This window comes from Homarus americanus, unplaced genomic scaffold (genome assembly GCF_018991925.1).
Source record: "Homarus americanus isolate GMGI-L3 unplaced genomic scaffold, GMGI_Hamer_2.0 scaffold18703, whole genome shotgun sequence".
Lineage (NCBI taxonomy): Eukaryota > Metazoa > Arthropoda > Malacostraca > Decapoda > Nephropidae > Homarus > Homarus americanus.
The window spans coordinates 2,877,669-2,949,757 of NW_024749779.1; the positions used below are offsets into that span (position 1 = coordinate 2,877,669).

A 72,089-nucleotide genomic window follows, 5' to 3' on the forward strand; every position below is an offset into this window, starting at 1 on the left:
GATGTGTCTGTATCCTAGCCTAATTCTGGCCACGACTACATCACATTGTCTGGTTCTGTCCTTATGCTGACCATACCGGTACCTCTTGTTACAAAATTTGTCATATTTACTAATGCTACAACTGTCAGGTCTCTCTGCATTTCTCACTTCTTCTAGATCAGAGTTCATGATTCTGACTTGAATGGTTTTAATTACAGCATTGGACAGACCAAGGTCACGGTCAACATTTTCTTTCTTACATGCCTCATTGGCCAGTCTATCAGCACGGTCATGATACCTGATTCCAACATGGGACGGAATCCACACAAATTCGATACGAAAGTTGTTCTCATTGGGAGTTATCACATTCCTTTTAATATCACATACAACTTTAGACATAGAGCCTGATGGGCTGTTCATTGATTTCAAAGCACTTTGAGAGTCACAGAATATCACCCCACCTCCATTTTCTTTGAGGTAGTCTGTGGCTAAGTAGATACAGCAAAACCTGTCAGCGTTTTCAATCTGCTGATACGATAACCTTTACTGACTTCCTCCTGATGATTTTCCTCCTTTTATCTTCCTCTCCTCCTCTTCCACTTCCTTCTTTCTGATAGTCATATTCTCTGCCCCTTTCCTCCTCTATTGACCTTCCCTTCCTTATTCTTTCTCGTACTTCCCTCTCTTCTTCCTCTTTGTTTCCTGTTGTGTTGTTTACCCCTTCACTATCACCGCGTAGGTCTTGTTGTCGTTTCTCACGTGTAATTGTGTCTTGCTGATCATCGTTGATATGGTTGTTTGCTCGGTCTCTCTCCTCGTTTTTTTTTATTGTTTCCGTTTTGTATTATTTTTTTTTTTAAAGGCCAGCAATTTGGGGAAAAAATCCACCACACACAAGTCCCTCATATTAATAATAATGGTTGCCCCTCGTGTAACAAGGATGGCTGGCCCAAGGGCCACCTAAGCGTGAATTTGTTTAAGGTGTAGAAGCTGTGGCCAACACAACATCCACACCCTAAGTTAATGAGTTGCATGACCCAGTGTCAAGGAATAGCCCGAGAAGACTGGACAACTCGCCAACTGCACTGGCTAACCATTACCTCGGAACATGACCCGCAAATCGATTAACATCCCGGTTCCCAATTACTGCTGGGTGGACAGAGGCAAATGGCGTGTAGGAGTTCGTGGTATAATGTTGTCTAGCACTCAGGATGGATGGAAACTCTAAGGTGGTTTTCTTGTATAATATAAGTTATATGATAGACAGTCTGGTGCTGGAGGTGCCGTGTGGTGAGGAGCTGCTCAGTAGAGACGTTCGGTGAGTAGCGTGTTGAAGGAGGTAGATGTGCAGGAGCTTCGTTAGAGAAGATGTTGCATGTTGCTGGCCTCCTGGTTGAATGAATGCTGACAGCGTGGAGCTTGCTGGAGGAGGTGTTGCTTGTTCAAGAAGAGAGACCAGAATGAGAGCTGGTTGGTGAGGAAGCTCGGAGAAGGACAGCTGGTGGGTCGCCATGCCCGCTGGCGGGAGCGAGGACCGCCAGGCAGGCGAGGAGAAGCGAGGGCCGCCAGGCAGCGGCGGAGGAGGAGGTGTTGCGTGTTGTAGAAGTGAGGCGAGAATGAATCTCAATGGAGAGACAGAGCTTATATACCCAGCAGCCGTGAGTCCTCTATGAGTCATGTTGGGAAAACCCGAGAAAGTCGCCGGTCTTTGGTTCGTTGCTAGGGAAGGTGGTAACATCTGCTGTCGCCGCTCGCTTGGTTGCTAGGATACGGCGGCGCATCGGAATGCGGATACGCAGTTGTAGGGGAGACGTCCACTACAGGCGTAAAGAAGCGTGCTCATAGTTTCACCCTACCCGAGGCGAGTATGCTGACCATTACATGACAGGTCGCCCCATATTACACCAAATAACACAATACAAATAACACCAAATAACACAATATATCGCACAACGGGTGGCCAAAAAGTATAAAAAACCCAACAAGAACCAGATCCACTGCAAATATACACATTAAAGAAAAAGATGGGAAACAAGGACCTAGAGGTTCCCAAACCAAACCAAACACAAGACCCTAGATCAGTGTTATTCACTAATTTTTGCAAGGGATCCACTTTGTCAAAACACATTCACTTGAGAGAGCAGCATCTACCATAAATTAGCGCAATACATTATTAAGAGACACTGCTTGTTGTAACCTTTACATATACAATAATTTTTTTTTTCGAGTCGCAAATAAGTCGTCGTGAGCCACGCAATGAGTACCACTGCCTGAGTGAGTGAAGTTTAGCTTAGCTTGTCAACCTTGCCTCCTTGGACTTTAATTTCGTCCCCACCAGGTGGATAGCTCATCTGCTTTTGACCTTCTGTTGTACTTCCCTCTTCTGACTTTACCTTCCTCTCCCATCTCCTTTTATTTTCAGAGCCTATAGGCCTGTTTTGTAAATGCCTGGATGAACAAAAGGTCCCAATAATTGGGAAGTGGCTTATGTGAGTCCTATCTTCAAGCGATCGTCACTCCATGAACAACCATAGACCGGTGAGTCTGACCAGCATAATATGTAAAGTAATTGAGAATATTATCAGAGATGCCGCGATGGAACGTCTACTACGAAACAACCTTGTAAAAGGATTGCCAATACGGTTTTATGCCGAGGCGCTTCTGCTTAACACCACTGCCCAAGGTATTGGATATTTGGACCCATATTCTGGAACGGGGTGGTAATATCGACAATATATTCCTAGATTTTGCCAAGGCTTTCGACAGTATACCCCATGAAAGGCTGAAAATCAAACTGGAAGGGTATGGAATTCGGGGAAATGTCCTAGCGTGGATAGAAGACTTTCTACATGACCGCAAGCACTGTGTGATCATTAATGGCACCAAATCATCATCTGTACCTGTCACAAGCTGGGTACCACAGGGCAGTGTATTGGGCCCGCCGTTGTTTGTTTGTTTCATAAATGACATGCCTGACGTTGTACAGGTACACTCCTCCATACAAATGTTTGCCTATGACGCCAAGTTATTTCGGGAAATCAAGAACCATGCGGACAGTGAAGAGCTGCTGAAGGATCTCTGTAAGCTCCAAGAATGGTCGAAGATATGGCTGCTGAGATTCAATGTCACGAAGTGTAAGAGGATGCACCTGGGGCGTACCAACGGTAAGGAGGTGTATCATATGTCCCAACGGGATGAAGAATCTGCACTATTTGAGACTGAATGTGAGAAGGACCTCGGGGTGTATGTTGACAATGAGCTGAAGTTCTCAGGCCATTGCGAGAAAAAGGTAAATTAGGCAAATAAATTGTTGGGTCTTATAAGAAGGTCGTTCAGATATCTAGACGGTCCATCCCTCGTAACGATCTTCAAGAGTGAAGTGCTTCCCCATCTGGAGTACTGTCACCCCGTCTGGTCCCCGAGATATGCTAGGGACTGTCAGTTGGTTGAAAATGTTCAAAGGAGGGCCACCAGACTGGTGCCTGCACTTCTGCACCTCAACTACCCTGAGAGATTGGAGCGCTTGAACTTGCCTAGCTTATACTACAGACGGGCAAGGGGCGACCTAATTGAGGTGTATAAGCATCTCAAGGGACACTACTCAGTCAAGTGTCCTTATTTGGAGCTGGCGAACGCTTGCCCCACAAGAGGTCACAGCTCAAGATTGAAGAAGCCCCAGGTCCAGAAAACTGTCAGGGCAAACTTTTTCGGAGTGAGAGTTGTGAACTCTTGGAACAATCTACTAGAAAGTGTTGTGACAGCACCGAGTGAGAGCTCTTTCAAGACCAGACTTGACCAACACTGGAGCAGGTTTAGGTACATTCAGGAGCCGGTGCATGCCCAGTACTTGCCAACAGTGTGTAACAGACGTGACCTATCGCCCAAGCGGCTAACGAGCCGATCAATTGTGAAGAGGATATAAGTAAAGTGAAAGTAAGGCTCCCTTCTCTCCGTCTCCTGCAGCAGACAGCTCATTTTTGACGCCCTATTTCCTGCATAATTGGTATGTTACTCTGTATCTGAAACTGTCATATTGCGTGAATCTGACTTCGTAGAATTTTGGTTGAAAATGTCGGTGTTCCTTCTTTAACATAACCTAAGGTTTTGGGTGTTAAGTGTTCATGCATATTCGTTTCCTTGCACCAAGATGTATTTTGTAACTGTTTCCTTTTATAACTTTGAGCACCTTATTCTCTGTATAACAGGCACTGTATGTGTTGCTGGGGCTGCCGAGGGCAGGTGGCCAGTGCAGGCACGATGTATAGAGTAAACAGAAATTGGGTTTGGTTTGAGTGGGTGCATCAGGGACCAAGCCAAGTAGGCCGACATGTGAAGCCATGTATGGGTGTACCAACCGAAGCCTAGACTCGGCACTTAGCGAGCTTGGCCGCGGATTCACTGAGAGACTGAGGGTAAACGCACGCCAATGTTTAGATTCCAGCTGGCATAAGCCCAGTGGTAATTCATACTGTATGTATCTGTCTGAAGTATATTATTCTCACTGAAAATATGAATACTGATGTGCCCTGTGTTGTAAAGAGTGTTAACAGGTATAATATTAATAAGTGACGAGAGGTAAGGTTGTATCATGGAGTTGTGATTAGTGTGCGTGTGCCAGAGTAACCTCTAACCCCAGTACATGTATAGAGTAATAATAATTACTGTACACAAATATCAGCCTTGTGACGATTTTTTGGAGTGCTATAAGGTATCTTTAGAAGTGATAATGAAATGAAGTGTTGAAGATTCCTTATTTTCGTGTCACTCTGGTAGACTGTTGTAGTAATCTGTACTGTTCATTGCTCCTGTTAAATTTAAGGCAGTGGATAGCTTTGCTGTGACCGGCAAAGTTTCAACTGACGCTATTTTCCCGTGAGTACGCTCTGCTCTGATTGGTTGGTTGTCTATTATCGGCGAACGTGAGATTGATAAATGACATTACTCTAGCGGCATTTGACATTTATTTCTTAGTCAGAAATCCATGCATTAAAAATGGTTCAGAGGTCACATTTTGCTTTTTCAGGCAACTCCCAAAATTTTTACCCAGCTCATAAATTGAGTGATATGAGAATGATAGGTACTCTTGAGCATGCCAATTCCTTATCTATGTTCAACTTAAAATTTGGTGGGATTAACTACAGTAATTAAGTACATCCAGAAGAACATAAAAACACCAACCAATCACCTCGGAAAATATAGTTGGAGAGTACTGTATAGTAATTAGTGCAGGTATTGTGGGATCGCATACTATGGATACACGTACTCTGAGACCCTACTGTATTTACTATTGCAGTACATCATAAAATAATCACTATGTAGTAAAAATGTTTTTTTATTCATAAAAGTGCTTGAATTACCGGCACTTTTTTTTTTTTTAATTCCTATGGAATGCGTCTCCACTTGTGCTGTATATGATGGAAGTCAATGGGAAAATGATGGTTCACGTTACGGCAACTTTCAATGCCGCATCCCTTCTGCATATGAATCTCTGAATTATTAGATTAATTTATGCAGAAAAGATGGTCGTGGAGAGTGATAACCTGGGACAACACAAGCATTAATATATTAGTGTACTGTGGAAGAACATTTGTGTAAAGAAAACAACTAATTCTGCTACCTCATTTATTTCTATTTGAAACATAGCCATTGTATCAAGGAAGACAAAAATATAATATAATGCCCTTCCAAGAGACTGTCAAACAAGTAATATCAATAATTAAAGCTTACACAATCTTCAGATCCTTTTCTTTTTATTAATGATTGAGAATGAGATTCATTACAACCTCACCATTTATTTTTAGCATAAGAAGTCCATTGTGAATGGTACAGTTTAATGCTATTTTTCAAAACTTATGGTATCAGTGTTGAGTTTTACTAAAATTTGCTTTAGTTTTTCATAGTTACAAGTAATATTCGGTGATTACATGGAAGACACAGCAGACATTTCTGCATCTTTTGAAGAAACTATCATAGATTAATAAAATACTACAAATAAAAAGTCAAATAAAAGATTTAAAATAGCACTATATCAGAAATGAAACGGTAAATACAGAAAGGCTTGGGCCTTAGAAGCAGATCATATGGTAAAAATATCAATCTGACATGAATTAATCATGCATAATACACCATCACTACAAAGTTATAAAGACATGATAATAACTCTTTGTGACTATTAATGTACTGTCTTGAGTCAATGGTGGGAATATATCCAACACATTGAGATCAATAGTTTTGATAATTAGTTTTTTGTTTCAAATCATGAACTGTAAATGTTATGCTTGACTAACCAAATCTATACATGGTCCTCTTTAATACAAAAAAGTCCATCAAAAATAAATCCAACAACTATTATTATGTTTGAAAAGTTAATCTTATCAAATACAGTTTAACCCTTACAATGTAAATCAGTCAAATTTCTACACAAAAGCATACTAACTTGCCACTTAGTATCAACATGGTGCTCCTGCTGAGTCAGGTATCTAGCCTTTACAACATTACCTGTTGATATATATATATATATATATATATATATATATATATATATATATATATATATATATATATATATATATATATATATATATATATATATATATATATATATATATATATATATATATATATAATCAGGTCAGTGTGTTTAATGACAAGAGTGACCAGGTTTAAACAGACCACTGTATGATCCCATTAACTGACATTACCATGTCCTCTTTCTTGAATAATGTAGGTAAATACTGTTGGCAATGCACATCATAGATTTTAGAATGTCTTTTTCTGGTTTAAGATTTATCTTTGGAATCATTTGTAAAATTTTCAGGACTCATGCATGTAAAAATACGCCAAACAGAAATTTGGCATCGGTAATAAATTTGGAACCATTAAATTTACATCTTGCTTTCTTACTCTCTTGTTTTTCTCTCCATCCAGGTGGATATAATTTTAATTTGTGCACTGTGTAAAAAATTTTAAACCAATAATTTTTTGTTAGTACAGTATTTGAATTATTTTGCAAATTTGTGTATATGTTTGTGTATATTCATGTTCTAACAGAAAACAAACACTGTTTGAGAATAAAGTAGGTCTTCATCCCTTTAAAAAAGTCAAATTGAAAATTAATGATTCATATCTTGGATATATTATTTGCTCTGAAAGTAGTGCAAGGCTGTTGATAGCAAAAATGCAGACAAAAAGAACTAAATACAGCTCGAATCATAAGCCATTAACTTCTTTGGTTGAAATAAAACAGGAACATAAACCAAAGCTCTAATACTAAGACATTAAATGAAAATCCTATACAAAAGATACACTACATTTACACATAATCATGAGCACATTATACTAGGACTTAACTATTCTTCTACACTTGATGCAATAACCATCCTTAGGTCACCAGCTCAAGATTTTGTGGATCATTCGCATTATATAAACTGCATATTTGGTTGGCCCTCCAGAAAAAAGTTTGAATTGTCATTCTCAACAAGGCTGCCTCTGTTCCATGTCAAAATAAAAAGTCTGCAAGAAAAATACAGAAAAATTGGATAATACAGTATTTAGAGGTCCTAACCATGTCTAATTTTTCATAGAGAGAGATAAAAAGCCCAATGTGTTTACCGGTACCTAGTTACAAATTCATTTAAAAAATAAATTGAAAACAAAAGGATTAACTGTACTTTTGAAAATTATTAAATAGGCAATTACGTACAGCAATTTTTAATGAGAAATGTGACAATGCTTATATAGAAATTTTAAAGTGGGCCTCATAGACATTTAGATTTATCAAATAAAAAAAAATGAGTGTGTTGGGGTCTCTAATGCAGTACTGTCCAATCTTTCTGATTTTGTCCATGCAGACTTGTATATTAATATGACAATTCAAATTTTTTTTTTATTTTAATTTTTTTGAGCCAACCTAATTTATATATGTCAGCGACAAGTATATTTTCTTTTCAGAGTAATATTTCATACGATACTAAAATCATGCTGTCCCAATTTTATGCAAAAGGCTGAAGTGTTTCACTTTTGTATGCTTTACTAAATACATTATTAAACATAAATTGTTTACAGCATAAAGTAACATCAAAGATATATTTTGAATTATAATTCATCCACATACACTACTGTATATTGAAATTTTCTGATCATGGATAAGACTCCCGAATAATTCAACTGGGGAAATATGAAAAGCATGTGAAGCAATATTAAACTTTGCTAGTCAAAGATAATGGTAGTCCATGATTTTCCCATGTTTCTTAGTTAACAAAAAATCATTTAAGAGATTTTTTCCTTAGCTAATCCATTGTGCAGCCATTGGGTATAGAAATGTGATACTGGGTTTGGAACCGAATTATTTCCATTTGTTAAAAAAAAAAAAAAATGATAAACTACACTAGTCTAATTTGGGAGACAATTGGCACAAATAAATTCCTGATAAATGACTGCAAAAACACAGTTGACCCACATATGTAGTGCTTAAGTTTATAAATTTACAGTTACTCTTTATTGAGTTTGAAAGATTGAGGGCATTTCCTACTTGTAACTTAGTCATTAACCCTCCTCCTGCGCATCATGACACAAATCACATCAAATCATAGACATTGGTGACAGTGAATCATATCAACAAACTTTAAAGTTTAATGACGTGATTTGCATTACTGATGAATATGATTTGACGCGATTTGCATCATGATGCGCTAGAGGGTTAAAGTTTAATGAAGCAATTCATGTAAAATTATTTGCCTCGGCGACATGAATCGCATCATTAAACTTTTAACGTTTTATGACACGATTCATGACACCAATGCAAATGATATGACGCAATTTGTGGCATGTGTGTGAGGGTTAAAATTAATACAAAATACATAATTCAGCGAGTGAGGTGGCAGTCACTTGGGCAAGGAAGGGTCAGGTGGTGCAGGAACTTAGATGACAGAGGCCAGCTCTGTGCATGCCACAGTGAGTGACACTGCCAACTCACCTCAGCATCAAGATGAAACCTGGCTTCTCAGGAATGTGGGAGTAGCAAATTATTATTTTCTAAACCCAATGTGATATGTCTCCCATTTATGCATAAATGGTTAAGAGAATTCTCAGAACACTAATGAAAGCACATTTACACTTACTACTTGATAACAAAATGTCAATACATTTCCCAATCTTATGAATGATTTAACCATATAATGCTCAAAGACATAACCAAGTAAATACCCAGTATCACAGAAGAATACCATTATCACACTGCATAGCTTTTAATGCAAGACTACAGTATAAGGAGACATTTAATCCACTTCAGCTTCCAAGTGAAAATTGATCATAATCTACTGTACAGTTAGGCTTATGGGTGATAATTACAGATATACAGTACAGTATTTCACAACTGGAAAACTAAATTTCAGAAGTAACAGAACATCCTCTTATTACACACTGCTGTATCAACCCTTTCTATTAGAAATAAAGCATAAAAAAGTACAATTTGAAGTTATTAAAAAATCTCATGTGCATCTTATTAAAAAAAATTACAAATAAATCCACCAATAATGCAGTCATAAATAACTGGATATACACATTATCTAACAAACTGTACACTGGATCCTTCAATGTACATTTGCAGTATATAAAAGTCTTGACTGTCCTGGAGATCATTTTTTTCTATTTATTAACAGTTCTCTGCTGAATTGCTTTTAACAAATGCTACTCGTGTGAACTGTCCATAAATCTGAGTAAAAAGAAATACCAAGATAATCGAGATACAGATCTATATAAACAAGAAACATTACCTTACATGTATGAATATACAGTACTAATTTCTATTGTTAATATTACTTGGACACGTGACTCAAAATAGCACCAATGTAAGATATTCTTCACTAGGCACAGACCATCACACAACAGTAATGGCACAAAATTTCCATTGACAATTGCAACCATGGCACCAACTGACAACCTGTATGACAGCAAGTTTGTTCATTACTGCTAACTTCAGACGTCTTATCACAAAAGAAAAAAAATCTCTTGAAAGACTTTGTCACATCAGACATACTGTAAATGGGAAAATTTAGCAATGACCAAAACAGCAAACCATTCTTCAGCAGCATCTTTACCAATTATCCAGTTTTCAAGATCACATAAAAAAAAAAATCAATACATCAATATAACCACTTAAAGCCAAGGTGACTATAATAGGAAAAGTCAATCTTCCCCAAGTATTCTAAATATATACAGTCCAACAAAAATAATTCCGTGTCAGTTTGGATATTCAATTAAATATCTATTTGATAAGAAAATAAAGTCTTCAGATTAGACTTGATTAGTTATCAAAATGTCAAGATGTGGGCTGTTCAAATTTACAATACAATTTACCCTGAAATTGTAATGTATTTAAAAGAAGGATTTACATATTTCAAATCTAAGAAACAGGTAGTTTTATCTTGGCCACAATGACAAATTGTACATAAAATCAATAAACTGTCACAGGATCACATGATCCAATACTAAAATACTGAGTCGGGATTGATTTGGACGGACCGATATCTTTCAACTGTAGCCTCAGAGCTCTAGGAAAGGGCACCTGTATCATCACATCAGTACAGAGAGTATCACCTCTCCAAATAACAAGGAATCACAAACAGGATTCCATGTATACTGTGAATCAGATCTTGAAGACATCCTCAATTTGAAGATCTTGTTGTGGATCAAGTTGATGATCCAGACAACTCTTCTAACTCCATTGTACATGGGGCATTCAGAGGAGCAACTTATCACAGGGTCAAAATCCAATCAACCAAGTGATTGTACACTTTCAGACAAATTTAAGAAATCATTGTATATCATATAATATCCTGCAAAGGTTTAGTGATATCTTTTGATGTTTTCAGTTGATCTGTATCTTCTAAAATTATTAACTCTATTTTACCCTCCTGGTTATTATTAAGTTGATTTATATCATTTTTCTTAGCTGTCTGATCCTGGCTTGAAACTTTATTGTTTACAGAAAATACTGTATTATTCTTGGCATCTGTTGTGATGGTGTTAGAGTTGGAAATGTCAGACAGATTTAATGGTGAACTAAATAAGTTCTGTACCCTACTAGAAAGGTTGGGTTTAGCAGATGATGTTGATTGGGAGAGGTTAGTACTCTGACTGGAAAGAGGGATGGTAGAAATAGGTAAATTGGATTTTGATCCAGTCACTTGCTCATGTCTTGTGTTAGTTAATACTGTTAATGTCTGCTGTTTTTGACTCTTTGTATCAGATGAAGAGTTTCTTAATATTGATGATTGTGTTTGTTGCTCTTGATTATTAATTGTTTTCTCTGAAGTATGTTGATTTTGATGCTGTTGGTTCTTTACAGCTTCATTTGATGTAAAGTTTTGTTGTAAGGACTGCTCTTTTTGTAACTGTTTCTCTTTAGAAGGTTCTTGTGATGAATCTGTTACAGTAGAATTTTGAGACTGTTTATCTCTAGCAGTGGCATTTGAAGTGAAAGGTTTTGATTGAGTCTCAGTATGAGATGACAAACTCTGTGGGACTGAGTTGTTTCCAAATGATGGGATATTTCCCATTTCCCATTCTCTTCTGAGACGAGCCAGGATACTTGGGGCATCGTCAGTGTCGAGGCCTGCCTGGCATGCTGCAAGAGGTGCGGAATTTCTGTAAGTGTGACCTGCACTTGAGTTAGCCCGACGAACTAGGATAGCAGCATTCTGCCTGTTGCTACTACGAACACTGTTACATTTCCTGCAAGCGACTGTTGGGTGATGTGGGTTACGACACATGGGAGGTCGAGGTACAGGCATATCAGTAGCAAGATTTGGGGCACTAGGAGACATTTTAGGACCCCTTCGACGGTTAAAATTCATGGGTGGGCTGCCTGGTATTAGTGGAGCAGGTAACTGCTCAGTAGTATTAACTGGTGGTGGTTGTAATCCTGTGCCTCCATACTGCTGAGAGAATACTTCATGACGACCATGGTAAGGAGGAGGATCACCACGTGGGTGGCCTGCAGGTCGTACATTCACATTCTGCAGTGTTGCTTCATGCCCCACTTGAGTCTGTGACTGTGGAGCTGCCATGGATGAAATGTCTCTTGAGGGTGGAGGAGGAACCTTACTTGTGACCTCCAAAGGATACGATGGTGGAGGATCATATGGTGGACAGGAGAGGGCAGGAGCATCACTGTGTGGATGGGCGTGGACCAAGGAGGAACAATCCAAACCCCTATTGAGGCCTAGATATGATAGATCACTGGTTGGGTGTTGAGGGGATGGGAGCAAGGAAGGATGAGGCTCTACACACGCCAGTAGTGGCTGGGGTACCGTGCCTTCTCCAGTTGTAGAGCTAGAATGAGCCAGTCCTGGAAAACACACCACACGCAGCTGCAATGAAATATCTGTGTGTCACCAACACAGAATTGATAGTCGTAGAAAAATGGCCAGACAAAAAACAAGTCAGTAGCTACCTAAAGCTGTTATTCTAATTGGCAATCATTATTTCCAAACAAGAAATTAGAAGGGAACCTCTTTCCTTTAACAAAATACACCCCATTACCAAAATATTTCATTATTACCTGACCAAATAAAAAAATAACCTCAATAAAATGAGAGAAAATTCTAGCCTTAACTTTTCTTATATAAAACTAAAGCCTTCAGAAGATCCACCATATACAGAACATATACCCACTCACATAACAGGTAACGATCTTCACCTACATTTTCTTTCAATCTTGCCAGCCTTTTCATATACCATGCTGGGTGGTCATAAAAAATCTTCCTTCATTCACTATCATTTGCTTTTCCTTGTTATTGCAACAGGTGTGCTCTACAATTGTGTTCATTTCCATGGCAAGACCTCATGATATCCATTTGGATTATCCCTCTTGCTTCATAAAATTCAGTACTGTATCACCTACCAACAGCACTTTCATCCCCCAAAACCATTCATTCACAAACATTACTGCTTCCTGAATATCCACCCATCTCCCATCCATTGCCTCCCACTTCCAATCTTTCTGCCTTCATTTCAACATTCCAATTTGTTTCAAAACTTTCTTATTGTTTATTATTATTACAGTACAGTATAATTATTATTATTTTTTTTTTTTGCAGGAGACTAATAAACATATTTTGCACTTTACTTCCTTTTGTGTTAAATGTGATTATAACTGAAGACAATCTAGATAAAGCCTTTTTTACACCCACTTGCCCATTTTAACTGCATCTCTTACAGTTCACTGATCTTTTTGCCAGCACCAACATCCTACCCACTAGCGACATAATGTGTCTGTGTTGATCTGAGTCTGACCACCTTGCAACCTGGTGGAAAATGCTTTTATGTATCATAAAAAAATCCAGATTTTTAACATTATGTGCTTATAATCAAGAGCATGATAACTCTCCAGTAAACATAATTCATTCATTCCAGTTGTTGTAACAGATGTGTTCTGCTATGGTCTTCTCCTTACATTACAATGTCCAAAGCTGCCCAGTTTATTCCTTCACTCTTAAACTCAAAATCCATTCATAAACCTTAAAAACTATCTGCTTCCTCTAAGTTCGTGGTACTCATTGCGTGGCTCGCAGCGACTTAATTTGCGGCTCTTAAAAAAAATACTTATATTGTATATGTAAAGGCTACAACAAGCAGTGTCTCTTAATAATGTATTAAGCTAATTTGTGGCTCTCTCAATGAATGTGTTTTGCCAAAGTGGCTCCCTTGCAAAAATTAGTGTATAACACTACTCTAAGTGATCACAAGAGAAAATTACCTCAATTTACACTACAGGCATTACTTCCAAGAAACAGCACAATGGCCAATAAAAATCTATCTTCTTTACCAGCTGCTAAGCATACTACAGTATTGTACTGTACTGTACTATATATATATTAAGAAACATGCATAGTTTGAAGTTCTAATTCATGTTAGCTACCCAGTCAATTTTAGTCTAGTGATCTGATCCCCTTCACATATTATGCCTACATTTATTACTGCCAATATTTCTTGGCTATAAACAATGTATATTATTCTTAAATATGCTGACTTGTTTCATGGCCAGAAAATAAAGAAAGAAAGAGATAAATAAGAGTGGCAACAAATTTAGTAGTTGGAAAACAGTAAGCATAAATGAAAAATATACTGTACTGTGATTAGTTACAGCAATGGCAAAAAATTACATAAAACTGGTTATTTCAAAATATAAAATCTGATAAATTCTAAATCTAATTAAAAAAAAAAAACTTCCCACACTCTCCATTGCCATACAATTGTAAAATCAAACATCACTATAAAACATTAGTTCTGGCTAATCTTATATAGTATGTACAGTATACTGTATATATCTTGATAAAAACTCACAGGAAAAGGGATACACTGGAGCACTTTATGACAACAAAATTTACCAGTGGCATTGGGCAATATTTACTACAGTGCCTTGCTATAATTTGGGTATTGGTGATTTTTTTTTTTTTTTTTCTAAACCATTTGCCACATGCTAGCAGTAAGAACTGATTAACTTAAAAAAGATGAGGGTTACTTAGCAAGAGTACTTGAAAAGGAAAAGGAGGAGGAGGGAGGCAGGACAGTATGGGGAACGATATACTTTTGTATGATAAAGATTATGGAGAAGAACAAACCACGTGGAAGGACGAAGTGAAAAAGCATATAGGTGAAAAAGGTAAGTACAGAGGGGTAACTGGAGTTCTCTAGGAGAGAACGGAAGAGATTACACAAAAGCCACCCAATCGGACAGTGCGAGATGGCATATATGTAGTACACAGATGAAATTTTAAAGGAAACAGTGAAAGACTGAGCAAGGAAATAACTCCTTGAAACTGGATACAGGTATACCTCTCAATGCATTACCTTGCTATTTGTCTCTTTGCTTATACATTGTTGATGAATTAGAGAAAAATTAAACAATAGTGGACTACTTTAGGTAGCCTTAGAATGCTGAACGACCGCTGAATTCCCTGCTGCATCCCCTTCCCAGCATCTGTTTAATCATTACCGCCACATTTGCTTGATCTCATGTTTACAGTGAGTAAAACTTAACCCAAACCCTGTAAGACGAGTGGAAAACACAGAGCAAGTGATATTTGTGCCTCTGGTAGGAAAAAACCAGGAAAAGTATTAATCTAGAGATTAAATTTCATGTTTTGGCCATTTTGATGCCTGTGAATGAGCTATTGACATCACCAGAGTGCTTAGCCTACCCGGCATTTTCAGCAAGTGTGATCCAAACAGAGAACACAACTCTAAAGTTAACAAGTTACTTTCTGCCACAAAAAGCTGTACAAAAAGAAGCTGTCCAGTTGTCTTTGAACCAACATTTGAAATGTTCATCCTTAAATGAAAAGACAGACAATCCTGCCACCAAGTCTCAATAATTCCACCACTCGCCACTCCAGACTGCCTCTATACCCAGTCTCCTCAATCATCTTGGATAATGTTATCTTACTGACTTATATTTTATATCCAAACATTTACTGTAACTTATAATAATCTAATCAAAGTGCCAATTTAATATATTGGTGAGAAAATTGGAACAAAAATATCCCCCAAGAACGTATTTAGATCATTAGGTTTATGGTAAACTTGAGTACACTGTTTTATTTAATGTTGCACTTTTGAAGAATGCATTTGTCTGAGGTACAGTATCGCGAGGTATACCTGTACTTAATTACTAGCGTATGGTGTGAAAAAAAATCATAACATGAGGCTCATAAATACTTCAAAGTATCATCTCAAAAAATTATTATGTACAGTGGTCCCTCGGTTAACGAATGCCTCAGTTAACAAGATTTTGGTTAACGAATTACCTTCCATACGAATCTTCATTTCGGTTAACTAACAAAAATTCAGTTAACGAAATTCTTACAAAAATGTATTTACGTAATACTGTAATGTATTTATCATCAAGTAATAAATAATATTGTGGTGTATTTATCATCAATTAATAAGTAATGTTGTAGTCTACAGTATTATGCATTTGCATATACCCTGTTTTATTCAGTAATCGGCTGTCTAAGTGTATAAATAGCCAAAGTGAGCCATCATATATAACTCAAAGGCAGTAAATAACAATGTTTGGAAGGTATCTTCATATTAAATACTATACAGTGTGTTTTAGTGATCCTGTTATAAGCTGATTTGCTGAAAGCTCTTACACAAATGCATCCTGAGTGAATACCTTCTTATACAGCTTATCCTTTTACTTTCAAGTCAAATTACAAATTACAGTTTTTTCTCTATTACTGAAGATTTTATATTAATCATGATGAACCATACACCATAAGAGTCTGATCATACGAGAATATACTGTAATAATGAATTGATGAATAAACCTGCCGAATACAGCACCGCCCGATTAACCTTCTTCTGCCCCAGCCTACAGTAAATCTGATTAGACCATTGTACAGCTTTCAGTAAGCAAGTGCTGTTCTTTTAATAAGACTTTTTTTTTTAAATTTTACCAGTTTCTTTAAATATATATATTACAGTAATTAAATAATTCTAACGCATTTCTTAAAACCCTCTAGAACCCCCGTTAAAAATACTACATATTCTACAAAAAAGTTCACATAAATGAGTGTAGGTATCAAGGTGTGACACACTGATACTATAGATATGAAGGCAGGACTCTGACTGAGACAGAGTCCGAGACAGTGCGACACATGCAGCAGAACACCACACACAGACATTCAACCCCATGTATGAATACACAAACCGTCCGACCTGATGCTGGATTTTCTCTTTTTTTTTTTTAATAATATTTCTGACACCACCCCCCCTCAGAAAAAAAAAATCCAATATATACTGAAGTTTGATTTACTGAGGTTTTACTGTTTCTATACCCATGTACACTTACCGTAGCAACCTTCATTATTGTATTTCTTTTTATCACATTAAGTAATAATTTCATATACTGTACTTCTTACTAACAGATGTTTATACATCATAAACAAAAGTACAGGTGGCTGACAACACAACTGTCAGGAGGAAGTCTGGTATGCATGAGAAAAGTACCTTTTTATATATGCATCAGAGTTCAGGAGATATTGTTTTAAAGTCTAGGAAAGTAAAGAGGATGAGGGAGGTAAAGGCAAGATATTATAAAAAGAAAGAATTCATTAAACAATTTATGGTAGGCATGTGTTCCTTACTTAAATTATGATGATAAAAGTAAACAATACAACACAACCATGTAGTCTATTACTGCAGTATAACAAATGAGATAACTTTACCCACCTTTCCGTGCATGCCATCATCAACATCACCCAGAAGGTCGTCTGAACTCAAAGTATCCAAGTCGGGGAGTGTTGCAGGTGAATGGCATGCTCCCCTACAGCTGTCCATCCTTTTCTGTTCATCAGCATGATCACGAGACCCGCTCAGTCGACCACTAGCCTGATTTTCTAGACCCATCGATACTGATGAGGTGGATGAAGCAGAAGTGGAAGCAATGCATGTCGATGTAAAGGAAGGCGATGCAAGGTCCAAGTAGGGATTGATGGCATTATGTTTTGTAGAAGAATTACTCATAGACATGTGGCTCAGGGATGGGAATGGAGGGATAGGCGGGGCACATCCTGTGGGAAAGTGAGCTAAAATAAGCACCGATTTGAAGTTGGTCACAGTTATTATCTCTCAGATGAGGACCAGCATTGTGAGAATAATAACTTCATTATCAATCGGTCATCAATACATAAACTGTATAATGTACAATGAAAGACAAAAGTCATGTTCGTGAAATTTGGTGAAAACATATGCCGAAGGGCTAAACTTTTGGTCCACATTCTTGTGGTTGGGGCCTCTCATAATGTTTCAAGAGTTATATTTAATCTTCGGACAAAACTGCGACGCGACTTTTGTCTTTGATTGTACATACACCTACAGATATATCCAAATAAACATGAATATGCAACCTTTATATTTATATCCACAAAAACACAGTTAAACCAACCAAATGTGGTATATTCTTCTCTTTTAAATCTAAACTATATAATCCTGGATGTGTTTTCAAACCGCATCTTTCACAACATATGCTTGCGACAAACCTGAGGCACATTTAATTAGCATGTGAAATTTTTTTTAAACCGAGATCAACTGTGCCTTAGACCTCCTAAAGTCTTAAAGGAAAGCTATTTGCTTTTCCTTTTACTAGATTTCATATTTCACATTTTCTATGCAAACCTAAGTGTAAATCTCCCTTAAATACTTATACGTATTTGTTAATTCAAAATGCAATCACTATCTCACTGGACACTAATTCACATACTCTTTACAACTTCAGTTTACATTAAACTCTTCAAGGTCAAAAACCAACTAAGAATTTATAGCACAGTCTGTCATTTGCAGGTGTTACTAGATTCAAGACAACGTGGCAAAATGTGTAGTTCATTTGCTGACAGCTGTTATATTTTAGTGTATTTTGTCTTGTGTATTTTAAAGAGTAAGATAATAATTGTAGCAGTGGTTACTTGAATTTATTATTGAGGGTAACGGGTAAACAACGCTTTGTTTGTTATTCCTCAACCCTTCCCTACTCCACCTTTGTCAAGCTGAAGTCGCCAGTCATCAATGTAAGTGTTATTTAAGGTGCATTTACAATTGTTTTTCTTTATTAACTGGTTTTTCTTTATGAATGAGTTAGGTAAAAGAATATTTATCATGAGTTACCCTGTACAGTATATGATGGTTCCCCTAACCTGTACCATTTACATGTATTCTTATGGGAAAAATAGGTTTAATTTACGCGTTTTTTTAATTAAGCGGTGATTTTCAAGAGCCTAACCCCCACGAAAAACAAGAGGTGGGTATACCAATCACTCTTGGTAAAAATCAGTACGTGGCACCTTTCTCAGCTAGCAAGGAACATGACCAGAGTCTGAGGCTACTTGTACGCATCAGTTACCCATGAAAGAAGCGAGAGTGAGGTTCGACCATGTGTTGCTCTCGCTCCATCCTTACTGGACAATATCTCAAAACGAGTTTTTCTAACCTTCAAATCCCTAAGGCTCGGCTGGCTGATTCTAATAAAACAAAAACTGAGTACAGTAGTAGAATAACATGCTGTGCATGACTGAACATATATATATTTTCTTTATATTTGGCTTGGTTTATTATTTTCTGATTTATCTTTATAAATATTTGGAGGAAAATATGGTGAGTTAGGAAAAAAATTCATGCACCCAAAACAAAAGTGCTAATCAGAAATACCTATAGGTCATGTTCAAGAGGAGTAAATTACCTATAGTCTACATGAATATCAACGTAATCTAGCGAGAAGTTATGGAGAAGTAGGATTTTGAAATTTTTAAGAATATAAGGGAAAATCAGGTATCAGGGAGAACCAATTCAGGAGTATAGCAACAATGTATGTGGTGTTCTTAATTGCTGACAGGAAATTAATATTAATTGATCAATTATTAACGAATTTCGTGCTTCAGCTACGACCCAGTGCCATCACCAATACCCAGCTTAATCTGCAAAAGTTTTGTGTTTGACTGAGCTTTTGCTGATATCGCAGGAGCCACAAATCCTCAGCAATTTGGCAATATGAAAACATCCTCCACAACTCACTGTCTTGTCAGCTTTCTTGACTATATATAGCACCATCTGGAAAAACGAAAGATGTCTGTGGCTGTCACCTTCATTGACTTCACCAAAGCATTTGACCTAGTCGACCACAATTTAATCATCAACAAAGCTATCGACCACGGGTTTCAAAGAAGTTTTATACCATTGCTTACAGACTTCCTTAGTGACCGACGCCAAGCTGTACGCTTCCGAGGGGCTGTCCCCACTTTTCAGTCACTCACCTGTGGTGTCCCCCAAGGCACTAAGATAGGATTGCTCTGCTTCCTTATGCTTATCAATGATGCCCTAAGAGAAATCTCTGCTCACTGGGAATATGTCGACGACTCCACCATTGGGATCAGTGTCAACAATTCGGCTCCTGACTACACCACCCTCCAAGACTTATTGAAGTCTCCAAAATTAGGCCACCAACAACCATGTCATCATCAACCATACCATCATCAACCATACCAAGACCATGGTTATGCACATCAACCTCTCCTCCGACCTTGTCCCACCTCCCTCCATTACTTTGGGCCTCAACACACTCCAGGTTGTGGACTCCAATAAGCTCCTCGGCAACACTATAGACAACAAACTAAATTCGAAAACACATGTCAGTACAGTTGTCAAATCCTCTAGTTTTCATCTCCACCTCCTCTGCCGAGTCAGGTGCCTCGGAGTTCCTGCACCCGAGCTCTTCAGTGTTTACTCAACATTTTCCGGGTAATGAAAAAATATTCTTGAAAGTTCCAGAAATTGCCCATTACATCATCTCTCTAACAGGAAAAATATCCCTCATCCCCGGAAATTTCCGGGAAACAGAAATTCCAGAATTTCCATAAAATGCACCCGATTTTCATCTCTCAAACCTAGACAAAAACTGCCCCATCCCCAGAATTTTCTGGGTATCGGGAATTTTTTTTAATTTAATGGAAAATGTGCCCCTTGGAAAATCATTCCCAAAGCCTGAATTTTCCGGAAAATTACGGCTTTGGAGAAAACATTTCCGAGACAATTTCAATTCCGGCTATCGGAAAGTTCCTGGTTTGAGGGATTCCGGCTAATGGAGATATGACCTCTACATAAAGATGTATAATGAGAAAAGAAAGCAGCTGTGCAGGGTTCTTTCAACAGCTTTATTATTCGAAGGCCTAAACCATCAACTTTAGCTAACCTAACTTTAGCTACGCCATCAAATTCAGCATCATAAGCAGCTTCAACATCAACTTCAGGTTCAGTAACAGTTTCAGCAACAGCTTTATGGAAAGCTACAGCTTCAGTCAGAGTTGAACCTGATGACTTCGTCATCTGAGTAAAGACTCGCACAATATTCATTGGCTGTCCTAACTTTACCACCATTGGTGAATAGAATTTTTGTTTTACATTCGTAAATATTATTTAAAACATATATGAACAGTAAATAAGTGTTGCTTTCATATTCATATGTAGAGAAATGATGATATGTTTTCACATGTACGCACTAACTGCTCATACGTTGGCGTTCCCAATCGTCTCGCTTTATTTCTTTACCATTAGTGGTTAGCTACTTCCAGTGTTCCATTTATTAACATTAAATAACATTACTTAAAACATACATACGGGTATTCAATTTTTGTTTACATTAAGTTCACTACAGCTACAACCAGGGTCTTAATTTCTTCAGTTTCTTACGTAGAACCATTGTCACTCACGAAAACAATGCTGTCTTGTCTCCTCGTGTGTGTTTTAATATTCTATGTATTATTAATGAATTGCAGTGTTCATTTCACATATATAAATATTAATTCAATCAAATACATATTCAGTAATAAACAATAATGAATCTTGTGTACATTTTCTTAAGATAAATGACTGTTTCCTTGAATGCGCACGTACTGTATACATTGGCATTCCATTGTCTCATCTTTTCTTTAACACCAGTGGTTACTTCTATTGTACATTAAATAACATTAATTAAAACATACATATTTTGTACATTAATTTCACTACAAAAACAACCAGGGTCTTATTTTCTTCAGTTTCAGGTGGATTACTGACATTTCGAGTGTAAACACTGACAATGCCGTCTCTTATCCTCTTGTGTGTTTTAATATTCTACGTATTATTAAAAATTGTATTGTTCATTTCGCATATACAAGGTATAAAGATTAATTCAATCAAATTCATATTCAGTAATAAACAATAATGAATATTTTGTACATTTCTTAAAAAAAATAAATGACGCGGTATCCTTAAATGCGCATGTATATGTTGGCGTTCCCAATCCATCTCTTTTTTTCTTTGTCATTAGTGGTTAGCTACTTCTATTGTTCCATTTATTAACATTAAATAACGTTACTTAAAACATATATATTCATTTTTTTTTTTACATTAATTTTACTACAGCTACAACCAGGGTCTTATTTTCTTCATTTTCTCGTGTAGAACTATCGTCCCAGACTCCCGGCTGTAAACACAAACGAAAACAATGGCGTCCCATCTCCTCTTGTGTGACCATATCATTATTCATTTATATTGTATAAGGTGCATTCAGAAACACAATTTAAAGAATATAGTTTGCAATTTTCATTAATTGTATTGTTTTTGGGGGAAAAGGGGGTAAAAAGCCACACAAAAGATATATATAAAGGTCCCACTTGGGAATGCATCTCATTATTATTGCTTTATTTTAATGGTAATTAATGATTCGCGATAAGACGATTCACCTTACACTGCAATATTGGATGACACATTAACGTCGTTATTCCAGGCTTTACTGTACCAGGAAATGAGAGGAATAAATAAAAATAATATCAATAAATAAGTAACAAAAAAAAAAATACTATTGCCAAACCAGTAAATAAAAGCCAAATGAAAGTTTAACACAGTCGCCATCTGCATATACTAACTGCTCCACCACAGTAACAAAGATCAGCTGGGACGCTGATTCCCTAGCAACGCTCCCCACCAGCTACACTCTGCGCTCTTCTCCCGTTACATGTTCGCCCTTAGGACAATATTTATTTTACCTTTTTTCACAATTTGTATTTAGGATGGTGGGTGCATGAAAATGAGTAAAAATAAATGAAGAACGTTACGTATATCTATCCGAAAATACGAGTTGAAAAACCATAACACCTCACAGCTTGGCCCAGTAACCCATTGGTTACAATGACAAGCTAACCTAGCTACAATGCCATGGTTAATCACTATTAAACATTAATAATAACAGTAAATCCAGTGAAATATGGCAGGGAGTGAGAAAATTTACAATTGCAGATGATGAACTAACTAGAAGTCTCTCACTCCCCCTACCAGCTCCCTATGCCAGGCATACGTATGGGAGAAATACATGACCTTTTCTCTCTTCACTTGTTTGGGCACCTTCTGGCAGCTGGATGAAGGTGGATGAGGGCATTTGGGAGCCATCACAAGCATGTGGAGCACAGTTGTTAAGAGAGCAGAGTAGCACACGCGCGAAACAGACTTGTGTTTAACCCAGACTGAGGTGGAGTGAGCGTGCATTGCCCAGCCACCTGGGACAAGAGAGACACCTTGCGGGATGGCATAAAACTTGCCGTCTCCTCGTCCCAGCCACAAAAAAAGACACCAACTTTAAAACTACCTGCAGACATTCTTAGGTACATCCAAAGTGTCATCCGCAAATAATCGAAGGCCGCAAATTAAAAATATGTGAATTGTAAGGGCATGCTTCAACTGTAAAAGGAAGAGTTCTGAACAATTCTCCAGATGCATTCTGGCATGCAAAATGTTATCCTTCAATGCAATGTGAAGGAAAGATGAAAATTTTATGCATATCAACATAGTATTTGAACCTTAGCATGGTATAAACAAATTTTTAGTAATAAAAAGTAAACCACACATATGCGAGTCTGGTTCTTGCAAAGCTAGCGTATATGAGCAATTGGTCATATGTATCTCATTGTGAACAAATCAATAACTTTTGCATTTATTTCATATTAAATTTGACCTTTGGTTTTTAGATCTAATAAGCCTTAGGAATCTTTCTTATCCACAAAAGAGCCATTGGTATGGCTTAGTGAGAAGCTTTATGGAACTACAGTTATTACAAATTTGTTTTGATGCGATCAATGTCACTAATCGTTTAAGCTCAGTTGAATTTGGTTTCATCGTCCCAATAGAAATCAATCAAGTCAAATTTACTAAAAGAAAAAAAAAAGATCTGATGTTAAATTTTTTTGTTCTATAAATAAATTACTTACTGTCTTTGCCTTGATATTTCTAACTAAAAGCCAAGATGGACTTACCTTCTTCTAATATAAAGCAATGAGTTAAGCTTTGTCAATTTATTACCCAAGGAACTTATATTGCGATGGAAATAATTTACCTAGTTTGGGTTACAAAAACCTTAACCATACCCCCCCTTAATCCCAAATTCAGTTATGGATAGCTGTCTCAGTTCATATATAATCTGGTCCTTAAAACTCCTTTTAAAGCAAGACAAAGTCTATTTACACACAGTCTTCATTAATACTACATACCCAAACCTTTCATTTGCGGTATAAACTAGAGAAGAATTACGGAGTACGGAAAAAATGAAAAGAATTAAAACAATTAGCAAATTTAGTGGAAAAGCATCAGTCTATGTGTCTTGAAAAATCAAGACAAGAGATCATATAGAGAACTTGGAGGATAACAGTACTGTATACAGTACATCAGTTACAAGAAACAAGAGCAGAACGGGTAATTCTAAAGAGTAAAAAGGTAATTTCATTATTCCTACCCTAGAATAACAAGATACTGTATAAAAAATATCTCACCTATGACAAAGAAAGGAGACACACGGGGTCAGGCAGACAGGCAAGTGGGCGGGCAGCAGGCAGGTAGGCAGCACATTTAATGCATTCTGCTCTTAAGTCACATAACATTAAGCAGATGCAGAACTGCTGTAACTTAGGAAACACAGTTACAAACAAGTGGCATCAGCAGACGTCAGACACATGCAGCAGTGACAAAAAGACTGAACATCAATTTTAAGTTCTCACAACACCTTACACCTCACTCAGTCCATATGAGGTAGGGTGTGACAGCCACATGTATGGCTGAATGGCAGTTAGTCTATAAGTTCACAGGAAGCTTAATTGTGCAAAAAGCACACATACATGACTACAAGTTATTGTAATCAATAAGAGCTACCACAAACAACTACTTCAAGACCAGAGCTCTGTCAGGTACCAAATATCTCTGGTCACTAATTATATTGGTTAGCATTCAAGAATATTAGCACCAGGATATTTCTGTACACTGGTCATTTGCTCATTGACAATGACATTCAGCAATAGGAGGTATACTGCAATATGCTGGCATCTCCTCATAACACTAGAGGAGGATCTCACCGAGCTCTTCATCTCGTCTTGGTGTACCTGGGGTACTGGAACCAGCCCCAGTTCCCCCTATCCCACTACTGCTGTGTGAGTGAATTGTTGATGCCTGGTTACTGTGGACCATACTTGTGTTACTGCTGTTGCTTCTACCATCCAAGCTGAAACAAGTAAAGACTGTAATGGTTAGAATAAATAATTAAAAAAATCATTACAAAAACAAAAGGTTAAAAAAAAATTCCATACAAAATACACAATGCCTGAAAAGATATATTCACCCCTCACCAACCACAGTTTTGAGTATTCACATTTTATATTTTGTACACAGTTTTACCAATCATGGTACAGTAAATCCTCTATATACAGTTATGCAGGAGTAGAACTCTGGGATTGTTGCAAAATATTGAATTACATTACTGCATATCTTTTTATGTACAATATAGGATTGGATACAGAACTACAGCACCACAGTGTACTCCAAAAAACTCCTTTAAGACACCACATTCTCTCACTCCAACCCTAATTCCATCATTTCAAAACACATCCTAACAAATTATATAGGGGAAAACCCCGGAGGGGGGGAAATTTTCCACTTAGTCCAGCCAGAAACCCGCCTTTCTTACCTTCTCTCCATTGTATAATATTACATTGTAATACTGTATTTGAGAATTTTGAGGAGAGGAGAGGTATACAGTACTACAGTGAATTGGTTCAGAAGAGAGGTACTACTGGAATCTAATGAGGGGTTCGGTATAGAGAAGTTCACTATAGAAAGGTAATACTGTACTGTACTGATTTAGCTGTAACATATCTGATGTGTTTTATGTTCTAATATAATGTTGGAATCCTTTCAGCCATCCTCTCCCATATTTAGCCATTATACAGTAGTCACTCACCAACAAAGTGATAACTTTCTAGAATTCTTCTGTGGTTAAAACCATGGTTGGCAAAGACTAGGTTCAATAGGAAATAAGTGATTTGGAGAAATAACCCCAAAACATTATCGTAAATTTTCCCTATAAGACTATCCCAAACTCAACCCCAGAAGAATTATGTTGTATCAAATTCCTGATGCCTTGTTTACAAAGACAACAGCTGACCACACAGCCAGCCAAGGAAGGAGCTGTTTATGTAATATAGAACTACTTTTTGTGCAATATCTATGTGTTACTGTATTTTTTATGTACAGTACAGTATAATGTATGATTATTTAGTGTTTAATAAAGTCTTTTGTTATCAAACTATTAAAAAAAAAAAAAAAATCCAGTATATTGTGACAATTCATCTAGACTAAAAATACCGAACTTTTTCATATACAGTGATCCCTCGGTTAACGAATTACCTTCCATAAGAATCTTCAATTCGGTTAACGAACAAAAATTCAGTTAACGAAATTTTTACGAAATCATATCAACATGTTTTCGCTTGCTCACCAGCTGGAATATTAGTCCGCCAATACAGTAATTGGTTCTAGGGCTTAAATTCGTTCCCATTTGAGTAAATATCAAGAAGGTTGTACTATTCAATAATTTTCTGCTTTATATTAAAACTTTTAGTCATTTTAACACTTATTTAACATAATTGCAGTACAGGAAACAAATTTTTGGTGTGCCAATCAGCCACTTGACTCACCCACAAAGGCATCAGTTTGTATCTCTGGTCAGTGGAGGTAACATCTTGCTTGTGGCTCTCTTGAACATAAACTATTTTTATGTTTTTACAGTACAATTATTGGTCATTCTGAAATTTATTTTACATATTGAAATATATAGTGCAGTGCAGTGTTGATTTAAAGAAAATAATCTTGAATTACACCTAGTGAACTTAAAATTTTATGGGCGAAATGACGGCATGAAGCATGGGGTGATTTTTCTTCCACCCCCACTTCCTTCTCTTCTCCCTTCTCCTCCACCCCCACTTCTAATTCCCATCATCATCATCATCATCACAGCCTTCTACATACACACCTCAAAGTAAGTGTACTTTACTGCATTTATTTTTACTTTGTATGTAATTTTCAGTGAGCTGGAACCAATTACCCAAAATCCCATTGAAACAATGGTTTCGGTTAACGAACGACCTTCTGGAACGAATTGTGTTCGTTAACCGAGGGACCACTGTATATCAAACTAAGTTCAGTTTTGGACGATTTTTTTTTATTTGTTTTTAATGAAAAATTTTCTATAACAAACTGGCTGTTAACCACTTATTTTGGTATAGAGAGGTAGTACTGTACTGTATTATCATTTAGTGAGAATGAATTGAAATAACAAGATATATTCACTTAGTAAACATACTGCAACACAAAAAATAGTTTTGGCTCTGGGTCTGTCTAAATATATTTTCAAAACAGTCCACTCATTAAAATACTAAACTTATCATACTCACTTTTAATGTGTATATTAATCAACTTGAACCTACATTTATCAATTAATCAAATCCTTTAGAGGCTGATCCATTTAAAATCTTTTAAATAAAGGTAGAGATTCAAGAACAAGAACCTGCATATAAGTACAATACTGTACAGTACTAATATCCACTCATGCAAAAAAAAATCTCCATTTTATTAAGTAATTTGTTTTTTCTCTTTATTTTCTCTTGTTTTGATTACAATTACTGTACTTTATCTCATGACCATACTTGTTGAGGATATAGTATAGTACTTATCATCTTCACATGAATTCTGATATTTTTTTTTCATTTGCAATTGTTTCACATACACAAATTCTGACCAAAAACACAATAAATACTGCATTCCTTTATGACTGATCCCTAAAACACCAAACATATGTACTTTCTTTCAATGGTGATTTTCATTTCTAAAATTTTGAGTTAACTATGCTTCAGCAAGAATTAATATTCAGCCGTCACTTCTCGCATTACTAAATATCATTCAATTATTACCACTTACCTTTTTCCAGTGTTCAGTGAGTTTCTCATAAGGACTTTTTGGTATAAGGCCTCCTTTTCCTCAGCACGTCTTTGCAAAACACGTATCATAGCATCACGCTCCGCTACGTGGCTTTCCAGTTCGCGGTTCCTGGTGAGTAAATTTCAATGATATTTCCCTTAGAATATATCATAATTATTCAATTCATCACAATAAAAGCAATAAGTAAAGACTGCAAAAATGGCATAAAAAATACAATCAGATGAATGGGTATTTATGTACACACACCTAAAGATGAGATGGGATGAAAAGTTGGAAAATATAACGCAAATGGAAGCAAGATTAAAAACATGTAGGGAGATATACTATGAATAAGCTACCAGAAGGAAAATCTACATGCAACTGCCTTTTATATTAGCAAGAAAAACCATATTAATGATAAGTGAAAATACATTAAGTACTGGATTGTTGTAACCGAAGAGAATAGATGAAAATAAAATACAAGAAAGTACAGGGAGGCCCCCCAAATTCACAGGGGTTAGGTTCTCAAAATGGCTGCGTATCACCAAATCCGCAAATAACATTTGCGGACCGGGGGGGGTTGCAGTTTTACTACTTGTGTAGTACACAGAATTATATATTCCCTTTTTTATGAGTTTGCCCTTAGGACAATTATTTCTTTTACCTGTATTGTATATATATATATATGTGTGTGTGTGTGTGTGTGTGTCTATACACATACACACACGCACACACAGACACATATTTAAAATACAGGTAAAGGAAATTACTGTCTCTAAAAAGAATGGCTCCCTGCCCCAGCAGCAAAAATGCCGGCAACTTTAAAACTACCCACATACATTCTTGGGTACATCCAGGGTGTCATCTGCGAATAATAGAGCGCGAAATAAAATACGCAAACTTGGGGGGGCCCCCCCCCTGTATATTGTGTCAGATAAGTGGTTGCTTGCACTAGAGAACAAAGGTTATTTGAAAAAGGCTCAAGTGCAAAGATGATACATTTCATGCAATGGTAAAGAACCTGGGAGGACCACCATGTTTTGAACTGTAATACAGTGCCTCAAAAATAGACAGAAGTACTCTGTAAGTATCCAGGAAAGTCAAACGTCAACTGGGAAGTCAGAGTGATCATATTAACAAAAATAATTTGAGAATAGAGCCAAAACTGCTCTAGACAAAATTTCATGTCGACCATGCTTAACATAAAAAAGGCTTGATATAAATATCAGAATAACTACCAATTTACACTTTTTAAAAACTTTAAAAGCCTTCCCCTGTTATACTTGAGGGATGCTCATGCAATATCTCTCCAAACACAAACATCTTTGCAAAATCAATTTGAAACCACTCAAACTTACACACACCCTTCCCTCTACTGTTCAACTGTACTCTTCAACTTTCTTCTACACTCACTCATCTTATTCAAGTACATAAATTCTTTCAATGATATCTATTTACATCTAAACAATCTATTCACTACTCCACAACCTTTCACCTATATACTGTTCAAATCCTTTTAGAATGAATTGTCCCTCACAAATTTTCTTGTACTGTAACTTTAAAGCAGTGATATTGTTCCAATCTACCTTAGCTGTAACTTTTAATTATACAGTATATACACATTAAGTATGATCTTGAGATCAGAAGCCATTTCTATCATAAAGTACCAGGTATGCTCTACAAGTAGTTAAGTAGTTGTCAGCAAATATGTTGCTGTAATAAGTTTTCTCTTACCACAAAGTCTCTCTTCATCTTCACAAATCCACTCTAATATCATATCTCCATTTCATTTCCCAATTCCTTATTCAGGCCACTCGCCTTCACATCCATTTAGAGAGTAATGTACATACTTATGCCTGAATTCTAAGCGGTACTGTATTGACATACTCATATTTCACTATTTTAATATTAAAGAGTGGACTGCCATAAAACTTCTAGGTAACCATGCTACACATTATGGCTATTTTTTCCTCTTATATATCTCCTTACATATGAATAGAAGTGTGTCATGCTCTCCTGGTACCATATTATAAAGAAGTGGTATAAAACAAACTAGTTTAATTATAATGACCTGGCTTCATACTCCGCTTGCTTCTTACTCATGCTGTGGATCTCATCCAATTGGCGCAGTTTGTCTGACTTTGCCTGGGCGATGTGGCGCTCACTCTCCTGGCTAGTTTTTTCTAAGGCAGCAATTTTGGCATCTCTGTAGATATAATAATAAATGAACCATTTAAAAGACAACAAAGGAAGCTCAGCAGAGGGTAAACAAAATGGAGAAGAAATCTTTGAAGATGAATTAGTTTTTCTATGGTACGTAATTACATATTCTACATGAAAGGCTAATTTTCTCCAGCTGCCAAGGGAATTTTTAACGCAGAAGGGATTTCAAAGTGAGAATTGCCAGAAGTGTAAAATTTGGTGGTAAATAGGTTGATGGTGGGTATTTGTGAGAACAGGAAACTCTGAGAAATACCAGTACGTGTGAATTTGCCCCCCCCAGGCATCTTTCTCTGCCAGAAATTAATATACAGGATGTATGTTTAACAAGTTCTGCAGTGAGAAAGAAACCACAAATATGTTAAAATAAGGAAGAAGAACTGAATACGCTCTTAAAGCTTTAGTAGGAAGTTAATTGAAGAATGTGCAAGAAGCCAGCATAGAGTGCTTGTTCAATCTATTCTATATTGATGTCAATCTACAAGCTTCCCAAGTACTGTACAGAAAACTAAAGATGAAAAAGTAGAGATGAGTATTGATTTCAACTTTCTCAAAATTAAGAGAGAAAATACTGGGTATGATATAAAGCTGTAAAGAAGTGTGAGGTTAAGAAATTGTTGGGGTGATGCATCAGATACTGAAAAGATACCAAGATGGGTCAGATATATGGAAAAACTGATAACAAAAGAAATATAACAACTAACAATTGTGGTGTGGTTTAGGAGTATGTCAATGGGCCGAGTCACAGGAAAAAGTTTACACCAAACAAAATGGAGTCAAACTACAGATGATAGTGGTATCCTTACTGATAAATCAACTCGGTAAGTTGACAATTGATGATAAAGCCTTGACGGAAAGTGAATGTCTCGTGATTCACTTTGTTACAATAAAAAATGTGGGGATAAATATACTGTATGTGTGTTTATAATGTAGAGAGCTCCTCTTCACAGTCATTAAATCTTAAAAGATATAAGTAGCTATTAGATAAAAATGAGACGAGAGGTTCCTAGTCTGCAGAAATCACAGATGCAAGTAACACACTTGGGCATGGATGCAGCATCTATAGCAAGCTGCCTCATTGCTGACTCTTGCAAGTAGCGCTGCTCCCACTTTGTAACTTCCCCCTCAAGAATCATAATTTTCTCATCTTTCTCTCGTATCTCTCGCCGCAGGTCACTTAACTTGCTCCCAGGTCCTTCCTGAAAAATACATAATAAATCCTTGAAGCTCAAAACTTGTTGAATAAAACTTGAAAATTGCAGAAAAATAATATTCAATTGATTCCCAATACTACAGTAAATAGTTTCTCACCAACAGCTGGGGTTAGGATCCTGAAAGACCCTGTGGTTGGCAAATCTGTGATTGGCAAGACTAAGGGCTTATGGGAAATAGAGGATTAAATTCGATGGCCGCGGATAGCAATAATCTAAATTGCCTGTTTCTTCACTAAACAGTACACAGTACCCTTGTTAATTCGAATTGTTATAGTGAAATCCGTTAGCCGGAACAATTGATGCAGAGTACTTCCGGGTAACCAGACGACTTTCTCAAACCCGGAAAAATTCCCCATCCCCGGAAATATTTCCGGTTACTGGAAAAACTTTCCAAGTATCTAAACTATGCATCGTGCACAGACAAACACTAGCCAACGTCCTCATAATGTTTCTGTGTGCTGGGGAGTTTCCCAAGAGTCTAAACTAAAAATCTATATGATATGATCGTGAATGAAGCTGTGTGTTTGAGCAAAGACTGGTATTTTCCACTCCCTTGGAGCTGTGGGGGATGAGTGGACCTCATGTAATTCACCTGACCTGACACAATGTCAGGTGGAGGTAGGGTGGGGTATTGGTGGTCTCATATTACTGATCTGATACGATGGCAGGTCACCCACTATTGGGTGGGGGATTAGTAGGTCTCAAGACCTGAAGATGTTTTGAATAAACATGAAAGCTAAAATACAGTATTTTTTTTACTTACACTTATCATATTGTATCCCTTCAACATTACGTTACATAAGATATTAAAATGTGGAGTGAGAAAGCTGAAAGCTGTGGGTGATTAAAGAGATGGAGTGGTAACATGCACCAGTGTTGCCAAGTACTAAGGTCCTCAACAGCTGATCTTTTAATTCGCCACTACATAGTTACCCACGCATAAATTTATGTCATACAATATGGGGGTGTCTGGGTGTGATGTTGTGGTATTAATTAATAAATAAGCAATATTGCATCGTCAACGAAAGTCGTTTGAAGAATAGCAGCATACTACAATTGTCACTACTATTCTTCAAACTACTGTACTGTCATTAACAATACAATATTGTTTATTATTCATTAATTAATACCCCAACACCATATAATACATAAAATCTTTTGTATGAGACACTGCGAGAAGGAGGGAGGCAATGTGTTGGTAGGGAGGAGGCGATACACACACCTCCAACATTTATTATTTTATATTCTCGTATGATCAGTCTCTTATGGTGTATGCTTTATCATGGTTAATATAAAATATTAAACACATTAAAAAAATATGATGTATAATTATTAATTTTAAATAAAAATTACAGGATAAGTTGAATAATAAGGCAATTTTTTCACCCAGACCTCTCTACTGCCAAATTTACCAGTTTTTTATGTAATCATTACAGTACTGATACATTATAAAAAGTATTGTATACTGTATTATATATGAAGGGTACAGGTATTAATAAGCACAGAATATTACAGTAAAAATATCTTTATTAGTAAACAAAAAACAAAGTAAATTTTTTTTTACAATGGTAATGGCAGGCATGGGGTGACGACGAGGAATCTTTTTAGGGGGTGTACGATCAGTTTCCCCCCCCCCTCCCTCCTCACCTTCTTACTCCTTACTGAATTTTAAATGAAAGAAAACATTATATAATTTGTATAATGAACATCCTCACAAATTATCGACTCATGAATTATAGGAACAGAATATGAATTACACTGTACAGTATTAAGATACTGTACAAAACTAGATTTGGGTGCGTAGACTGTGGGAGATGACGGGTGATGGAAGGAGGACAAGTGGATGGTCCATCATTATTTTTATTTGTATTCTTTTCATAAATACTGTACTATATGACGTATATTAAAAAAATTCCCTGAAAATCTCTTGATTTTATACCGTATTACTCATTAATGAGTCATCCATCATGCCACAAGTTGACTTGTGTTTCATGAACTATACACATATGTGGAGTGATCTCTTAGTGGTTGGGGGACAGTCAGTATCTCCTACCATATGGACAGGACTGAAACCCGTCAGCTTACAGTTGCCATTTAGGGATTTTTTCCAAAGCAATTATCCAGTAGTATTTGGGATGAAATGAGTGAGTATTAGAGCTCATTGTATTGATTTTGTGTACATTAAAGCCTTGACTAATGATGGTTGTAGATGTACAGTCGTAAAATTTATGTAAAAAATACTGTATGTATCTTTTAATTAATGTTATGTTATGTACGTACAATAGATGTGATTAATGAATTGGTAGAGGAAAAAAAGTGAGGCTGCGCGGGAGGCCAACGTATGTACGTATGCACTCATGGAAACAGTGTCATTTATCTTATGCACGCACACACACACACACACGGGAATTAAGACAACAAGCATCCAGTGAGGGTCTTGTTGTGTGATTGCATGGAGGCAAATTAAAAGATCAGTGTTGAGGAGCTTATCACTTAGTAACACTGGTGCATGTTACCAATCCATCTCTCGAACCACCCTCACCTTTCTGCTTTCTCACTCCAGATTTTAAAATGATATGTAATGTAATGTTGAAGGGATACACATTGCTCACTTATACTTATAACAATCTCTCTAAAATACTTTAGGTTTCATGTTTATTCAAGACATCTTCAGGTCATGAGACCCACTAATCCCTACCCAAGAAAGGGTGACCTGACATTCCATCAGAAAGTCAGTAATATGAGACCACTAATCCCCCACCCTACCTCCACCTGACATTGAGTCAGGTCGGGTCCCTCCCCAAAATACTTAAGCCTTCATCTTTATTCAAGACATTTTCAGAAAATGCTCTCGATTTTCGACCTTGGAAAATTTGTTCCCAAAGCCGGAATTTTTTTTTTAATTCTGGCTTTGGGAATGCTTTTCCGGGCAAATTTCAATTCCGGCTATCGGAGAGTTCCGGGTTTGAGGGATTCTAGCTAACGGAGATATTACTTAATTAGTATGTTTTTCAAAAATGAATTAAACGATTTGAATTCAGAATGAATCCGAAATAACCAAGCGGTTTTGAAAAGTCACCTTTGCTGCCAATGAAATTTTTTTATTTACCGAGTAACATTCTCAGTTGGCAAGTATTCATCTGCCTATGTTCTTTGCATATACAGTGGTCCCTCAATTAACTAATTACCTTCCATAAGAATATTAAATTCGGTTAACGAAAAAAAATTTGGTTAACAAAATTTTTACAAAAATGTTTCGTTATGCTTTGGCTTGCTCACCAGCTGGAAGATTAGTCCAACAATACAGAAATCGATTCTAAGGCTTACATTCGTTAAAATTGAAGTAAATATCAAGAAGGTTGTACTACTCAATAATTGTCCAAGTTTTATATTAAAATTTTTCGTCATTTTAACACTTATTTAACATAATTGCAGTAAAGGGAACTAGTTTTTGATGCGCCAATCAGCCACTTCACTCACCCACCAAAGCCTCAGTTTGTATCTCTGTTCAGTGGAGGAAACATCTTGCTTGTGGGTCTCTTGAACACAGAGTATTTTTATGTTTTTACAGTACAATTATTGTTCATTCTGAAATATATTTAACATATTGACAATATATAGTGCAGTGCAGTGTTGATTTAAAGAAAATAATCTTAAATTACACCAAGTGAACTTAAAATTTTATGGGTGAAATGACGGCATCAAAGCATGGGGCGATTTCTCTTCCACCCCCACTTCTATTTCCCATCATCATCAACCGGGAGCCTTCTACACACACACACACACCTCAAACTAAGTGTACTTTACTGCCTTTTTTTTTTTTTACTTTGTATGTAATTTTCGGTGAACAGGATCCAATTACCCAAAATCCCATTGAAACAATGGTTTCGGTTAACAAAACTTTTGGTTAACAAACGACCTTCTGGAACGAATTGTGTTCGTTAACCGAGGGACCACTGTAGTGTACAGCAGTACTGAAGAATCATTTTCCCATAGCCTCAGCCAAGGGGTTGAAATGATGGTTCAACTTCAGGGTACAGCTTAGATCTGAGGTAAAAGGCTTTTTGTATGAAAAATGCTCAAAACTCACCCTGCGGCTTACATAGGAAAATGGCTTATAAATGTGCAAATACGGAAATATAATTGGGTCAAATTTTTATTTCTGTTAGAGAAAAGAAGCTAAAAGTGTGGTAAAGAAATCTACAGGTTTACTGTTCTCCACTGGATACTTTTTGCTCAATCTAAAGAGAGTAAATGTACATGAGATTAGCATAAAAAACAGGAATAACCAAAAATTGGTCATAAATAGCATCAATACCTGCTGATCAGCTCAGACTGCAAAAAAAAAAATCTTTAAGTCAATAAGTCAGTCAATCTGTCAAGACAGAAATTTAAAAAATGTGGACAATAAAGAGCAAATAATAACCTGTTTAGAACCAAGACGTAGCTGTTCAATTTCTTTCTCCAGTTTATAGCGAAGATTCTTCTCGGATTGTTCCCTCCTATCAGCAGCCAACTGGAGGGACACTAATAGGCGCTTCAGTTGTCCTGCTTGTTCCACTAAATTCTGCTTCTTTCGTAACTAGAAAAAAGGGAAATAAAAAGAATGAGGACTTTTCAAAACTCTATGTAGCTATACATAAAATTGTGTAAAATGGGTCTATGTTCAACTCGCATAAACATTTAGAAGTGAAGCATAAAAATACAAAGTAATATACCAGTACAGTATATTGTTACCTTTATTCATTTAGATCACGGTTTCAGAAAATCTGTATAAATAAAAATAGCAATCTACCAAACATGCCATAGGTATTTGGCGCCATGTGGCAGCCGTACTGTATTTTGAATGCAACCAAACATAAAATCCTAAAAGGGAAACACCCAGATGTCTTACATAATAGTGTCTCCAGATGTGGCCAACATCTAATGGTCTACCACATTCAATAGTGTTAAAATTTAAGAACAAATTCAACTTAACATACCTAGTACTTCTGCCAAACTTCAATTATACTGTACTACAGTATTCAGTCTGTCACTTTTCATCATAATACATCTTTTATCTTCTTCTTGTATTAATTGCAATATTTAACTCCTATGAAAGACAATACCTTCCTCTCTATTAGTTCGATAGATGAAAAAATTTTCTTGCTGTAACATAAACATGAGCTGCCCAAGAAGGTAACTTCAGGTAAAATATCAAGGACTGATCCTGAAATCCCCTTTTATAACTGAATCTGGATTGAGCGACTCCTTTATTATCAACTAAGCCTATACAGTGAATCCTCAGTATAACAAATGATGTATATAACAGAACCCAGTTATAATGGACACCTTAAACCTATTGGACAAACTCTCAAGATATGAGACAGATGTCCGTTATCCCCGAGGAGTTGTCCGATAGTTCATTGCTGCATGAATACTGACTGGAAAACTGTAACACTGTATGTAATAAAGAAAAACAAACAAGTTGAAAATTATTGAAAAGTGTCAGCATTAAACAACCATTATCACATACTGTATTATGCATTTTTCTATTCATCACCACACTTGTCGCATGCTCCTTTATCCTGTGAGCAATATGTTTTGTAATGGTTATTTTTCAACTTGTAATTTTGGGTAGATATCCGTAATTTTCTTTTATTTTTTCTTACTCGGTTACATGTATACACAATCCTACATACAGAATGTGTAGAAAAATAACAATACTGTAATGATAATTATTACAAGGTACAGTAAACTCCCTTTAACCTGGACTCGCTTAATCCACATCCCTTTGCATACCGGACTGAGTCCAGCACTGGGCACATGTACTGTATTCCCAACGAACAACACAACCAAAATCCAGTTAGTTTAAAGGGAAAGATTGCATAAGCGAGGGCTGCCACTGTGGTGAAGGTAGCTGCCGAGGAGCACTAAAGCGAAGTGTTTAAGAAATATAAATAATGTAAAGTTAATGGATTAATGAGGTCTACCTTTTGGTGTTTTCGAAGTTTGAATCTTGCAGATAATTTGTTAAAGGTTAATCATACAACTACATTTCTTCTTAATCAATAAGATGTAAAGTGTAGTCACTTTTGAAAAGTACATTATTACCCAAGTTATATGCCTGAGACTGCTGACACCTACATATAACTCATTTTTCTTTTGTTTTTTGTCAGTGAACACTATCTTTCTTTTATTAATGGCTTACCTCTTCTTCCAGTTTCACCACATTAGCCTGAGCGTTAGTGAGAGCAGAGTCTAAGATATCTATGTGTGTTCGTTGTTCGTTAAGTGTTTGTCTTTGGGCAGTCAGCTCAATTTCCTGGCGTTCCTTAGCAGCAATTAGTTCCTTATCTGCAATGAGAAGTACGTAATATAAATTAAAGATATTATCTGAGAAATACTTTTTTCATCAAAATTAATTAATACTGTTAGATGGAATGAGAGATGCAAGTACATAAATGGGGGACTGAAGAGTGAAATCTCAGTCATTTTTTTTTAGCTGACAGTACAAGCCACACCCCCCTTGCAACTCATTGGCTCATACATAATGGTCAATAACGATAAATTCCAAATAAATCCATGTATAACTGTTAAGGACACCTAATTCTGGTTCACTTTAATGTATGTAAAGACATAACTGCTTGAAAACATCAACTTTCAAGATAGGAGTGAAAAAAATGTATGAAAAAGAACATTTACCGCCGAACTCACAAACAAATTCATGCTTTCAGAAAACATACTCATCACTACCTCGTCTTGCTTTACATATTATTATGTATATCAAGACAAATGACACCAAACATATAAAGCAATAGATAACAATGACCATTTTATAAAGAGTAGGGTAACATATAAACACCACTTATTCGCGTAAAGGTGTCGTTTAAAAACATAATGTCATTTGCAAATTTGTGTTCTGCTCTCCTGAGTTTTGATTTATACTAATTTATATTATTTTTTTAGCACAGAAGATCTGATGGTACGTCCAAAAAAAAACAATCTCCCGGCCGTACTAATCAATATTCATTAAACCTTGTCACCCCTCCCTATACATACACATGCAAGCATTAATTTAAGAACACCTGCATCCTTCCTATCCAAATACTGACAGTCTCATATACTTACTCTGTGATATCAGTTGGGCAATGAAGACATCCCTTTTATTTAGCTCTTTTCGAAGGGCATCACTGCTATCCGTTGGCAAAGGACGGTTAGCAATCTGAGTTGAGAGAACATCTACCTGATCTTTCAGATCTGCATTTAACTCAGTGAGGCGCTTAACCTCAGCATGTAATTTGTGACGTGCAAGCCGCTCTAGTTGTTCTCGGCGCTCAGATGACCTTACCAGAGCTTCATGGGCATCATGTACTTTGATGATTTCCATTTCAAACTGAAATCGTTAAATGCAGTAAATTAATAATGACTAAACTGAATCTACATCAATGCTCTTTATGTAATAAAACGGCATATACAAGAAGCTGTCTATCAACACAAAATATTTATAAGTGGTACACATGATACAGAATTACTACAATAGCAACATCTGAAACTTACCCGCTGAAGTTTGGCAACTTTCCTATGATACAAATCCACTTCCATTTTCAAAGCATTGTTTTCCTGAGCTAAAATATCTGCCATTTCCTGCATGGGACCATCTGCATAGTCAATCTGTCCAGATACAACTCTGCTCTCAAAGAAAAAGATAAAACAAATAAGAATTTGTCAATAAAAAATAACACTAATAAATATAATAAACAATATTTGGAATATATATTGATAAAGTATAGCTATACATAAAACTACAATATTTATTACTGTAGTATTCCAAGCTTACCTGGCCCATAAGCCATGCCCCTCTTCTCTACTAATAGCTGATTGGTTCATAGAAAATTACTGGCAAGCAGACCTGTTATTATCTAAACTAATGTTAAGTATCTGGACTATCAACAATGCAAATGATTTCAAGGCATTAGCACTTCAGAGATGATGCAAGAAAATTTTAAATATTTATCATGAAAGGTCAATATAAATACGCGCAGTCCGGGGGGAGGAAAAACACTCAGGGGAACCAATCAGCTATTTGTAGCTAAGACGAGAGGCGGGGCTTATGGGCCAGGTTAACGTGGAAAGGGTATAGCTGGGGAACCCAACATTGCTTGGGTATGTTTCTGATGAAGTAATATTAACCAGAATGGGTACAGCCACAAAACACCAACATCATTTCACAGTTCACCCAGGAGTTCCACCCCCTAGAATATGAGGGGTAACTCATAACCTATGTCCATTGTTGGCCAAAATTAAGTGCACAAGAAAAAAATAACTGTACCACATTTCAGCTCACTTTGTTAAAAACTGTGATTGTGCACAGGAGTGGGGCCCACTTTTAGGTGGAGGGTTTGTCCCCCAATACGTATAGACATCCGTAAACATTCTCTGGGCTAATTACACACACATACCAAATTTTAGCCATCTACCTTAAAAACCACGACCATGCATACCAGTAACAGAAAAGCAGATATGTTTTTAATGAGGTGGGGTTCCACCTTTAGGGGTGGGGGGCCAACCACTGAGGCCAAGTCCTGAAAATTCCACCTTTGTGATACGTCTAAGGGAGATAAAACATGTAATGCAGTGTAGTGAATCTCAAAGGTTTATACAATAAATATTTTTTGTAACTGATGATGTAAGATTGTACTTAAATGGTTTACTGAAGCGAAAACACAAAATCATCCACAATATTTTGTCAGGTATTAACTGAACATGTCTGAGTGTGAGCCAGGTAGCACTGAAGTCCATGTTCAGCTTCCTTTACGATAACTCCGTTTTTGTTTCTCATTTTTCAATTGTTTTTAGGAGTATTTATCTTTTTTTTTAACGGTGTTTGGGTTATCTTATAAGTTTTCAAATTTATAATGGGGTTTGTAAATCATTGGTTGGATAGGAGTGTTTTTTTATTACGTAAGTGCTGCTTGCACTGGGATATTCCTGCATCTGGCAGGTCTGTTGGAGGTATTGACAGCGAGGGAAATGTTATAGTACCGTATGGAGTCCCTTCACCTTTGGGGATGAGCCAATCACTGGGACCAACCCCCTAAAATTTCACTTTCAGGACACTTCTGGGTGCATGCTCTTCTCCATGAAAAATTTCAGCTCCCTGTCTCAAAACTGTAGCCGTGCACAGTGAAGAGACAAAAAACAGACAGTCACTATATTAAAGAATGCGATAACAAGAGAGAACGAAATAAAGATTATGGATTTGGCTGCAAGTATGATAAGTAGGATCTGTGTACATAACACAAATATGAAGAGTTAGCTTCTGTTTACAGGTAACACTGCCCTAAGGTGCATTCTAGAGAAAATTTACAAAATGTTATAGAATGAATTTGAAGGACAATGTGGAAACCAGGTAGAGAAGGGAAAAAGAAAGATAAACAGTACGATATACATTAGTTTGAAAGAAGGAAGTGATAATTCAAATATTTGGGAGGGGAAGTGTTAATGAATTTATAATGAGTGATACAGTAATTGAATAACAAAGAAGGAAAGAAAGCAATAGCTGTACTTGAAATTGTCAAAAGAGGCAAAACTGGATAAGTATCATAAAATGCTGATAAATTAGTCATGAATACAGTAGTTTGGAAACCCAGATGTTGGACCATGTTTATGCTACTCAGACATTTTTTGTATAAATCAGATAATCTTGTTAAACAGTGAGTACAAAGTAATATGTGAATTTGCATAATGCAATATTACCTAAAAATGACAAATGAACAGAAGGCTTTTCTCATCACACAGGTCTTTCCACATCAACATGTTCCCCACCAGAAATTCATGTTTAAACTTATCATTGCTTGGCCAAATATCCAGGTTCACTACATTGCATCCCCAATTCATGAAATTCATTCCTGTTAAATATAATTACTGTACACAGTAAAATTAATATGATAGGGTTAAACAGTAAATGTTAAGATAGACAAAGAGATCTACACTATGCTACCACCTTCACCGTTCACACTTTTATATTTTTCTAACTAATTAGAACATAGTTTTCCTTTTCCTTAGTAAAGTGAAGTTGTATCAACATTTATTATAGCAAGGTGAAGCGGAGTAAAAATACTAAGAAGAAATACGCTATAGTAAAAAAATGAGAGGGTCCAGCATGCTGTGTATCTATAATAAGAAGTACCAATACAGTATTATCAAACTAAAGCAAAGTTTATGGCAGCCTGGTGGGAATAACAACTGTTGCCAATTTGGCAAATTTTCCCATCAGAACCAAAGACCGAATAGTATATCATTTCCACTGGTGACAGTTTATACTCAGCAACATGGACAATTCTCTTTTTCTTTTCTTCATAAATAGGGTAAGTTTTATTGAGATTGTGTAAAAATCTGATGATTTTCTGGCAATTTTGAAAGAAGTCAGGAAATATCCTCATATTTATACGGCAAAACTGGAGCCTCTCTAAAGGAAATAGTACGTGAAGAACATAGAGTACAGTATACGTAATGGTACAGTTTAACAGCCACCATAATGCATGAAACAAAGAATTTTACTAAAACATTCAACATCCACTCAACTTATAATATCTGGAATGATGATGATGAGAAACAATGAACCATTTACATATCTTACAGCCTACTTACAGGGGAATGTGCACATTTGTCGTGAAAGCTTTTGATAGGTACCATGACAAAATGGATATCATACAAGGTTGGCAATCCTGCCATATTCAAATACTTATTGAGGAGGCAATTTGTGATTAATGTCCAGTGAAAAACCAGGACTGTACCGTCAGTACCCCCATATCACCACCAGTTTGTTGTAAAATCTAACTGTCTCAAAAATATCCAGATCATACAGGGAGATATACCTATCCCATAAAAACCTGTGTAACTTGTGACACCCTGATTTGATTCTAAAATTCCTTATTGTTCTAGGCAAGCCATGAACACCATCATATAAACCTATCCTATGCCACCATAAAAAAAAAAAAAAAAATCTTCTGTCAGAAATGAATGGAGTTGTACTGTATAATCAACAAAAGCCTTCGAAATTATAGAGTTGTATAATCAACAAAAGCCTTCCACATGGAGGTGTATAATCAACAAAAGCCTTCCACATGGAGTTGTATAATCAACAAAAGCCTTCCACATGGAGTTGTATAATCAACATAAGCCTTATTTAAGAAGAGGGATAGTAGGCTGATCACATGAATCAGGTGGCACAAAAACCAAGATTGACTAAATACATGTCAGAAAATCAGAAAGGAAGCTTATTAGGCATGCAAGGATGATAGCCTGGGAAGATTGCATGTGTGTGATACATTGCATAAAAGGTGCAGGAAAAGGAAGAAAGTGTCGTGCCAAGAAGGAGAGTGTGGAAATTGAATTAACAGAATGTAAAGGAAGCATTTTATACTGAGCTGAGAGGAGTTGAATCAGCTCATTCCCTCTCACCAAGCTCCGATACTACATGCAGCAACTCATCCCAGAACTTGTCCTTGCTTCCTCACTTAGCCCAACCTGTGGGGTGTATGTAGATACAACAGTTACCAGATTCTTGCCAAACACAATTGACAACTTTAATATTTTAAGGAAAATAGGGTTAAGGTGAAAATATTCATGGATATTATATATTTAAAAAAAATATGTTTTAGAAAAAAAATGAAATTAAATAAAAATGTCAATGAAGTAAATTTAAAATGAAAGTAATAAATCAAACCAAAAAGTCATGTATCATCACTATTATATGTAGCTACTTATAAATTAGAACTTTCATCGAATTCATTGTAATTAATTGGGAAAAAACAAGAATAATGAAAAATAAGCAAAAACTAATACCCCTATTGCTTTTGATCCGTAGCATATACCACTCCACAAGGCAGACTGATACTGTGTTGGCATAGGTATGCCTGCCTGACATGGGTACCCGGTGACAAGTTACATGTGCAGTGCTCAATGATATTACAATATAGTACTGGACACCAATCAAACCCCACTTATACTAAAAACTTTCATTACACGTGTCGTATTTTTTACAATCATATAAGCAAAACTGTGGCGCATAAAAGTGCATTTGGCAAGGGTGCACAGTATTTCATGTCTTCATTTACTCCTTTATTTTTCTTTCATCTCACTTTTTCCCTTAATTTTCCTATGGTTTAGGTTTACTTTACAATTAGATGAGTGTTTTATAAAAAATGAAGAAAATCACACAAATAAGCAGAAAATGTCTGATTTAGTACTGTAAGTAATTTTTGTTTGGTTTAAGTTAAGTTTACTCGTAATCAAAATTCTCCCACAACCAGACAGGGCTATCAAATAATCTAGCTACAGTCTCTAATTATGTCATGAATACATTCCTATAAAGCACATGAGGCATAAATTGGCTATCCCACTGAATGTCACTAGAAAATCTCACCACCTAGCTTACGGACAATTAACTGTTCTACATTCATATTTGGTTATATTTATTCTTTCCATATTAATCTTATGGCAAAATTATCGTTATCCATTGCTATTAATGATTCATTGATATATTCATTCCAAACTGTAATTCAAGCCTGCCCTAGCAGATAAGAGGTAAGATTCACTGTCCTTTTAACTCCTCTCTTATAATTCCATTATTTTTAATTTAAAGGAGAAGAGGAAGGGGAGTTCAAAGTGATTCTAAGATGATAATCAAGCATCAACTAAGGATTATCAAGATGGAATAAGTGGGATTGAGTAATAACTCAGGATGTGCCCTTAATGAACACAGTATGATATTCCCTCCAAATTCATCTCAAAAAATAGTTTTGCAAGTTATTAGGAGAATGTTTTTTAGAAATGTATAGTTAAGAACAGTGGTCAGTTCTGGTGGCCACAAGTCTTTCATACTATTGCCAGGCCACCCCTAAGGCCAGTTGTAAACAGGTGAGAATTTTTTTTTAGCATATTCTGTTCTTTACCAGGTACTGATCTTGTGGGTGGTTGAGCACTAGTGAGTAACAAAAGCAAATGTCCATTCCCTTCCATATCTGAATAACTACAGTATAGCTTAAAAACCACTGCTAGCTTCCGTAAGGTGCAGCGAACCAATCTATATGCAGTATTTATAGTTAAACTATTATAAATTTAAAATTACAAGTTGTAGTGTAATACCTAAAACAATAATATACTCACAAATTGATACCAACAAGGTTTTTCAACAATAACAAGGTACTGTAGTCATTAAATTACCCCAAATAAGAAAATGGAGATTAAATGGTTTAGGACTCCTGTCTTTACCATAATAAAGAGTGGGAAAAATCTTTAATACGAAAAGGGTAACCAGAAAAAAAAAAACCTGACTGTTTCATACACTATTGTATTATGAAACTTTAAAGATGATAGGACAACAAAATTTGTTTGATGCAAAGGCCAATAATAGCTGCCCAAGAAAATTTAAAAGGAGTGTAGAGACACTGAAGAAAATTTTATAAAAAGTACAATAAACCCTTGTTATTCGCGGGGGTTAGGTTCCAAGGAATGGCGCGAATAGCAACTTCTTCTACCTTAGTTAACTACTGTACACCTATACCAAACAACCGACCAGCTGCAGCAGCACTCATCCCCTCCTTTAACTTATCTAATAATTCAACTGACTTCTGCCTTTTATGTTTCATTCCACTAGCACTGACATTAGGCAGTCTTTTAGGGGCTATTTCACACAGAAACGCCAAAGTTTTGAGCGCAACACAAAAGATGCTGCGGGCGCGTCGGGATGACTCGTTGTGCTGCGGGAAAGGCTTGGAAGCCAGCCACCATCTGCTTACCGCGAATAGCTGAAACCGCGAATAACAAGGGTTTACTGTAATACATAGAAGTAAAAGATCATGAGAGGAGATATGAATAAATGCCAATACAGTATTAGTGATGGCCTCGACACGTGTGTGAAAATACATTTTCTGAGGTAAGATCTCCAGAGCCTGGAGAAGAGAATATCCCAAGATGCCAGGTCATCAACAATATTGGGAGAATTAGATGTAAAGTTTTTGAAGGGATGTTTATTGGGCAAGTACTGGAGGTTCTGATGTTGGATGGGCCTCGGCTGGGCCAATCAGCACCGTACATGGATCTTACATCATAGGCACACCTCCCTTCCTTCTCTCCCACACATCATATTTAAGACTGTGCTTCACATACCCTATTATTCATGAAGCTTTTGACCATTTTAGTGCTTTTGTTAATTCTCTTCAACAGACTCTAGAGATATTGTTACCACAGAAAATGGATTTTCACAGACATTTTTAGGTCGTCACTAATATCCACATTGCCACATATATCAGTTGAGAAATGCACAGAACGATAAAGGAAATAAAAAAAATTGACACAAATAAGGTGAGCCTAAAAAAAAAGTGTATCAGGTATAAATAATTAAAGAGCTATAGAAAAAGTGTGGAGAAGTAGCAAGAAAATGGTAATACTGTGCATAGATTAAATGTTTGACTAAAAAATACAACACTACTACAGGGTACAAGGAAACCTTCCAAGTAATAAAATAAGAAAAAAAAATCAATATCAGTGCTATTACCGAAGAACCCAGGAGCATTAGAGTGTACAGTATATACAAATTAGTATTTTGATTAGCCATATAGGCAAAATTTTCTTATAAATGTAATTCTAAGCAAGAAAAAATAAAACACTATATCACTTATCACTGGCATATCAAAATGGATTCAGAAAGTGAAGGGGAACTAAAGAAAATATCTTTAATGATTAAAGAATTTTGAGTAAATTTGCATCCACAGTATTTAATGGATCCTAAAAAAGCATTACAGATGCAAACCCTGCCTACAAACCATTACTACGGTATGGTACTGGGTAAATGTCAAAATAGTGACACTGTTATGGTTAAAGTAGTCTCATGTCTTTGTTTTCTTTAACTCCCAAAAAACCTTGTGTGTTATCACTGTGCAAACTATTAACATGCAAAAATTAGGTTAATTTTGGTGTGAACACTACCAAAAATTTATCATGTGGACTTTGTCACATGTTGATCAAGTTGGGGGCAAATCCACAAACTCATCTTCAAGTTATTATGGGGACACACACACAGACAGATAGGACTAAATAATACCCTGCTCTGTAGTTGTGAGCAGAATAATAACCTTGGCAATGTTATCAGTAAGAAACTCACAAGTTGGTTTAGGATTAGAATGGGAGTTAGACAAGGCTGCAGGTAGACAAAGCCATGCTTTCTCCCAAACGGGAAAGTGGGTCTCGTTGGCTGAAATACACAGTTTTTGGGCATTTCAGAAACAGCACACTGTGCACAAAGCTTTTTTTTGTACACAAGGAAGCATTGCTTTATTTTCCTTAACTTTAGTTAGATACACATTCACTGGTGGGTGACTAGGGGTGCTTGGGAACATATCAGCAACCCTTTGAATACGAGGTGAACACTGTATCCACTCAGCCACCACACCTCTATCTCCAACACTATACACTATACCTATTAAAACAATTTCATACAATTTATGATGAAGTGATGAAGGAATAAAAGTTCATGGTAAAGTAATACCAAACATTTGCATGACACAAATAGTGAAAGAGTATTATAAACAAAGGTCAACAGATTACTGCACAGTAATCAGGATAAGTGAAGAAAATGGTTTTAGAGGTAATGTTGTAAAGACAAAGGAACTGTTTTTTTTATACTAAAAATAAATCCTAAAATAAAAAAAAAAAGTTGGTAGACAAGAAGGTACTTAAAACAGATGGGAGAAATTTATATATTTGGGATGAAACTTACAATATGATGGAAGATGTGAAATAAGTTAAAACAAGGATAGCTCAAGCAAATACAAATTAAATTATCATAGAGATGTGTTCAAAAGAGACATTATCTTTAGTCTTACTTTAGATTAAGCTACTAAAATGCTGTGTATGGTCAGTACTATTATATAGGTCAGAAGTGTTAACACATTCAGCAGATACCATTAGGAAGTCAAAGGCCTTTAAATTGCGGTGCTACAGCAAAATCCTAGATATGTTATACTGATAGAAAAACAAACGCAGAAGTCCAAATGTAGGCTCCCAGTAAGAGGAAACCCAAAGGAAATTTAGAGGATTAGGAAAAAGAGATACTTTACCCATATCATTAGGAATGAGAGAATACTGATTGAGATAGCAATGGATAAAACTGGGTGTTGGAGGGACAGACATACCCAGAGACAAGGATGGTTGAATGAAATTAAAAGCTGGATTACCACAGACATAAAAATCTGAGAGGGTTGTAAAAGAAAACCTGAACACATTTTAAGTGGAGGGCCAAGCTCATCATCCCACAGTCAAGAGGATGGCACACTGATTAATTGACTCTATAGAGGAATATAAGAACAAACATTACTATATTGGAGAGAAGTATGTGTTCTGGATAAAAGTGGAAGATACAAATTAGAGGAAATAGAGGAAACAGAAACAATGTTGAGAGCAGTATATATGCTGATAAAGATGCAGAGAATAAGATGTGCAAAAAAAGAAGCACTGGATAGAGGTGTGACATGGTTTGTTAAGACTGGTAGGAGCATATGGATTGAATGGGAAGTGAAGGATTGGTAAAGAGAATATATTTCAGGGATAAATGGTAGGGCAGAAGGGGATAGATTAAAGGACACAGAAGAATAAGACAAAGGCAAACTGGAAGTGTAAGGGATGGATATCCAGGAAGCAACAGTGAACACAATTACAGCATGGCTTCGAGTGGTTTATGGAGATGTTACAGTATGTGAATGGATGACAGCAAATGATGAGTCTGTGTTTGCTCTTGGTTCCAACCATCCTGCAAGATAAGAGGAAAAGGTTTACAACACTGAAGACAGGAAATAAAAAATATATAATATAACTTTACCTTTGATTTATCAATTCCTTGGGACTAGTGGCTTCTTTGGCATTATTTAGTCTCGTCAGGTCTGGATGTGACCTTGATAAATGTGACTTTTCAATTCCTTGCTTTGCCAAATCCATTTGCTGCTCTTGCTTTTCAGACTCTTTCAGTCTCCACATAGGGTATGCTGGAGGAGGTGGCAAGTTCAGTAAGTCATAGTTCACAGTGCCATCCAGATCACTCAGTAATGGAGCTCGTGACAAATCCCTCATCATTGTGCCAGTATTTTCAGTCATCAAGTTGATACCACTGTTAGAACTGGAAGCACTCTGATCACTACATCCACTTCCTTTACCTTCACACTTGAGAAGATGCTTAAGCACTTCAGATTGATCCAGGTATGAGGAAGGGATATCTGGTAAGTCAGTGGCAGTTTGGTACTTCATAGCAATACGGGAAGACAATTTCGGTGACTGAGGAATACTGCTTTGGCTAAGGTATGAAGGAACAGATGTTTTTTGGGTTAGCACAGACGAGCCCAAGATAGAAGAATTTAATGAAGTACTGAGTAGATTGGTATTAATGGATGAGGAGTCTAGTGCAGATGAGGTGAGAACAGAAGAATTAAGAAGAGGAGAGTTGAGTTTGAGAGATTCCATGTTGAGATGGTGTATTTGAGGGTTGTATAGGGGAGGTCCTCCTTCTTGACCATCAAGGAGGCTTGCAGACCTGAAAATACAGGATGTTTTCAAATCTATAATTATTCTTTTTTACCTCTTAATTAAAATCATTAAATTATAAACAATATGAAGGGTCAATATAATACATGACATCTCACTATATATCTCATTCCATTTTCTTTACGAAGAAACATCCCTGAAAGCTATGAATACAAGATACAATCATTAGTTCACAGACCCAAAATTGAGTGAATTTTTCCCAAAAAATTCCGGACTGATTTCAATGCCGGCTTTTGCAGATTTCCAAGGACTGAGGATTCAGGCTAACAGGGAGATTACTGTGCAGTAAATTAAACAATAAATAAAAATCATAGAAAGGATACACAAAAGGGAGTTCCAAACTTACATTGATTTTCTGGCAGCCATGGGAGTAGAGTAGCCACCAGGAGTCCACCTATGATGTAAGAGATCATCACTCACAGAGTTGTGGATTATCAGGGTGTTGGTGCTGCTACTTATGGATGCATTGCACCTGGAAAATAATATATCATGTACTCATCGTAACATCAAAAACTCCAAATACCAATACATGAAGTGAGGTGCTCAGCATTAGAAGGGGGTGAAGTGACACCTCGGCCAAAATGCGTTTTTTAATGGATATCACTATATTCACCCTTCCTCTACATGTTGGCGTTCAATGTAACCCTCTAGCTAGAATAGAAATATGGTAGAAAGTCCTTCAAATATAAAGTGTGATTTTGCCTTGGCCTGGAGCTATGTATCTGGCTGTGTGCTCAGTCAAAGGTGGCGGCAACATAACGTTCAGAGCGCGAGCCAATGACAGCGCACCTCCCTCGGACCATACCCCCTGAGGCAGCCAATCACAATGGATTTCCCCTTGGTACATCACAGCTCCTCAGCCAATCCGCGCACCCAGATGCTGCCTCCTTGTTAGTTTTGGCGCGTTGCATAGCATAAGGAGGTTCGTACTTTCTACTGCTATTTTTTATAACTTTTCCGCGTAACATTGACGTTATTCGTGTTCCATGCATGTGAGAAGTGCTGTGCAATATCTGCCCGATATTAGTGCAAGACTCAAGTGAGGCCAGGCCTTCTGGTGTGGGTTAAGGAGCCTATTATTCCTGAGCGTGTGTTTAGTGTTCTAAACTGGCAAGACACAGAATCCCAGAAATGTCACTTCAAAAGAGAACTCTTAAGTTTTGACTTCACAGCATCATCATAATATGGACCCCTATATCCCATCCAACTTGTATCCATTTGCTGCTGTAAAATATTCCCTTAAAGCTCGGTGAGGTTAGGTAAAATGGACCGTGAGAAAGCAAAATCTGCGAGTTTTTCATGCCAGTCCCAGGAGTGTGCAAAATCAATATATAAATAGCTATATGCACATGTATAACAATAATATGTATGCATAAGACAATATAATAAATATGAAATAACATAAATAAATATACATAAACATTAAATAACACTGTATGGACACTAGGTCGACACAGTGATAGTTAGTTGTGGTGGTGACAATATAAAGATAATACCTCTGAAACCTCAGCTGATCTGGTGCACAGGATGTAACAATCCCTGTACTGGACAGTTCCTAGTGAACATGCCCGGTACCGATAAGTATTTGTAATGTGTATACAGTAGGTACCTAAAAGTAAAAGTATATCCTTTTGTATTAAATTAGGTAAATTTTATCAATAATACCAACAAATGTTTGATAATAGGTCCGTAAAGTGATAGTGAGCTGTGGTAGTGAGAAACATGATAGCATATAGCCAGTGATTTGGCTTTGCCAGTACTGTAGGCTATTAAATCTGCAATAATTATTTTTCCAAAATATACTTTGCTAATTATAGGGTGCATCTTATGACCTGGGAAATATGGTGCTCTGTTCTGTCCTCTAGTGTTGACTCCTCTTGATCCCTGTCACACAGCCTCAGATTTAATTAATATAATTTCCATGGCAATCTGTGAGTTTGCGAGGGACACAAGCTTTAAAACAGTAAGCTTTAAGGGAATACTGTATATACTGACAACCTGCAGAACAGTGCATTATAAATGTAAGAGATCACACACTTAAAAAAAGTAAAAAAGTCAATAAATATATTAAATAGGACACCAGTGACTTACTCATTAGATCTCACAGTGGACACATTGGAAGCCCCACTTGTCACTACTGGTGATGCCCTAGAGAGATGTAAATTAGCCATGGTGTTAGCAATGTTCCCAACATTCTCTTGGCCCTGAGGCTCTTGCCGTTGAGTGTGCTCTAAAGCGTAGCGTTCCTCTGGACTCAGATTTTCTGTTGAAGTGCTCACATCTGTCTCACTTCCACTAAAGCTCTGGCCATACAAAGTGCCTGTAAAGCAATAGTGTATATAGTACATATAAAAGTCATCTTCAGTAATGTACCACTAATATGAATGGGTGTCCAAAGAATGAATATTTAATTCTCAGCACGTATGTGTCGCCATGTAACACTACAAAACAGCTGCCATGCCACCACCACCACCAATTCATCCACTTAGAAACACCATGAACAGCATGGATAAGGAATTTGGCAGTAAGTATCCCCTCCAATCAATACAAGACAACAACAGTACTGTATGAGGTAAAATTTAGCAGACAACTGGGTAACTGAACACCCTTCACTAACTTCTAAACACTAAGTGTCAAAAAAATGTGTGGCATGCACTAAACTCAAAGAAAACATTCAATGTAATGTAATAATGGGTAACCTTAACACATCTCCTTTTACAGTATCCATTTGAAGAAAATGGCAACCAAAGCATCTGACTGACTGGATTAGTGTTGTGGGGACTGGCATATGAACTTCCTTTAAGTCCAAGAAGAGTTTAAATCATGAGTAAACTGAAAAAGTGTCAATCCCTTATTTGAAACTGCAATGAACCCAGAATCAACCACTAGACCAAATGGGATTGAATGAATCTTAACTGAGTGAGGTGTTACTTGCAGCCAAATCATTGTGTGTTTTTTCCACCTGGGAAGCATATCCTGCCACTAAACATGATAAGTCGTCTGGTAGAAGGCAGGCCCAGACAGAAGAGTAAGAGAGTTTAGAATACTGTAGATCACTTATTGAAAGTCCAGAGGTCATAAAAAATATTCATTAAAATTCATACCTAATATTTTTTTATGAAAAACAATGCAATAACCATTACATATGGGGAGAACTTTGACAACTGACCTTGGGTGTGTGCAAGGGTGTTGCGATGGGAGGTGAAGAATGTGTTGTCATTGGGAGTGGCGTGCTGCTGGGAGGACTTGATATCATGATGCTGTGAGGTCATGGCTAGGTCATGGCACACTATGCTCTCTCTGCTGCCCTGAATAAAATAAAATATGATAATTAAAGTCTACCAACCAAATAGTTTTTAAGAGCCATATTGCATCATCCTGTTAAAAAACTTTTGACATTTACATCTTATACAACAGTAACTTTCGGTCAGTAGAAAATCAATACAGTAATGTACAGTATTGTGATAATAGGTTGGTGGTCAGACCATTACTATAGGTAGGCATGAAGTAAAGTCCCCCAAAAAAGTATCGTTAGCCATAGGGTCGATGCGGTTCGAGGCTTTCCGAGCAATGTTACACAACCTGTTTCTGAACATTTGGTAGTTTTGCATCCGTGACCTTTGAGCATGAATGATATACAAGTTTTCGAACGCTGTGAATCCTCCGAGGCTTCAGATCAAATATTACATGAATCGGAGTGGATGTCATAAATGGACACCACGCCCAACATCAAAAGCATCTTACATTGAATGGAATGAGGAATTATCTGGGGGACATCGCAAGATGTGAAAGGTGCTATTATTGGCCTTAGCAACGAGGGTATACGTAACGCTGAGAGAGCACGGTGAACTGGATTGAGTGAACCCACAGTATCACGATAGGTTAGGCGCCATGAACAATTGGTGCCACATTGAAACTTACAACCACAAATGTCTTACGATAGGTGAACGGGGGTGTTGCCTGCAAGTCTCTTGATTTGAAACCTTATTTTGGTGTTAATTAAACCAATGCAGATCCTATGTAGACCAATATATTGTATATTGCTGTAGCTGTTCAATCTAATATCAAGTTCAATTTGCTTAGTCATTCTTCATAAATCAGACATACCATGAACAACATGAGTAGGCATATTGTGAAAATCAATATGAATGAAACTCCGTTACTACAACGACATAATGATGAAATGTTCATTTTGAGGTCTGTCTCAGCCTCATTTATAATGTTCCAAAACACTTCCATTTAACGTATATTTCAGTGCTATTGTAATCATCAGTCAGTGGCTTGTTTACATATGCCTTGCTTCTACTCAGCACAATACAGTACCTACATTAATATAACTCAATCGATTTTTTTTATTAAAATATCTAGTACTGTATGCCATACAAGGCCGACTACCTCCTCCAATCTTACCCCCATCTCTAACAGTTACTGATATGGCAAACAGGCATACCCTTATGATGATCCACTGGGGATCATATCAAAGCACTTCGTCTAGTGTTTTAAATTGTAGCGACGGAAAATCTAACGATACTTTTTGGGGGGGCTCTACATAAAGAGTATATACTGTAGGTATATTTTTCTCATGAAAAAGGTTTATAAAGCAAGTCTATAATATTCACATACTGTACTGTAGAATTAGATAATTATGAAGATGGAACCAAATATATTTTTCCAAATGCATGACGGAAGGAAACAAGATATTATGTCAACTGTACCAATCCCATTGCAGAAAAGCAATCCTAGCAAACTTTTTTTTAGAAATCAGAATTTAAACTGAAATCCCAATTATATACCCTGTATACAGTCTCACCTCAACTTATGACATATTCGACTTACGACAACCCGGACATACGAAGGCCATGGTTGTATAAAATATTTTTCACATTACGTATTTTCGAGTCCCGACGTTAGTGATCGCGCTGTGTACCGACAATTTTTTTTTTGTAATTCCTTTAAAATGGCTGGCAAGCGTAAAAGTGAGAGTTCTCGTGGTGGTGAGAAGAAAAAGAGACACCCATTTTAGAATTTCTAAGTATCATTTCACCTTTTTGACTTACGACCTGGTTGTCGGGACGGAACCCAGTCGTAAGTCGAGGAGAGACTGTGCATGTTTGATTAAAATACTGCAACTTGTGAAGATGCCAGCCAAACCAAGGAAACCATATCCATTGGCAGCTGAATCTAACCCAAAAATTAGTCACAATAACCCTAAAGGGTTAAAAAGGGTTAAAGACAATTACTGCAACTGTTGTGTTATGCCAATCAAGACATTTTCAGCAATTGTTATACAGTATTTTGACTTTTTCTACCCATTTTTTTATTAATTAGACATGACTGTATGGATCCCTAGCCATCCTGGTAAGTCTGAGACTAAAAGTACAGGTTGGACCCCGCTAATTCAGGAGCCGATAGTCTGGCAGCATTGATGGTTCGGGACGGTGTTTGAATCTGGCTGTCGTTAGTTTCCAAGACTGCCACTTATTCTGCTAATCAACTTATTTCTGTGTTCCAGTACAGTACAGTAAACTTGTGCCATAGCACTAACACTTTGTCATAAAGAGGTCCAGTAAGCTTGGGCTAGATTTTTGCTAATGTAAGATGTATTGGTACCAATTATAGTACATTTTATACATTATTTTGCCTTTTTTAACCTCAGTTTCGATGGTTCGGAATTTTCGCTAATCCGGAACCGGTCTGGTCCCAAGCTTCCCGGATTAGAGAGGTCCAACCTGCATAGTAGTCACACATCAGAGTACTATAAGTGAGTAATTCTTGTCCATCAGAATTTTGCTGAAGATAATCATACTTATCACTTCACTCATTTGTGTTCTCTCAAATCAAATATATTTTCAAAAACAAATAAATGGGTGACAAAATAGACAAGATCAACCTTAATATGATAAGCAATTAGAAATAACAAAGATATTACACTCAAAAGTACTCTAATATAAGAATACAAATTAAATAAGCTAGCACAATAGAGAATACCAGATGATGATTCTCACCCTGAGGTAAATCGTTAGCAACAATCATAAGACAAGTTTCAGGATTTTTTCTAAATAGCATGTGGTTTGGCACTGCCAGAAGTGATATAGAATCATCAAATAATCATTGACTTTTTGACAATCCTGAAAAAATTTCAAGTGATCAGCATGAAACGGTTAAAAAGAGGGAGCTAAAGGATGCAGTTGCCCTTAAGTCAAGCACTAATATACAGTACACTCATATACTGTACAATCATGGCTTCTCTTTTCTATTCAGGCTCAGTTATGAAGTGGAAAGGCAGGCTAACATTTTTTGTTTGCCGACACATGAAGACCCCATTGAGGAAAATGGGAAGCTTGGTTATAAAACTGGATTTGAGGATTAATTTCTCATTTATATCTCAAGCCTGTGAACAAAAAAGCCACTCAAGATATAAGATAAAGATGGAAAGAAGCTTCAAGTGCTGTGCAACTATACTCCCCTGTACCAGTTGGTAAAACAATACAGAGTACTGTACTATACTGTACTGTACTGTACCAACACTAAAACTGACGAAATTCACAAGAAAAGAATTCCAACTAAATTAAAATCCAAGGAACCTAAAAAAAAAAAAAAATATGCAAATCATAAAGCTGAGGGTAAGAACACAGGATCACGTCTCCACCTATCTACTCACTTAAGAAAGGAAAAGGAAGCTGAAGAGATAGACAAATCTGAGGAGGAAACCAAATCCTGCCATATCAGCAAGTAGTAATCAGCACATCCTGTTCTGGTTTTACCTAACAGTTGCCTTCAGGTAATCACAGCTGACCCATGCAAACGATGCAAATGGCCTTATAAAGTTGATGATGATCATCTTCTATACCAATATTTTTTAAAGTTGCATCTTCTGTTGTTTCTGGTGAGAATGATACAGAATAGAATTATTAATAATGTCTATGAAATATTTGGACTCTCCCCTGGTCATGTAAACAAAGATGGCCATGTCCTCCTCATGTAGGCTGGAGCATCTTTGTTTATGAGAAAAACTAGGGACAAAACCTGAAAACAAAAATTTTTATTTCTCCACTGAAGTTACTTTATACTTATGATAAAAAATAAGTTTTCTTCTAAATATATTTTTTGTTAGTTTAGCTGGTTAAACCATACCACTGTCCTTAAATTTTACCTTGGATTCTTTACATAGGTCTGTACTGTATATTGGACACTACTACATTATATAATTATCTATCATAAAATGAACCAAACTAAACTACCTAATCTACCATACAAGTTATCATGGTAATCTAGTATTTAACAGGTGTCAAATCATCTGTTCACCATGTTTTTTGTGGGTGTGAGAGTAGCCGTCCATACAGAATGGTTCTTAAGCATACACTAAGCATCAGAAGTGATACCTTGATCAAGCCTGGGCAGCGGAGTGTTTTGAAATACGTCAATATGATTGACTGTTTACGTCATGGAATGAGACGTCAACGCCGCATTACCACAGAGAAGACAGAGTATTGTGCACCTAGGTGCCTAATTATCTACCAAACAAAGCATTTGCACAAGAAATAATTATCATATCAGAATTCACTGATTAAAATAAAGTAAGAAAGTAAACAGTAAAACAAATAACTCATCTGTGGGTCAGTCGTCAATATTAACCAATACTCTATACATTATATATATATATATATATATTGTACAATGTAACAGTACCCGGTACTCCTGGCCTTGCCAAATGTAAACTAAAGAATGCCTGGTAAGAGTTGTCCTCCACCCAAAAAATAACCTCAATTTCTTTTATAATGACATATTATAAAATATGAATATTCAAATAGCCAACACCTAATACATACTAATTGGAAGGTAACACACAACTTTCCTTCAACAATAACAAATTGCAAAAACATTAATCCCCAGTACAAAGGTGAAAGAAAACTATTACCAACCATAACTTTTCACAAGCAAGAGCAGAAACCATTTAAAGGATGCTCAGCCAAGTGAGAGGGTTAGTAGTAACATGATAATTGTTTGCATTTACAATTCAAATTACCTTGATGACGATTCAATTTCACTAGAGGCCAGCATGAACATAATGGCTAAACTGGAGTAATCATTCTACAGATGGACAACACTTCCTAATAAAAATGAAAAGTACAGTCTGGTGAACCTTGCAAACACGATGCTCTTCACGTTACAAACTAATGAACACATGTAGCACGCTATACTTTGGATATAAAAACTATCTGGCGTTGCTGGTACACAGTTTATCTGGAGAGACATGCTTTAAATTCCAGAGATGACAAAATTCAAGTTTGTTACGGAAGTTCCAGTTTGGTGAAGCGTCTTTGTTTAAGCTGCGGGAATTTACTTTAAACCCGATTGTTTCTTCTCCCTTGTCCTTATACACCGTTCATCATGACCGGCACACTTTTCTTCAAAGTTTCATGATCTATATCGGTGTCTGCATATGATATACAGCATCAACTAACCTTATGAGAAATCTGGAGAAAACACAAACATCTCTGCCCTCAACCTCTTGCAAGAATTAGTGTTATTTCCGTGTTGAAACAGAAGAGGATCACGAGGGCGTCAACCATCATCCTGGAGGACATTCTGATCCTCTTACTGCCAGTATCCGGAGTCTCTTACCAGTGTGTCTATGTGAAACCCACTAGTGAACACCCCACACCCCGAGCCCTTTACATAGGATATAAGAGTCATATATTTAAAAGTAATGAAACCTATTTTTTTTTCCTAAAATGTAATCAAATTATAAGTAAGAATATTCTTGGCCATATATCAAAGAACACAAGCATTTCTCTAATTTATAATCATATCTCAATCAATCCAGTGAGTATGTGCACATTTTATGTGGAACGGAATAAAGTTCTAATAAATGTGTAAAGTATTAAAACAGTATGAAACATTATTTTGAAATGTTATGACTGTTCCTTCTTAGGTATAGGCGTATTGGGCTTCGGTTTCAGGGGTTGAGGGTTCGATAAGTTTTAAATCTGTGTATGTGTGTGTGTGTGTGTGTGTGTGTGTGTATGTGTGTGCTTTGAACACCACTAAATTCACTAATCCTGTTACTGGCATATCCACCGCCCGACGGTCGTTTGTGTGAACGCTGATCCAAGGTAATCATCAAGGCTTTAGGGTTTCTACTGTCTGACTATCATTTCATGTCAAGTAGCCTTCTTGAATTAGCTGCAGGGCAGTCCTGTATACACGTCCTCAGCCTTCCTCCTGTTTTAATATTGGACAACAAAAGTCATAACAAAGTAACATTCAACAGACCATCCTCTTGAGTGGGCAGTGCGGTAAGTTGATAAGTGGAAGTTATATATTTAAAAATACAAAAGTTAGTCATTAAATATTACATTTTCTTTAGAGAGTCTTATTAAAAAATTCGAAAGTTTTATGGGTAACATTAAGAAAAGCTCTGCTCCTCACCCCTCCCATCCGCCCCCCCCCCCAAAAAAATAATACAATTACTTTCATTTTTAGTTAAAGTTTGCCGCTTCGTAATACTCTAGAACACCGACTCGGGTAAAGATTCGTTAGTGACCATAATGGCCGATTCGAAAGAAAATTACCTCCATTTTCGTCGTTGATGTTTATTTACGAAAATGTGATTTCTTTCCCCTTAACAACGTAAGTAGTTACTTATCAGTTGGGCAGGGTTTGAACACTACAAAAACACCAATCAAATATTTGAGAACATGACCTAACCTTTCCTAACCTAAATTATTACATATTTTACAAAAATATTATCTTATTTAACCGATGGACGAGCGTACAGTGATTCTGTGAACGTGGTTTGCTAAACAAGACGGTTTCTTCTTTTGGACGTGATACAGACAAGATGAGGAATGGATGCAACTCTATTGGCGGATTTTAAGTTCACTAAGAATACTTTCGCTATATTCAAATCCCTTTCATGTTAGCATTACATGATCAGCTTTCACTAATTAGAGGACAGTACTTTTTGTCTTGAGAGAATTACCATTACGCATGCTCAAAATTTTCATCTAAAAGTATTCATTCATGTCATTGTTTCCTCGCGACGAAAACACCGAAAACGTACACAAAAAGAATCACTTGTTGTCGGTACATGCACCTTCACCGGTTTTGTAGTATTAGGATTTTTTGTTGGTTAGGAAAGCTTAGGTCAGGTTGTCAAAGGTATGATTAGTGTTATTTTTAGGGTTTTAACCCCATATTTTCCCTAATTACGAAGATGGATACTAAACTCATTTGTAAACGGGGGTCATTTATATTGTACAGTGTAAGAGTAATATATCTTTTTGTCTAAAACTAAGCAAAATAGTTACTTCGATGATTTATGATGTCTGAGTTGAGAGAAGTGAATGTAAAAATAAAAATAAAATAAAAACTCCAAGCGAATCACAGAAGCAAGGGAAGATATCTGCTTGGCATAACATAATCTGACAGGAAAATATATAAATTGAGCGAGATTCTCCACCAAAGTGCGGGAAACAGTTTATTGGTTCTAAGAAAATTTATGTGGACAGATCATCAGTGGACTAATGGGATATTCATCTCAATCTCAAGATGTAACAAAATATCCAGAAAAAGATCAAATAGCAGATGGGTAGATGATTTCAGGAAATATAGAGGAGATTTAACAAGCTTCGAAGGCTCAAGGCAGTAAACTATGACGGTGAACTACGGGAGGGGGGTGGGGGACTCATGTAGCCTAATGATGATGGTGATGATGATGATGATGATGATGATGATATACGTATGCTACACCAAAAGCGTAAACCATAACAAAATCGTTTCCGGTGTCATATAATAATCTATGTTTTTTTTCCTTATGCTTTTGAAGTGTGGGAGAGTAGAGGAGGGGGAGAGCAATAGCCACACCCACACTGCCCTGTCTGGCGCCACACCTAACCTGCCTGACGCCACACTCGCTGACTACACTACGAAAAAGAGAAAACTTGGCTGGATTCTTAGAGTTCTTTACATTAAATTTTTCCTTCATCCTGAGGCATGAAGTTGAAGATCTAATTAGCACTAAATTGCACTGAGACTCCATTGTAATTATGTGAGTTCTCGTGTCTCACTGTACGAGACACGACAATTAATGAACGATATTATGATAATCTTGCCCAGGAGTGTAATAAGTGTTTCCCTCGCTAGACGAAGTGGTGGTGGGGGAAGGACGGTGCAAATGAGACAGCATAACGAGAGAGAGAGAGAGCGAAGGGGGAGGGGCAGGCGACACACAGCCGAGCCACACACACACACACATATAATGAGAGTCATCTGGAGCCGTTAACAGCGTCCTCCACTCAGCTTGTCGGCACCAGAAGATAAACGGATCGGCGTTCCCTTTATGTCCACATGAACCTTCCCATAAGTCTCTCTAGGCCTCCCCTCTACGCCTCCCTATTGGTTCCTCATATATTGGTTGAGTTTTCTTACTGGTTTCTTATATTTGGCTTCGACCCTCTCTATTGGATCGCATTATTTATAATCTGGACTTCCTATTAGCTCATTCTAATTTGTCTTGGGGTTTCCATTGTATGAACCTTTGTCCTGCGTGGCAGTGAGAAGTGATACCACCCTCAGTGTCAAGACCTGACTGAATTACTCAGAATAGGCAAACTGTACTACAAGCTCTGCCAATAAATTTGTTAAACTAACTCCATTAGCCCTTTATATTCAAAGCAGGGTTCTGATTTGGTCACAAATATTCCTGTCGGGTATTTATATGCAAATTAAGATTTTCCAAGCATTAGACCCAATTTTACGTGTAATAGAGACGCATTTCAACCATTGAGCTTCTACACACACACACACACACACACACACACTAAGTTAACGAAATGAACGAGTTGGTATCAAGAAATAGCCAATGGCGACCGGGCAATTCCCATTTCACAAACTGTGGAATACTTTCTGTAAATCGATTAACATCCAGGTTTCCATTACTGCTGGGTAGACAGAGGCCAATGGCGTAAAGGAACCTGTCCATAGTTTTACTCTGCCCGAGGATCGAACCTGGGGATAGTGAGTGTAGTGTTGATAGTGACTAATTTTGTAGTGATGTAGCGCAGGTAGTGAGTGACTTAACGGTGTACTGATTTAATGTTGATATTAATAGTGTAACAATGTAATGCTGTAGTGTAGCTAGTAACAGTGTAGTGTATGTATGACAGTGTAGTAATGTAGTGTATAGAGTGCAACATCACAACTGTAGTGTAGACTTGGACACTGCAATAGTGCTGTGTTCATATGACAGTGTAATGCTGGAAAAGTGTAGTTTTGTAGTAGCTATTGACAGTGTTACAGTGTAGTTGTATATCTTTCAATAACCCATTTTTTTATTGTGAATTATTTGACTATTACATTTTTAATCACGTTTTAGGTTAGTTTTATGACTTGAAGTTATATAATATTGCGTTTATTTTTTAATATTATCAGCGGCTCTCAGTGTTATATTTAGCCCCTCCGTTTAATTTTACTTTCTGTAGCCTATGCGGTATTTTTTTGTAAATTTTATGAACAAATTTATTATCGCTACTTAAGTAATAAATAATTTTCATGTTTTTATGATTAACTTCTATTGCGACTTAATTAATGTATATTATTCTGAGGATGTTGACTGTATTCACTGAAACGTTGACAGTTAAAGATGTTGGTATTGTCGGCCTTGTTGTATGTATGTATGTATGAGAGAGAGAGAGAGAGAGAGAGAGATTACATATAAATGCCATCACTATTTCCTTGTGGTCGACAAGTTACTTTCTGAGCACTTCATGTGACATCATCACGTTTTGTAAAGTCCAGGCCATGAAAACTGATGTTTCATGAAGCCTATAATTATCATGTAAAGCCCGCACAAGTGAAGCCCACACATTATGGAGTTAACGTCATGAGAAACCCACATCATATGAAGCCCGCTGACTGTGCCTCTCAAAGCCGCTTGGTACTTGAGACATTGCTACTCAGGCACATATATCTCAGAGACCAGTGGGTTAAAATTGATCTCCTAACCGGGTACGTGTTAATTAATCAAACTTACGCAGAACAATGGCAGAAGCACAACAACGAAACTGGAGACTAAAATTTCACTGAAGTTCCACCGGATGCGTTGTCTCATCCCCAATTAGAAGAAAAAATTAATTACACGGCGCTGAGAATCAAGACCTTGACACTACTTAACTTCCGATCTAATGACGATGCCTCTCTCAAGTCTTGTACTTGACCCAGATACGAAGCACGGCAAGAGGTGTATTGTGTTTTCTGTCAAAAATTTTAGAATTTGTGATCTTTGTGTGTGAGTCAGTCAAACAATACGGTAATGAGTCAGTGAGAAATTGAGTGAGTCAGCAAATCAGTCAGTCAGTCAGTCAGTTGGTAAATTTCAAGAAATTATGTGAAAGGGTAATATCACTGAGGCGAGGAAGTCAGCGCGCGCACACACGCACACACACACACGCTTGAATCTCCCAAACCTGTATACATATATATATATATATATATATATATATATATATATATATATATATATAATTTAAATCACTGTAAAGAGCGATGTTACATCAAAACTAACCAGTTTAAAATCATAATGTGTGGGTTATTAAGTTTCTTAACTAAACCTAAGCCATTATTCTTAATGCTAAAATTTTATATGTTGCCAACTACAGGTAAATCCTCTAAACATTTAGACATCTCACAAGTGAATGTCCCAACTGAGCTAAAAATGGTCTTGCTGGGTTATTTGGTTTGTGAGTCTTTGTAAGACCGTACCTGAGAGAAGATAATCTCATTAAAGCACAATGTCTGGTTATTTATTTGTCTGTTCTCTCTATTCATGGCTACAGTTTCGTAGAAAGCTAAAATTGTGCAAGGAGGTGCAATTACTGTACTGTACACCCTAGAAGTGTCCAGAGTTTAGGAGAGTTGGTCATGGAGGAGAGGGCGGGGGGGGGAGCTATGTACGATAAACATTTCCCTAACCGTTATCATCGCCTACCGATCTGCTAGCCGCTGGAACATCCTACCCCTACCATCACTTACATAGAGCAATAATCATCTTGCTACCCAACCCAATTATTTATAAATCCTAATATAAATCAAATAATTCATAATATGATCCATAAAACAAAAACAAAATAGGCAAATAAAACAAATAGAGAAACATAAGTTATCGTATCGGAATCTCAACATCTTTTCTTTAATAGTCAGACTAAGTTTACTTAAATACCAGACAAAATCATTTGGACGTTGTTTTTGTGTTAACTTAAGCCAACCAATTAAGTTTAATCTTACATTTTCACTTTGGGGAAAAAGTCGATGTCTAAGCCTTTGAGAGTCACTAGGCTGCGTCATGTGTCGTAGCTCCCCGGAAAGTGTAACGATGGTGGGATCTTGGGGGCTCGGTCCCAGTGCTGGTCCCCGCTCCCAAAGGTGGAACCTCATCATTAAATATACATCTATTTTTCTGTATGTTTCTTGTACACGGCCATGGTTTTTAAGGTAGAGGGCTGACATTTGGTATAGTTGTTTTTTTTAATATGCACTTGAGTTGGCCAAGGCCAGGTTGAGAGATGTTTCTTCAATCCTATGGGGTTCGTAAAATAAAATAAAAGAAAAAAAGAAACAGAACAACGACGGATACACCAGCTAGTGTAATGTACAATAAAGTTCAATATACAGTATAGATACATGAAGATATTTTGTTAATTCAAATACAAATATGCGAAATTTGTCCGTGCAGAAGAAACAGTGAGTGAGAAGAGAGACAAGCGGAAAGAAAGGTACACAAACAAATGGACGTGATAAAAAACGAATTTAACAATACAAAGAGGAAGTTAGAGAGTAAGAGAGAAGGAAGGCGAAACAACGAGAAAGAAATAGAAGAGAGAGAGAGAGAGAGAGAATTAGGTCAAGAAGGAATCGTGGGGAGACGAGGACACTTCAAGGGCCTCCCAATACACACTGGGTGAAGTTTGTCTTTTACGACATTTTCCGTAACTGACGACGGTCTGCTGTCTCTCTTCTGGAGCTTTATGGCACTGATACTACTACTACTACTACTACTACTACTACTACTACTACTACTACTACTAATAATAATAATAATAATAATAATAATAATAATAATAAGAAGAAGGATAAGAATAAGAAGAATAAGAAGATTCATAACTTTTTTTGCCCTTCTCAGTTCAGTACTTTTTTCTCTAAAACTCGCATCATCTCTCACTCCCTTCCCCCTTAACTCAACAGTCACAACCACCACCACGACCACTTCAACCAACACCATCACAACCATTATCATTAATTACATAACCATCACCAATACCATTTTACCACATTACCAACACCATTACAATCACCACCATAACATCAACCATCAAATCACCACAACTACCAACCAACACCACCACCACCACCCCTACCGCTACTACCGCCACGACCACTCACACGGGATCAAAGCCAAATTCCCCGATTCCAGCATCGCTCCATTCCCATTCCTAGTGGCAGTGTGGGTGGAGCGAGCCAAGGACGCGGTGGTTCTCGTCTGGCACCCGAGGCTGTGGTGGTGGTGGTGGCACTCCCAGCTGTGTGTGGCACTGGCACTAGCTAGTAGCCCCGTGCCGTTGTTGGGTAGGCGTGTATTTGGCGTCATATTTCTCGCACTGATATGATGATGATTATAATGATGCAGTGATTTTATAATGCAGGTATATTGTGACGCTGAAGTGACATAATGATACAATAATAGTAATGGCGTATAATGATGATGATAGTGATATAATGATAATGTTGAAGATGATGCAGTGATAAAATAATGCAATGATTGATGAAATGACGCAAACACACGATACTGATAAAATGAAAACAATGGTGATACAGCAAGACGAAATATAGTGATGAAGTAGTATACTGATAGTGACTAAATATATGATGCTTCAGTTCTACAGTGTCATGGTGATACAGTAATACAGTTTATCAGATAATGTAGGAATAACAGTGATACAGCAAGAGTGATATACTGATAGACTGATAGAGACTTGTAGTGTTATAGTGAGAGACATGTAGTGTTATGGTGATAGAGGCATATAGTGTTATGGTGATAGAGGCATATAGTGTTATAGTGAGAGAGGCATATAGAATTATAATGAGAGTAGCAGTGTTACAGTGAGAGTAATAGTTTTACAGTGAGAGTAGTAGTGTTACAGTGAGAGTAGTAGTGTTAGAGTGAGAGTAGTAGAGTGTTACAGTGAGAGTAATAGTGTTACAGTGAGAGTAGTAGTGTTACAATGAGAGTATTAGTGTTACAGTGAGAGTAGTAGAGTGTTACAGTGAAATTAGTAGTGTTACAATGAGAGTAGTAGTGTTACAGTGAGAGGAGTAGTGTTACAGTGAAAGTCGTAGTATTACAGTGAGAGTCGTAATATTACAGTGAGAGGAGTAGTGTTACAGTGAAAGTAGTAGAGTGTTACAGTGAAATTAGTAGTGTTACAATGAGAGTAGTAGTGTTACAGTGAGAGGAGTAGTGTTACAGTGAAAGTCGTAGTATTACAGTGAGAGTCGTAATATTACAGTGAGAGGAGTAGTGTTACAGTGAGAGTAGTAGAGTGTTACAGTGAAATTAGTAGTGTTACAGATGAGAGTTGTAGTGTTACAGTGAGAGTAGTAGTGTTACAGTGAAAGTAGTAGAGTGTTACAGTGAAATTAGTAGTGTTACAATGAGAGTAGTAGTGTTACAGTGAGAGGAGTAGTGTTACAGTGAAAGTCGTTGTATTACAGTGAGAGTCGTAATATTACAGTGAGAGGAGTAGTGTTACAATGAGAGTAGTAGTGTTACAGTGAGAGTAGTAGTGTTACAGTGAGAGTAGTAGTGTTACAGTGAGAGTAGTAGTGTTACAGTGAGAGTAGTAGTGTTACAGTGAGAGTAATAGTGTTACAGTGAGAGTAGTAGTGTTACAGTGAGAGTAGTAGTGTTAAAGTGAGAGTAATAGTGTTACAGTGAGAGTAGTAGTGTGTTACAGTGAGAGTAGTAGTGTTACAGTGAGGGTAGTAGTGTGTTACAGTGAGAGTAGTAGTGTGTTACAGTGAGAGTAGTAGTGTTACAGTGATTACAGTGAGAGTAGTAGTGTTACAGTGAGAGTAGTAATGTTACAGTGAGAGTAGTAACAGTGAGAGTAGTAGTACAGTGAGAGTAGTAATGTTACAGTGAGAGTAGTAGTGTTACAGTGAGAGTACAGTGAGAGTAGTAGAGTGTTACAGTGAGAGTAATAGTGTTACAGTGAGAGTAGTAGTGTTACAGTGAGAGTAGTAGTGTTACAGTGAGAGTAGTAGTGTTACAGTGAGAGTAGTAGTGTGTACAGTGAGAGTAGTAGTGTTACAGTGAGAGTAGTAGTGTTACAGTGAGAGTAGTAGTGTTACAGTGAGGTAGTAGTGTTACAGTGAGAGTAGTAGTGTTACAGTGAGAGTAGTAGTGCCATAGTGTTACAGTGAGAGTAGTAGTGTGTTACAGTGAGAGTAGTAGTGTTAGTAGTAGTGTGTTACAGTGAGAGTAAGAGAGAGTAGTAGTGTTACAGTGAGAGTAGTAGTGTTACAGTGAGAGTAATAGTGTTACAGTGAGAGTAGTAGTGTTACAGTGAGAGTAGTGTTACAGTGAGAGTTAGTAGTGTGACAGAGTAGTAGTGTTACAATGAGAGTAGTAGTGTTACACACAGTGAGAGTAGTAGTGTTACAGTGAGAGTAGTAGTGTTACAGTGAGAGTAGTAGTGTTACAGTGAGAGTAGTAATGTTAGTAGTAGTGTTACAGTGAGAGTAGTAGTGTTACAGTGAGAGTAGTAGTGTTACAGTGAGAGTAGTAGTGTTACAGTGAGTAGTATTGTTACAGTGAGAGTAGTAGTGTTACAGTGAGAGTAGTAGAGTGTTACAATGAGAGTAGTAGTGTTACAGTGAGAGTAGTAGTGTTACAGTGAGAGTAGTAGTGCTACAGTGAGAGTTGTAGAGTGTTACAGTGAAATTAGAAGTGTTATAGTGAGAGTAGCAGTGTTATAGTGAGAGTAATAGTGTTACAGTGAGAGTAGTAGTGTTACCGTGAGAGTAGTAGTTTACAGTGAAAGTAGTAGAGTGTTACAGTGAAATTAGTAGTGCTACAGTGAGAGTAGTAGTGTTACAATGAGAGGAATAGTGTTACAGTGAAAGTCGTAGTATTACAGTGAGAGGAGTAGTGTTACAGTGAGAGTAGTAGTGTCACAGTGAGAGGAGTAGTGTTACAGTGAGAGTCGTAGTATTACAGTGAGAGGAGTAGTGTTACAGTGAGAGTAGTAGTGTTACAGTGAGAGTCGTAGTATTACAGTGAGAGGAGTAGTGTTACAGTGAGAGTAGTAGAGTGTTACAGTGAGAGTAGTAGTGTGTTACAGTGAGAGTAGTAGTGTTACAGTGAGAGTAGTAGTGTTACAGTGAGAGTAGTAGTGTTACAGTGAGAGTAGTAGAGTGTTACAGTGAAATTAGTAGTGTTACAGTGAGAGTAGTAGAGTGTTACAGTGAGAGTAGTAGAGTGTTACAGTGAAATTAGTAGTGTTACAGTGAGAGTAGTAGTGTTACAGTGAGATGAGTAGTGTTACAGTGAAAGTCGTAGTATTACAGTGAGAGTAGTAGACTGGTTCCCGTCCACATTAGCAGATTTAGTTAACGTAGAAGTCCATTGTCAACTCAAAAGCATTCAGAAAACTCAAAAATAAACTTGGTATAACTTTACTGAACCATGGAGTGTCAGTCAAATGGATATTGGATAAGATTTTTGATCATTCATATGTAGGTCAAAGGCAATTATTCACAACACACTCACCACATGGGAATTAGTGTCTGTCTGTGTTGAATAAAGGTTGTATGCGTATTTATATTTTGTATATGTATTTTCTGGATCTGAATATTATTTTAAGTTTACTGAGATATTTTGTTGACGAAAAAGTAGTTGGGGGAAAATTGTTTTAAATGTGAGGCAAAATATTATAATTTAAAATGTACACTCGCCAACAAAAGTCCCGTGATCTCACTTGCCTCTTCTTGAACCCAGAGATTCAGAGACCTGTGAAACCGAAACAAGTCTCTGAATCTCTGGGTTCAAGAAGAGGCAGGTGAGACGCCAAGACTTTTTGGCGGGTGTACATGTAAATACGGAAATTATTGTTGACTTAGAAGATATAAATAATTGCAAGAGAAAGAGCTAATTATCAGCATATATATATATATGTATGCATGTATGTATGTATGTATGTATGTATGTATGTATGTATGTATGTATGTATGTATGTATGTATGTATGTATGTATGTATGTAATTTCAAGTATATCTGACACGTCTGTTGTGAGGATACACATGTAGAAGTCTTGAATCCTTTACTTTCTTGGCACTTCCCAGCAGAGGAAAAATCCCGCCTCCTTCATATTCACAAAAGTCCTCTCTATTCTACTTGAAAATGTAACCGTTAATTGCATTTGTACCTTGACTCTCTCTCTCTCTCTCTCTCTCTCACACGATTCCTCTATATTTTCGTCGTCTAATTTCTTAAGTTTCAATTAGTTTCTTCATGCATATTATTTTTCCTAATTGATGTCTCACTTTCTCATTATTCCTGCTTATTTGCTAATGCACTTTTAACAAACTGCCCTTCTACTTTTTTCCTTGTGTCAGTTTCTAATCTTTTCTTGTCTTCTAAGTATGTCATAAGTCCTTCTGCATTTGTAAATTACTTCTGCTCGACAAAGCGTTATTATTTACACTTTCTTGCAAATCACAATTATTTGTTTTTCTAATTCTCTCTTAAACTTTTATTATGAGTTGGTCTTATCTTAATCCCTTTCTCCCTTAAACTTCCATTATTCTTATTCCCCCTTCGTTGTTGTTCTTTATCATTTTCGTTCATAGTTCGTCCCCATTCTCCTCCACCTTTCCCTAACTTCATCATCTTTCCTTCTCCATCCACATTCTTATTTATTCTCTCTTTACCCTTTATTCTTCAACACCACCAGCTATTTCCTCGTTTATTTTCTCATTCTCTGTCTCCAGCTATCATCCTCTCCCTATCCCCCAAGCACCAATATCCTTTTTCGATTTTCCTCCCTCTCCCTTGTCCTCATTCTCTTCCAATCCTTCCCGCCACCGCCTCCTCTCTTTCAGTTCCCTCTCCTTCACTCTTTCCCTGCCCCCCATCCACTCCCAACCCTCCCTAGCACCACCTCTGCTCTTCTATTCACTCTCCCCTGCGGTATTCACTCTCTCACACACAGCTCACTGAGTCACTCTCGTTATACCTGTCCTCTTTCTTCCACTCATTAAATCCCTTTATTTTCTCCCCTCCATTTTTTATTGGTTGAATGGATGTGACGGGAGGTGAAGAATTGTGGGGGAGTGTTTGTATGTGGTGGAAAATATTTACGGTTGGAATTATTTGCTGTGGTGAAAGTTTGTTGTGGTGGGCAGTAATGTGTTTGGGGGTGATGAAGGTGATATCTCAAGTGTTTGTCGAATGTTTGCCCCTATAAGCGTATCTATAGGCCTCTAACTTTTCTCTATTATCAACAGTCTTTATTCCTATTTCATTTCAGGAAAAATGTCATGACATGGGACTGTAAAATGGAACGTGTGCAGAGATAAAAAAAGAAAAGAAAAAAGAATGCGGATGAGTGTCATTATTTGAAAACATAACTGTAACAGGACAGCAATATCTTCAAAATGGAAAGACAACAGTCGAAGTGAGAGTCATTATAAACGTCAAAGTGAGAATCATTATAAAGAATACAAAACCTCAGAGCATATAGAACTTTACTGTTTGTGAGGGTCGTTACTGAAGGCTTCGTGTAAGGGCCAACGTTCCTGCTGTTACTGCTGCTGGTGGTACTGGCGATGGAACCACAACTGCTGGTCCACCATGCGAGCTCGGTCGGTGCAGCTGGTGACATCATGGTGGGTGGTGGGCGTGTGGGCATTGTTGGGGATCACCACGGGCGTGATCAGTGTGGTGACAGTCCTTCAGCCCTCCTGGTACGTCAGGTACTCTCTCCTCCACGCCCAGGAGGCTCACGGCGTTGTCTTCCAGGTGAGAGTGAAGTGTATTCTATGGTTGAGATTGACTATGAGGGTTGTAGATCAAAATATCACTCTTTGTCCAGACAACTGTGAACCGGTACTTATCTTTACAGTTGAGTAAGTGAAGGTGGTCAAATTCAGTGCCAGCGACACTGCCTTCTCGTGTAATCAAAAGTTTAGTATTCAGTGTGCTGTATATGCACTGCCCCTTATGTGCTATAAGGCCCGTGAGCCTTCCTTTCATTCTATCTTAGTATTAAATTTTCTTCTAACCTAACCTAACCTAAACCAATTAAGCTTTTCCGGAGTAGGTCTTATATTACTTAAGCTGTTAGGACATGGGTACCAGAGCATTAGGATTTATGCTAACTAAACCTAACAACTCTTTAAGTAACATACTACAGGGTAGATCCCAATGACATTTAATATCCTGAACAAGTTCATAAATAAAAAATCAAACAACTTTTTCAAGCTGTTTAGTGTTACACGTAAAAGAGTCTACCATTTCAGGCTTGCCAAGACATCATGCAGAATAGTCGATATGAAGTATTTCTTCTCATACAAGGACAAAAAATTATGGAGCCCAGAACAAGCCAAGGACTTAAAGAACTTTAATCTGAGTTATCAGGAGTTGGTTCACTGTTATTTTGAATGTAGAAGTGGTCGGTGGGATAGTGTTTAGTGGGATTTTCTTCCAGTGGGATTTTGTTAGGTGTACAGGATCAAGGTCAGTGTCAATTTTTGCACGGTGAGGTACAGTAGGTGACTAGGGTGCCCAAGCTACAGAATATCTCCGTGATTTAATACTTAATAATTAATATCATCTTGGAAAATATTTCCATAAACTGGATTACTTTATCATGATATTTAATGTTACCATCATAATTTCTCCTTCCACTATTGTTTGTGTTATTTTCCAGGTGGTGGTGTCGTCTGTGGGTCCGCTGGGCTTTTGTCGCCTGGCAGCAGTAGACACCAGCCACGTCTCACACACTGACGCTTCATTCAACAGACCACCCCCCTCACGAGTCCATAAACCTGACGAAGGGATGACCTCCAGTCCCGCTTCAGTATGGACCTTTGAGGTATCGGATCCCCTAGATGACACCTCGACAAACCCTGAAATGTTGAGCACAACGTCGTTAAAAGGACCCTTTCAGACATCAAGGTTACCCGATGAATCCTTGCAAGAGTGGCCGCCTTTGGGAATCCATCACACAACATTATCCGTCGGGAGTGTCCATTTGGGTCACACGCTCCCAGTCCCGTCTCCCACCAAGGGAGACGGGGCTGACGTGAGCAGTGATGAAGGGGAGCTGCCTGAGGGTTTCGGGGCCTCCAGGAACACAGATAAGGAGGTTACAAACGAGGCTCACGACACAGACAACATTCTTTTCCATGTGACTGAAACTTATGTGAAGGTCGTTAAGGAGGAAAGAGATAACGAAAGTATATTACAATCTCTGGAGGAAGAACTAGATTTAGGTGTTGTCACGGGGATGAAAGAAGAACGGGTTATACTAAAAAATGAATATGCCAACACCGCTCCGGGGAGAAATACGACCCGCCATAAGCAGGAGGGTGAGGTTGGTGGCCAGGATGTTGATAATGACACAGGATTAACTCGTGTGAACATCAAGACTACCCTGAGCCAGATTATAGAAAACAAAAACGTTACCGAGAAGAAGAATAGAAAGAGAAAAAATAAAAACAAAAAGAGGAAGAAAAAGAATAAAAGGCCAAAGCCAAAAAAGGAAAGAACCAAGTTAAAGAAGGCTGACCGAGGGAAAGGGAGTGTATCAGGAGACAGACAAACAAACAATAAACCCGAGCAACCAAACGCTCTCCAACATATAACAAACAGCAGCAATGTCCAGCAGCTTATTGCAGAGTTGCTAACTCAGTCGGAGGACGACAGGCGTTACCAAGACAATGCTGGTGAGTATGTTTACGAATCCTTAATTAAAGGCAGACTAAGTTATAAAAGTAACCCGATTGTAGACACCGTTCTCTTAAATCCTAGACATACACTTCCGACTTTCAGCTTCTACCTTAGTCTCTTATCATTTAATACAACTCCCACTTTAATTCTAGAAGGTAAAATTTTTGAATAATTAAATTTCTACGGCAAAAATATGCTTCACCTTCTTATAATAATTTTGTAAAAAAAAAAATTTCTTTTAATTTTTACACGTCAGGAGTCTT

General features: G+C 37.1%; 2 protein-coding genes across 7 annotated transcripts in view; one reads left to right on the forward strand and one right to left on the reverse strand.

Moving 5' to 3' along the window:
• Positions 1-5,587: 5,587 nt before the first annotated feature.
• On the reverse strand, positions 5,588-57,375 carry LOC121853912 (angiomotin-like). Of its 4 annotated transcripts, none has more exons than XM_042348306.1 (15): positions 57,281-57,375; positions 51,985-52,123; positions 50,907-51,135; positions 49,162-49,287; positions 48,100-48,804; positions 38,778-38,907; positions 38,349-38,613; positions 37,429-37,574; positions 35,665-35,820; positions 31,066-31,223; positions 29,876-30,010; positions 27,805-27,933; positions 24,909-25,054; positions 17,218-17,558; positions 5,588-12,350 (listed from the first exon to the last, which is right to left on the reverse strand). In XM_042348306.1, the coding sequence occupies exons 2-15, from the start codon at positions 52,085-52,087 to the stop codon at positions 10,803-10,805; spliced, it is 4,317 nt and encodes a 1,438-aa protein (XP_042204240.1). In that variant the 5' UTR covers positions 52,088-52,123; positions 57,281-57,375; the 3' UTR covers positions 5,588-10,802. The 4 variants fall into 4 exon arrangements, with proteins under 4 accessions (XP_042204240.1, XP_042204239.1, XP_042204242.1 ...); XM_042348305.1 differs by lacking the exon at positions 57,281-57,375 and adding an exon at positions 55,477-55,497; XM_042348308.1 differs by lacking the exon at positions 57,281-57,375 and adding an exon at positions 55,477-55,497 and having other exon boundaries at positions 12,119-12,328.
• A 6,949-nt stretch (positions 57,376-64,324) lies between these two features.
• Positions 64,325-72,089, forward strand: part of LOC121853870 — a 23,420-nt gene continuing 15,655 nt past the window's right edge. For 2 of the 3 annotated variants that reach the window (XM_042348247.1, XM_042348249.1), the window contains exons 1-3: positions 64,331-64,516; positions 69,404-69,894; positions 70,805-71,822. In XM_042348247.1, coding sequence (XP_042204181.1) covers positions 69,727-69,894; positions 70,805-71,822 — 1,186 coding nt within the window. In that variant the 5' untranslated portion in view covers positions 64,331-64,516; positions 69,404-69,726. Of the gene's footprint in view, positions 64,517-69,403; positions 69,895-70,804; positions 71,823-72,089 lie in introns of all 3 variants that reach the window. The other variant, XM_042348248.1, reaches the window with a different exon arrangement.

Excerpts from the sequence above, each read along its gene's own strand:
- LOC121853912 (XM_042348306.1), bottom strand. The coding sequence starts at position 52,087 with ATGACCTCACAGCATCATGATATCAAGTCCTCCCAGCAGCACGCCACT. Across the intron at positions 51,136-51,984 it reads CACCCTTGCACACACCCAAG|GCACTTTGTATGGCCAGAGC; the intron begins GTCAGTTGTCAA and ends ATTGCTTTACAG. Across the intron at positions 12,351-17,217 it reads ATGATGGCATGCACGGAAAG|CTGCGTGTGGTGTGTTTTCC; the intron begins GTGGGTAAAGTT and ends ATTTCATTGCAG.